At 41.7% G+C, this 72,089-nt stretch overlaps 2 protein-coding genes across 2 annotated transcripts; one reads left to right on the forward strand and one right to left on the reverse strand.

Annotated features, from left to right (window-relative positions):
* Positions 1-6,515: 6,515 nt before the first annotated feature.
* On the reverse strand, positions 6,516-19,254 carry DACT2 (dishevelled binding antagonist of beta catenin 2). The gene is made up of 4 exons (XM_041402071.1): positions 18,730-19,254; positions 13,256-13,388; positions 11,516-11,803; positions 6,516-9,092 (listed from the first exon to the last, which is right to left on the reverse strand). The coding sequence occupies exons 1-4, from the start codon at positions 19,246-19,248 to the stop codon at positions 7,288-7,290; spliced, it is 2,745 nt and encodes a 914-aa protein (XP_041258005.1). The 5' UTR covers positions 19,249-19,254; the 3' UTR covers positions 6,516-7,287.
* An 18,631-nt stretch (positions 19,255-37,885) lies between these two features.
* Positions 37,886-59,298, forward strand: LOC121334706 (sulfotransferase 6B1-like). Its single transcript, XM_041402075.1, has 10 exons — positions 37,886-37,971; positions 39,947-40,079; positions 40,806-40,973; positions 46,718-46,781; positions 47,967-48,077; positions 51,905-52,026; positions 57,117-57,260; positions 57,920-58,055; positions 58,300-58,483; positions 59,013-59,298. Exons 1-10 carry the CDS (start codon positions 37,886-37,888, stop codon positions 59,164-59,166), a joined length of 1,302 nt encoding a protein of 433 aa, XP_041258009.1. The 3' UTR covers positions 59,167-59,298.
* The last annotated feature ends 12,791 nt before the right edge of the window (positions 59,299-72,089 follow it).

The raw sequence follows: 72,089 nt of genomic DNA on the forward strand, positions 1-72,089 counted from the left end.
TTCTAGAAGCAGGCTGTACACTATAAATACTGGTTATAAAGCTGCAGTTGTAGGCATACCAGTATTATATCAATTTCAGTGCCCCAGTGACAACATCCCCCAGGATGAAACATAATCAAAATCATAGAAACGAAATGTAATGTGAAGAGCTAGAAAAGCCATTATACAATCACACCCATTTTATTAGAGGTAATTTGTACATGTGCAACATAAGCCCACTTTTTTGAGTAAAAGGATCACAAATTTCTAACAGATAGTTAAATTTGCATTTCAGATTATTCAGATTTCAGGTATAAATTAGATAAGCACAGAGGAAGCTTTCCTGAACATCTTGGTGTAACAAAAAAATTACCAAATTATTTTAAAGAAACTCAGCCCACTCCAAAGATGTATTTAATAGAACCATCCCCAAAGACATTAACTTCAGCAGATGTGATTAAAACAAAAAGGGGAATTCTCACAGTATTAATTTTAATCACCAACATCTTGTTCTTAGTACCTCTTCAGTTTTGTGACCTTTTTCTTTGGAAAATACAGTCAGTGTCAGTGACAAGACACAAAGTAGTCCAAAAACCCTTTCTGCTTTGATTCCAATTGTGGACATAATCACATCCATCCATTCCACGAACTGCCTCTTCCCAAATATCTATATATAAATCTAATACTAAGAAGATGTACAGCAAATTTCCATTTCAAGCAATAACTTCATAAACCTCAGTCCTTATGAAGAATAGAGAGTCCTATGCCAAGGTGAAATTCTCAGCAGTCAGAGGTCACAGTGTGGTTGATAAGCACCTTGTTCTTGCACTAATGCACAGTGGAATAGAAATACTAGGGAGACTAACAGATACTGATTTGGTTATGCACAGAAGGGTGTTGAGCAACACAGTTAGGGAGCACATAGTATAGAATCAGGAAAATCTTCCCTTTGGGAATAATTGATCTTCATGTAGCCATTCATGTTGCCATAAATTGCATCTGAGATAAGGAATTTGTTTAACTCAAATGATCTCTGAATAGGAAACTTTGTGTATGCCCTAGACACTAACTTCTCCCACTTTCTTGCCATCAAATAGGTTAAAAAGTGGCTTTCTGCATTGCATTTTTAAGACACAACCAATTTTCATCCTGACTGCAACAGTCTCTGCTCTTGCTCTTCTGTGTCTCTTGCTCTGCATCTTCTGTCAAGTCAAACAACCCTTCTAATAAAGAGCACGAAAATGAACTTATGGTTCTCTTCATTGTATTCTTTAGGGAAAGTTAGGTAGAAAACAAGGGAAAGTGCATAAAAACCCATACTGGCATTTTCTGCCAAATTCTGTACAGCCAGACAGTGGTTAAACTCTTTTCATAACTGAACTTTTTGACTTTCATTACTGAATGAGCTAATAATCTTAGAAAATGTAAGATTTTATTTGTGTTTTGGCATTACGGTGGTCAGGACAGTCTTGAAGGAAAGCTTCAATGTTGATGCTACAGCTTGTCTTACAGGGTGCAAGTTTAATTTCTGGATTCTTGCTGAAGCATAAGTCTTGTTGTCTGGAGAGTTAGTGTATCCACACCATTCCATCTTGCAAATTGTAGAAGAATTTGGTGGGGTCTCAAACATAATTTCACACTGCATGAGTTAGAATCTTTAGCTTTTTAAAATCACTTTTGGTACACTAGGAGTAGAGAGAAAATATTGCATGTAAATGTAGGAGTGAAGGTTTGCAGTAATGCATATTTCCTCAGAGCAACTTGCTAGGCTGACATATCCATCTTGGGCTGAAAAGTAGGCATCCAGAATGATTTGACAGAGCTTTTGAGCAGATCCAGGTGCCCAAGTCTACTGGAACTAAGATTCTTCATTTGGGGCTTCTAAGACTACAACTTGGGTTCAACATTGCCTGATTAACCCTGCCTAGTCAGTTTGATCTGTGGCCTTTCTCCTCTTGATTTGTAGCTTTAGAGGATCAGCAGACTGCTGATACTCTTTCAGTTTGTGTTTTGAAAACCAGAATAAACATGAAATTCCATCACTGTGTAAAGCCCTAACCATTTCCCTGATTCATCACAAACAGAGATGTGACATGGCAACAGCATTCTCCCCAGCCAAGACAGCCATAAACACAGTTACTTCCACAGACCTGCAGCACCTTCAAGAATGAAAGTGAGGTCTGAAATCTTCCTTATTTTTCATCTGTCACGCCAATCATCCCGCTTGCTGACATCCTGAGAACAGCATGAGGAGGTTAAATGAATCTGTGGAGTAGCTCTAATGACTTCCTAGGAATTGTGTCATGGGTGAATTTGATGCCCTCTACCCCTAGTTATAAATGCTGAGACAGGACAAACACTAGAATGCTTGGGGGAAAAAAAAATCAGTATTATCTAGCAAAAGTCTACAGGCTTTATTGTCATAACACATAGAATTAATAGAACTGATAGAGCCTGGACTTTTGCTCATTTCAGCTGTTATTCTGCTGATGTTCTGCATTGCAATATAAGCAGGCATACTGTGATAGCTTCAAACATAAATATATATACCAAAAATCAAGCCTTAGCTGAGCATTTTCTTGTTGATCACCCTTCATCTGTAGCTGATGTATCACAGTAGTTGTCCATACAGAGTAGCAGCTAATGGTGGAACTCCAGGTTTCCTTATTTTATATATATATATATGATATGGGAAAACTGATTATGTATTGGTGTCATTGCTTGCATTCCTCACAGGCAAGTTTCAGACATGGGACTATGATGTTCTTCCCTTCACATGATCATTCCAGCTGCTCATGTTAGGGCAGCTTCCTTGGGAGCATGTTCAATGAGGAGGACTGAATTTGTGGTCAGGGAGCAATAGGAACTACAGCTCTCTGCAGGAGCAGAGGCTTTGCATAGGGCAGAGTCGGGTTGTGCTTTAAAAGCTGAGCTGCTCTGTTCCAGTGAGCACAGCTGGAGTGAATCCTTCAGCCTCAGTGGAATTGAGAAGGGCTCAAAGAGGCTGGAAAATGAAAGCCACTGCTATTGCTTCTGAAGTGCAGCAGTAGGATAGTCCTTCCCTGGCATGCTGTTGGCTTGTTCCCTATTGGACAGCAGTCACAGATGTCTTATTTGGCTGCACACTTCTTTGCCTAACTAGGGATTTTGTACTTGGTAGTCAGGAAGGACTCTGGATTGGACTCCCTCATCTTGTAGCTCATGAGTGATGAGCCTGTGGTGGGCTTTGGGTGCTGGTGGCCCATATTTCAAGGGCAGCATCCAAATCACAGCACTGGCACATGAGCAGCGGTGAGGCTGGGTTACAGCCCTAAGAGGATCTTAAAGAACTTAGCAAAGGCTGGTGGGGCTGGAACCACCAGAGCCCTTTGGTGCCATGCTCAGCCCGATTCATCCTGTTGGCAACAACTCACTCACCAAAGAGCTGCTGCTACCACCTGCCTTCCAGCAGCACTTGGAGCACCTCTCTCCTTCAGCTCTCACCTTCAGAGCTTCAGACTAGAATGGGGAAGAAAACACAAAAGACTCCAGCACAGCCTTAAAATGTCCACTGGGCTCAAGTTCATCAGTATGAGAATCATCCACAGCTGATTTTGAGACTTACCGCTGCCTTTCTTTTGCTCAGTGCCCTGCCTGACCAGAAGTCATTGCAAATGAAGGTCTGGAGGTTGGTGTCTCTGACAAAACAGTAGTTCTCTGACTCTATCCCATGGTTTGGGTAATGCATGTATACTTCAAAATCTAAGATTGTGTCAAGGCCAAGAAAACTGGTAATTATCCAGTTCCAAAATTGTTTGTGCAATAAAAGGATTAACAAAATTTTTAAAATCATAATTATGATCTATTCTGCAAATTGCTCCTAAAGCTTCCTTAATTCCCTTTCTATTCTCTTCTTTACTTTCTTTTCTTTCCATTGTGGTTTAGGAGCAATTTGCTCCTACACTGAAGTGTAAATGTCTGCCTAGGACAGAAGGAAACTGCTGATCTGGCACATAGATTTCAACAGTAGATGATTGTTTCAGGAGCCTTGGAGTGATGATAGATGTTAGCTCCTGCAACAGAAACTCTGCATAAAGCTGTTCTGAAGCCATTAGATCTATCTAGAGCTATTAGATCTATAAACTTGCTAATCAAGTCATAGTGAAAGCGCTAAACTTCTCACTCACAAAGTTTATCAGGTTTGGTGCTAGACTTCTAATTGTATCACCAACTGACATTTTTTGCATTCTCTTGGGCCTTTATAGTACAAGAGACTGAGGTAAAAAGGTTTTGTAGGTTTCTTCTGAAAAGGAAAACTAACAGTGAATACTTCTATTTTGTATGGCCATGATCCCAGGGATGGGCATCCCTTATTTTCATGATGAAGCTAAAATATATTTTTATGGTAGTTTTATGATGTTTAGTACATACACATAAAAGAATAGTGCATCAGAGTATTTATTGACATTTGTTGATTTTAAGTATGTTTCAGCTGTTTGCTTAGGTGGCAGGTATTCTGGGGTCCTGACAGCAGAGCTAGCCCAGTCTCTGATGAACAGAGGCATCACACTTGTACGCAGTGGTTATCAAAATTCTTGGTGTCCTTGCCAACAAAACACACTACAGTACACTGAATTATCATTTTTGTGTCAGTATACCTGAACTATTGGCTACCCGAGTCTCCTGCTGTTTTGCACTGTCCTATTTCTTCCCTCCAGAGCTCTGGTCCCAATGCAGTTTCTGCTCCAGCAGATGAAAGCAGTGTTTCCAATGGGCAGTGCTAGGGAGAATATCCAATGTCCTGCAGTACAGAGGGGAAGCACCACCTGTTCTGCCCTCGCCAAAAAGTCACAGCTCAGTAGCATCACTGCACATACCAATACCTCAACACCTTACAGCAGGTTCTTCGCATTGCTGGGGTTCTCCAGCACCACAGGTTTCCCCTGGGTCAAGTGCGGGCACATAATCGTATTTCTGTCAAATTAGCCAAAGCACAGAGTGTTGTTTGGGCCAGCTTTATGCTTTTATGTTGAGTTTATGTTGGCTTTGGGAGGAGAGAAGGTATCTGACCTGGCAGAAAGTGTGAGTTGTAGAGGCAATGATACCTCATCTGGCATAAAACCTGTCAGTACAAAATTAAGTCATCATTTTTCTTTATTTGAATTGGCAGTCTGAGTTCATTCTGTATCAGCACTTTCATCATGTGTCTGGCAACATTTCTGAGGGAGTATTAACAGCCCTAAAGCAGGATTTACTGAGTTGTGGGACCACAAACTTATTGTTTAAGCTTACTCTGAGATAAAAAGGCAGGAGCTACTGGGTGGCACATTTTACCAGGTTTCAGAACACCCCTACCCACAGCAGTTTTCTAATTAAGAACAATTTCCTCCTTCATGAAAAAAACACCCTCAAAATCCTATCTAACCCATAAACCCCAACCCAACACAGAAAATCTCTGGATTAAAAGATCATATGTAACTTTTGACACACTCCCCCAAATGAAACCTTTTGTGTAAATGGAAAAAAGAATCCTTTCATGGTGTAGAAAGTCAACAAAGCATAAATCACTGTTTTGTTTGTTCTGTTGCTAGACATGCTGAACAAGAAACCACTGCCAGACCTGTGAAATTCTCCAACTAATCCTACCAGAGTGATTACGTCCAATGCTCTTGGAATAATGAAAAAATGTTCAAACATATTCCACTGACTAAAATGTAATGTTTTCCTAGTTACAGTAAGGATGATATGCTAGTTAGAATACTTGAATTAAATGACTTTACATACCTTTTACTTTTCTGATTTTCTACAAATTATTTGAAAATTGAGTGGTTTCAAAACATAAAATAGCTTCTAAATAGAAGGCATTGGGTGAAAGTTGTCTTTCAATATTTCTGTTTGCTACTGAATCTTTGGAATAAAAAAATCATTCTTTTACCCAGTTTCTGCAAAGCACTTCTTGTTTCAGACCCAGTTCAGGCAGCTGAATGAGGTAATGCCTACATCTCCTAGGCCGGGAATGTACTCAGACTGAGCACTGAAATACGTAGGAGGGAAATACCTGCTCTTTTGTAAATTCAGGGTGAACTTCAGCTCAGCTTCCAGATTGCTGTGCTCAGAGGAAAGAATTAGGGCTGCTTGTCTGAACACAAAAAATTCATTTTGTGACTTCTTTACAAAATGACTTCTTCAATTTAGACACTGATGTAAAACTTCATATCAGTGCCCTTAAATGCATTCAAAACACATTACGTATACATAAATATGTTTTAAGAGTTTCTTCTGACAAAATTGCATCACTTTAAGTGAGCCAGTTAAAAACTACCCTGTCCTCAATATAAATACCATTTTCAAATCCTTTCATTTAGAAGCAGGTGCTGAAAAAGCTTTCCTGAGGTAGAGGGAGAGCAGACCCTGGTTATGACTGAGCTACAGTGATCCTCTGAAAAGATAAAAGAACCCCTCTGCACAGTGATCATAAAAACACAGAACTGTCTCATATCATAGACCTGAATAATTTTTTTCAGACATCAAAGTCAGACAAGCATAATTTGCAGAAGTACATTAAATAGTATTTATTGAGTTTGCAATTTCAGGGGCAAAACTATTATCTCAGTCTCAGCTAATCACACACTGTGGCATGTGGCCCTCACGTTCTTTCATCCATTCAACAAATGAACAATAACACGGAACATCATAAAGAGGGGTGTTGAAAAAACAACCCTATGCTATTTTGAAAAAAAAAAGGAAGCAAACTGAAATCTAGTTCTCATTCACAAATACACTTGCCTTCTTGATTAAACATACTATGTTTTTATGGAAGAACAAACTCATCCTCCTGATGTTTGGGAGAAGGTATGGGATGGCTGATCTGAAAATAAAACTATGTAGGAAACAGAGCTTTTCCATATGACCACAATAACAGCTAGATGGGTAATACAGACTTCAGACTGCAAGAGGGAAGTATACTTTCTTCTTAGCAAGTTTCACTGTCTGGTCTGATTCTGTGGGAGCATATGGTTAAAAAACCACCAAGGGCCTACCTCTAAAATCTTACAGGGGAGGTTCTTTTTACCATGGTGACCCTTCTGGATAATTAAAAAAGTAATCACATAATATACACAGAGATTCATATTTACAGAATAAATGGCAAAAGAGGGAATTACATACAGTGACATTTATGTCCAGGCATTAACAAACAGATTCCTTGTGTAGACTCAGGGATTATTCAGAGCTCCTTTAAGAAAGTCCTTTTCTCTGCACTAGTCCTTTTATGTTGCAAATGAGAGCCAGCAGGATGTCTCACTGTAAGAAATAGATGCTTGGTCTCCCTTACACCATGGTCATGACCTTCAGAGAGGCAGGTTGGAACCTCCTTATCTTCTTTTTTAGTGCCTTTGAAGCTTTGATGCGACAGATTTTGGGCACTGGAGGAAGAGGCTTGGAAGAGGCCTGGACAGTCACGGACTGTCTGACTGAACCTTCAGGCCAAATCAGCTCACTTTCATCCCCCACATCATAGTCAAGAGCAAGGCTGCTACTGTTGCTGCTGCCATCCCAATCACCTTCACTGGATTCACTGTCCCCAAATCTGTTGGTTGTGAAATCACTGACCTCCCCTTCACTGGTCTCTGCGATGGTGGAATGAAAGAGGGAAGCACACTCTGCAGAGTACTCAGAGTGGTCTGACTCGCTTTTGGCACAATCGCCGTAGTGCTGACCCTTGGAGTGAGCCCTCATGCTGACAGTGCGCAGGATGCCAGCTCTCCCCGCTGGCTGCCTTGGCGCTCCCGGTCCAAAGCTGTGAGACAGGCTGGCCGGGTGGGCCTTGGCAGAGATCTCCACTGTGGACTGCCACTTGCGCTGCTTCTTCCTGTTGGCTGTGTCTGCACAAGCTGCTTCCAGGGAATACAGTGCATTGGCAGAGGCTCCGTAGAGCTCTAGCCTGGATGGCACAGTGGGGAGCCTGACCTGCACTGGGAACAGACTCGACTCTGAGCATGATCTGCCAGCCATGTCACCAGAATACGAAGGTCTCCGCATGAGGCTCTTCACTCCTTGTGGTCTTTGGAGCGGATTCCACTCAGCAGGCAGCTTGGTGGCCCCATGAGACCCTCTCACCTTCTCCATGCAGAAGGCTTGCTTCCCAGGTCGAACAACTTTTTCACTGTTCCTCCTCTTTATCTTCACTGCCTTTGTTTTGGAGCTGGCAAACTTTACCCGGACTTGATGGGATTCTGCAGGGACAAAATGAGCACGGACAAACTCAGCTCGTGCCACTCGTTCACGACCCCCAATGTAAGCCAACTTGGCATTGCCACACCTTTGTTTTTTGGGTGGCAGTTTTTTGGGTGGGACAGCTTTAGCATTCCAGGTGTCTGGGCTAGAGTCCCCTTGACACAGCTGTGAGTAGGACAAACTGCGCTCCACACTGCTCTCTGTTTCTTCTGCCAGAGGAGAGCCCTTTGCTGCTGACTTGGCAGGATAACAACTATTCACAGCTGATGGCTCTATGTCAGGTCCAGTGGATGACTGCTCGTCATTCATACAGCTCATGATCTCCTGCTGCTTGGCACATTCTCCCTCTGGCACCTCTCGTGACAGCTTCCCTTCAGCTTTGCTACTCTCCAGAGAACTTGTCTGCTTTTCCAGCTGGCTACTGCTGCTCTTAATTTTCACTCCACCAGTGCTGGGGGTTATAATGAGTCTCTGGTGCATTGCGGCTGGCTGGTTCTTTGGTAAAACCCACTCACTGGCCTCAGCCCGACTGCTCCCTTTGCATCTCGTCAGCTGCAGTAATTTATTGATGTAACCCCCTGGCTTGATCTCAGTGGTTGGCCCAGTCTTAATCAAGCTGGGACCTGTTGTACTAGGCATAGGTTTGCTGGGAGGAGTTTGGAAGTCTGATTTTGGGGATGTTGTCACCAGGGAGAAAAGGGGACTTTGTAAAGCCACTGCATGGAGGGGGCTAGGGTAAGGATACACATCTATGCCATTCTTGGAGACCAGGTCATTCTGGAATTTGGGGTCCAGGCTGAGCAAGTGCATGTCTTCATTATTGCACAGAGGCAAAATGGATTTAGGATCCATTTCTTTCTGAAATCTAGTGTCCGCTGGAATGAGCTTTTCCAAGTCACCTATATAGTGGATGAAAATAAAGAACCTAATTAAATCACAGACAATTACAATCAAGCTGGTTCATGCTAAAAGTGCTGTATCAGAGACGTGATAGCTTTTACTAAAATCAGTAGCATGGATAAAGAAAGTAATTTCAGTCTTCCAAGGTCAATTAATTACTTCAAAGCTTTTATCACCTAAGCACAACAGAATTTTAAATGCCTTTTAATGCCAATAATAAAACTCTTACCTTTGCAGGAAATTTAAATTGTGCTACTTGGATGAAAGTAAATCTATGCATGTACAAAAAAATATCCTCAGACCAGCAGGAACCCAACTAGACAAAACCAAGGGATTATTTTTATTTCTTAGCAGAGAAGCTGTAGAAGAATGAACTGAAGAATCTTTATTTTCACAGAGGAAAAAAATCTAAGGCTAACTACTCAGGCATGTGGGAAGTGTAGTCTCTGAAGATGACATTTATAGACACCAACTCCTATCTCTTCTCTTGTGGAGTACTGTCAAGGGTGCTGTAATTTACTCTTCTGGACTGCAGAACCCTCCTCCCAGCAGCATCTCCTATGTATAGAGAGGAGAGGCTGTGTTCTTGTGTGAAGAAAGGTTCTTCCATCCAGACATGTCATTCAACAGAGCACTAAGGTGCTGTGTTACCTCTGGGAGCAAGAATTCTGGAACCAGTTAGCTTGGATTTCTCTGTACTACAATGCAGACTTCAGTGCCAACAAATCCTCAGTTAACCAATTTCGTGGGTGCTTCATGCTATCATGAAACTCAACCATCACATTAAACCGCATCATTCACAAACTATGTGAATAGTCACACGATGACTACTTATGTCCTGTTAGAGGAAGCTTTTAAAAGATTGCAGAATTCTGGGGTGGTCTGCAGTGGGCTACCTATGCACAGACCTGCCATGACAAAGGTTAACAACCTAATTTCATAATAAAAATCCTTTAAGAAATTATTGGCAGTGTGTAATGCTGCGCTCTTTTGCAAACAACCAGGAAAGAGTCAAAAGCATGCTGTGCTTGCAATGTCTCAGCAAGCTTTCTGCTTGCCAATGAAAGAAAATGCAATTGGTCTGTACTTGCAATTTCCTCTAAGGAGAGGAAAAGATAAATTTCTTCCCCTCTCCAAATGATAATTTTCTGAAGGAAAATCTTGCTTCACTTCCTGCAATATGGTCAACTTTATAAGAATTGTTTCTTCAAGGCTATACCCACTGCTATCCCACTACTTTTGTTTTTCACTGCAAAGGAAGCAAGAGGCTTTAGCCAGGAAGAAGGGCTGAAGGAGGTCTGAAGTCTCTCTCCCACACCCCTGCTCAGTATCAGCTATCCGTTTTTGTGCTAGTCTATATGAAAAAAAAACCAAAAAACCAAACATAAAGCCCCTGTAGTCTCAGCAACATGTTTTAAGGCAGGAAAGTTTCTGAGAGAGCAAATTGTGTGCAATGTGAACATGGAAGCCATGGGTCATTAAGCTCAGCTTCATCCCCAGCCTTTGACAAGCCTTGAGAAGACTTTGCTTTTGTGCTGTAATTACTGTCATCCCTTCAGGTGTGTCTACACACCTAAGTATAGAATAGGTGGTCTTTGTTTCTGTTCCAAGCAAGCCAGAGGTGAGTTAAGCTCAGGTCAAGTAGCTGTGGGAATGATTCCAGAGTGGCACGGTACTTGAAATGACATTCCCCATAGCTTCCCTGTTTCTATAATGGAACTGCTACACATCTTGCTGGATCACTCTAACACCAGATTGCTTTGAGGCTACAGAAGAATCTGTGATAAGAAGTGATATGATGTCACTTTACAGAAGGTAAACAAGAGATCTGGAATATTAATAGACTTGTCCATTGTGTTGAAGGTATGATGCAAATTCATGGCTGATCCACTTTTAGGCTCATGCCTGCTCTCTAGATAGTCAATTAACTTTTGGCATTTTTTGTCCCTAACTGTACATCATAAATTACGAAAAAGAGTCATTGTGTGAGTCAAGATTAATTTGTGTAAATAGAGAATTTTGAGTTTACTTGAAATCCTTCGTACATCCCTGCACTTTCACACAAGGTATTTCAAATACTGAAACTGAAGAAAAATGTCTTAATAGTCTTTACAATTTTATCTCATACACTAGAGTATTTTTCCATTTCTAAATGCATAGGTCCTCGTATTTGTTACTGTCTCATCTACATATTTTTTATTGATTCATTCTAGTAATTTTACTGTTTAAAAGTATCAGGAGTATGGAGATAGGGAAAGTGAGACAGTAAACGGTTTGGTTTTGTGATTTTGATCCACTCTCACTTTGTGTATTGAAAACGAGAGCTATATATTAATTACACATGGCTAAACAAGGTCCTAAGGGTAATAACCAGCAATCTGCCCTTCTCTTGAATGAAGTACCCAGTTCTGCTATCAATTACCTGTGGAAACAGGCCTTGGTCTGGACCTGGCAGGAGTCCCAGAAACATCTCTGCTTGTTGCAATCCGACATCCATCACTGACATAGGTCCCCTGCTGTTGGAAGCTGGTGGTGTGCACAGTAGTTTCATCTGCAGATTTGGGTCGGTAATCAAACACACTGAGCCTCGTTTTAGGGTGTTGAGAGCTGGGTAAGAGACTGGTGTGGGATGAAGAGATAGACTCACTGTACACAGAGGTGCAAGAATTGGAGAGTGAGCAGGAACCACCATCACTCAGGTCATAGAATCCTGCAGAGTTAAAATAAATAGGATATGTTGAATTTACAGCAACTAAACATGCTCTGTAGAAAAACAGTGCAGAGGATAAAATAAATCTTCATTTGCTATGTGCCACAAGCCTAAATTTGTGATCATTTATTAAGGTAACATCAGCAGAGGTATACTCTAATTCAACCAACCTTCACTGGGCTTCTGCATATTTACTTAGGCCCTGAGCCAGCTTGGCACACACATGCCTACTTAGTTCTGAGGGTGGGATGGGATGAAGTGCTGCACCATCATGCCCAGTTCTTCACTGGGGAATGTCTTTGGGGATTATGATGCAACTGGTGTAAGACAGGGGCCTCTGACACTGTTGTAACTTGTACTAGGTGCATACAAGCATGGATTGGATGAGTGGATTGGTTAGAGCAAAACTAGCTTGTGATCAGAACTGCCAAGTCTATGATAGCTGGAATGTCTAAGGGCAGAGAATGGAGACTTCTCTGTCCAAGTATTGAGACTATCTCCAGTAATTGTGCAAGCATATACAAAAGGCTTTGTATAAATTCAAGGTAGGAAATTTTATTATTCCTCTCTAGAGCAGAGAAGGAATATTTTCTTTTGAACTATGTGCATGTGTCTAAACACACAACTCCTGAACTTTACTTGCACTTTTTACACGCTCTCTAAGTACCAGGCTACAAATGCGTATGTTGTATGCAAAAAAAAAAAAAAAAAAAAAAAAAAAAAAAAAAAAAAAAAAAAACCTTTTCCTTCACCAACAATCATCTCCTTGTCTCACTGAAGACTTGAGGCTTTGCAAAAACTCTCTTTAGAAGAACTACTTTCATTGTCTCTGACTAGATAACAGAAACCGGTTTTGACAGACATCCTAGCTATAAAACTCTGCAGTACAGCTCTCTCTGTGAATCAGTGCAGAAACCTGATACCCAGTATCTTTCTATGAGAGCATTACTCTGTTGGCATAGTTTTTCTCAGTGTCTTTTAATAGTGCTGGTTTGCTTCTACATAAATTAATTTGATAGGAGCACTGCAATAATGATTTTCAAAGCCCTAGTGAGGTTTAGAACCCTTCCTGGATTCAAGCAGAGTGTTGATATTGATTTTGGTCTCCACTTCTTTTAAGTACTCTAGCTATTTTACCAGTGGTCATTCTACACTGCACAAGGTAATTTAATAATAAATCTGTCTCCTTCTCCTTCCATGTGTGGCTACTAGGTTCATTAAAAAAAAATCCAGAAAGAATATTGCCTGAGTAAGTGAGCACTTTCTAACTAAATCAACTTTGCAGGAAAATTCCTAGCAGCTATGTGAGCCCCCTCTGTGATGACTATTATCCATGTCAGCCATGGGGCACCGTTTGTGCCCAAATAATACAGAGAGTTTTGCTTAGCAGTCGACACTCTTCAGTTCTCCTAGCACCATACTCCTAGAAATAAATAGCCAAGCACACATTACCTGAGCTGGGTCGGCTGTCACTATCCAAGTATTCACTGGAGGTCTTACTGACGTCCAATTTCAGCTCACTTATTCGCTGGTCTAGCTGATCCAGGTGGCTTTTCAAGCCAATATCCTGTCTCCTCAAACGAGACTAAACCAAGGGAAGAAGGAGGTAATGAAGAATAATCACAGTTAGAATCTCAGCAGGAATGCATGAATTCAGGCCATCTGTGACAGCAAGATTCTATTCTCATGAAGTGTTTTCCTTAGCTACTGTTCCTTAGGACTGTTGCAGTTGGCTCTCTATAACGAGACTGAACTAATGGACAAGGACAAAACATTTAGTTTCTTAGTGTATATTGTCTTCTGCCTAGCTAAACATGTTCTCAAAACTCACTCTGAAGGTACTTATTTTAACTTTTGGCTTTCTTGTTATACCCGTGGCAGGAACTGTATCTCTAAATATGACAGAAGTCTTTGAAGTTATTAACATATTCTTATTGCACCACACTTTGCCATACACTGTCTCTGAGCCCAAAAGGAGATAAACGTTATGGATTGTCTGCATGAACTCTTAAGATCTGCCAGATGAAAGGAAACTACTGTGGCTGAGGTATCTTATTGCCCTACCAAGTAAAGGCAGCATGCCCACTCTAGTAAAACCCTCGGTTTTGATGACACATCTTTATAGTTGAAAGGATACACTGCAAGAATTCTGACATCTATTTGACTGTAGGTTTTCCTTGTTTGTCTTGTGGCCAGATATCTCCACCCATTTCCTGGAAGAAGATGGCATTTGAATATGGTGGGGAAATTACTATATTTAAAATAAATGGTGAATAATCCTTCAGAAGCCAGCAACTAGATCTGTTGCCTACTGCAATCACTGACCAGGCTGACCTGAGGTAATAGCTCCTGCAGTTGCTCCCCCAGTATTTATGCCATCAGCTTGGCAAGGCAGATGCCCAGTGTGAGGTACCAGCCAAAGAAGCACACTTGTTTCTGTCACAAACTTCTCACGTAGCACCTGGCAAATTATCTAAAGCCCTGTTAGGCAGCTTCTAATTATATCACACCTCACCATCCATCCTACAGTACATTATAGAAAGGTGGTCTCTTGAAGTATGTTGTAAAGTTGTGCTCAATGCCTTCAAGGGGATGGGTTTCCACTCAGTAATGATAAGAAAAACATTATTAAGATTGTTCTTTATGTATACATTTCATATTTAAAACACAAGTGGAAATTCTAGCAGCATTTCCAACCTCAAATATATAAAAATAAAAAAAATCTAGGTTCCTTGAATTAATTAAAGTATCTTAAATTACATCAGAAAATCAAGATCAGTATGTGCACATTTTTGCCTCCTTCCTTTTGTACAAATTATTCAGCTTTTAACATTTGCATAGGTTTCTCCATAGCTATGAATACTAAAAGAAAAGAAACCTAAGATCCTAAGGAAATCCTAAGTAAATTATTAGAAATTGTAAGGAAAAAAATACAGATGCCCTGAGTTTCACAAGAGAACTCTTGAGGCTGCTGATGCTGCTGAGAAGAAAAAAAAAATAGCTATTTTTTAGCATGCTTTTAAAGAGGACTGGAGGAACATATAAGACACACGAAATAAAGCCCCTTTTTGTTATTCACACATCTAGAAAGGTTTAAACTCAAGAGGCTCATTACTGCTTCCTAGAGAAATCCATAGTGATTTTCCCTGATTTTCCTCTTCCTGTTTCACATAGAAAAAAAAGAAGGGAAGAAATGGATAATAAACAAGATTTTCTATTCCATCTGAATGATGGATGTATGACCTCCTCAGTACTACTTTATTTCATGGTAAAAAAGCAAAACCATGCCATGCCTTCTTCAATCCCACCTACTCAGGAAATCACAGAGTTTTGTTTCCATGGCTGGAATTAATTGCTTAATGATTAATGTTTTGCCAGCCAATCCCTCAGTCTGTGGTTTCTGATTAATGACAGAGAGGCCACAAGGCTCTCAGGTATTCAAACATTATTTATTATACCTCCAGGTTCTGTCTGCACTTTCACAGCATTTTAACCAACACACATAATTTACATCATCATTTTTAACCCTTTTATGGTGCCTCACACCACTGGGTTTTCATGTTTCCAGCCACTGACCCCGCTTTGATCATTCAGTTAACTGCTTCTGCACTTTATACTACCCATTTTTCAGAAGGAAGAACACTCTGTAAAGAAGGCTCCTTTACATCAACACAAGCGGGCACCCAAATTAAGGTACCAAAACCTACTGGTCATACTTGACTATTCTTCTCAACTATTAATCTCTTCAAAGTCAAAGGGGAGCTGTTGACACTTCTTGGTTATAGATTAGCATCCTATAATTCTATTAATCTGACTTCATTCTGGAATGCACAAAACATAGCATTCTCTTCTAGTTTTGCACACATATAGGTCTTTTTTTAACTGATGGTGCAAAGCAGCCAGTTTCAGAGAGAAATTACTATCCTCTATCCCAGACACTTGTAATAGAGCAAGGTAAAATTCCTTCCAGAAGGAATTCTTTCTCTCAGCTGACAAAATTTTGTTATTTAAAAAAAATAAAATCCATGGTTTAAAAGATGATTTCTTCTATTTAAAATTATCTAAAGGGGAAAAAAATCTGCGTAAAATGCAGGGTACCGAGTGTTTGTTTTTATCTCTTCAGTGTATAATGTGTCCCTTCTCACATTTTTGTAACATCATAAACCACCTGAAAGCTTGCAAAACAAAATAATCAGATTCAAATAAAATAAAATAAGGTTTATAAATATGTCCTCTGAGGAAAGAGCTGAGAAAATACTGAATGCTGCAGCCTTCGATATCTACCTACACTGACAGCAGTCATAGATTTCTTTCTTTGCATTAGCCTGAATTTACATCTCTTCTTTTTCCTCTTGGTCACCATGATACAGTTTGGCTAACAGAAGCTTAGCACCTTCAGGGTCTCTGAAAGTGGGTGGCATCACTTAACTCAGTTCCTCTTCTGCTACAGAATTCACCCCACCTGCACTGTAGTAATTTGCAGTTGCCAGAAAATACCTTGGCCACCAAAAAGAGCCAGTGGTTAGGGCAAAAAAGGGCAAGACTGTTAGGGGTAGCAGACTGCCTATAGAAGAGTGCCAGAAGGCCAGCTGATCGCTGCCCCTGGTAAATGTTGGGAAGAGACTGAGATTCTAGAATGGCATCCACGCGTGGTGCCTACAGCATTTGATGGTTCTGCTCTATTATTCCCAGTAGTCAGACTCAAATCCTTAAGGTTTCTGCCTCTGCTCTCCTGTTTCTCATCCTACCATTACAGAAGAAGTCTGGCTTAACTTTTTATCTGCCTTGTTTCCATTGCTAAGATGCCCTGAGCCACTTTCAGCTGACACAGCTTTCTCATTTTATGTTGTGAGGATGAAACGTTTTATGAATTAAACTGTGACAATGCTAAAGCTCAGGGCTACAGTCCTCCTTGCAATCTGGAGCAAGGTGCACTGCAAGGAAAAGTTACATTTACACTGTTAATGAGTTTCTCAATCTGAAAGTTTATAGAGCAGCAATCACATACTGTACCCTCCATGGGCCAACAACAACAGCTGCTGTTGTTGCTGAAGACATATTGAGCAATGCTATGCTCTGCATTTTCTGTTGCTTTCAGTTTTAACTTCATTTCCCGCAATCATGAACAGAACTTTCATGGGTTTTAAGTGCAATACACTGTTCATGAGTCACCAGGAAAGTTTTCAGCCTCTGGTCACTGAGATCCTAGATCTGTGAAAAGCCTGTTTTCAACTGGGTTTACTTTGCTGTTAAGGAAATTTGAGGTATGCACCTCTACTCAGATACACACCTGCAATTTGCAGGGGGAAAAACCCAATAAAGCTACCAGGAGGCCTGAACAGTACAGTTTGAAAAGCCTCCAGGACCCATGGGTCAATCAGAAGAGCTCTGTATTACTACTTTAAGCACAACTGTATTTTTGCTGAAGAACCTGTACCTGGATTTATGTACTTCTGAGTCATTCTTCTGAAGCTTTATGAACACTTCCTTCCCAGGCACCCCAAGAGACACATTTCCTATAATTGCACTGGCACCTACTGGTGAAATCTGTCCCTCTCTGGAGGTGTGCAGTTATTCTTGAGTCCACTCAACACATTTCTGAAGGGCAGCAGTTAAAGGGTAGCCTTTTTTCCCTTCCATTTTAATGGCTAGTTTCTCCCACGTTCTTGGAAAGCCTTGTAAGGTGCAAGTAAAATTCTGACAAATTAATCTTCTATTTTAATTTGAAAAATATTGTGACAAATGAGTAATTACAGCACAACAGCTGACTTGAAAAAAAGTGCAGTCACTATGATCAGAGCTCATTGTGTGATCCTGTTACCCCACTGGCCTCAAACAGGCAATAATGCCTTCAATTCTTTTGCTCAATTTAAAAAAAAAAAAAAGTAGAGCCATTAGTTAAGACTACCAATGATGGGTAATCAAGTGGCTGGCTGTCCACTTGTATTTTCTTAACTTAATCAAGATATGCCTGCTGCTGTGTTTTCACACAGTCGTGGCTAGGTTTCCCTGAAAGTTAAAGCCCATTTTATCCTGAGATGCTGCCTGAGAAAGCTGCCTATGGGGAGTGAATAACCGTTCTGTTTCACACCTGATGGATAACTGATGGCCAAGACTTGCACCAGTACAGCGAGGGAAAAGATTCTGAACTAAGTCTGAGTTTACTGAAGTGTGTAATTGCCTATACTAGAGATTAAAGCCCTTTATGCTTTGACTGTTGTCTCACCTATAAAACTCGTTTCAGCTACAATTCAGAATTGTTTTTTAGCTTCAAAAAAAATCCCTGTGTGAGTGGCTGGTGCAGCCACTTCAAATACAAGGTCTGGCATTCAGTTATTCTCCCCTTTTGATCACGCAATCCGTAGAAAGAACAAAGTACTCCCGTCCCACGGAGCGTTTCCTGGCAGATCAACTCCCACTGCCGCACAGCCGCCCGGGCAGACACCGGTGCGCGTTCACAGGTGGAGGCGCAGAGGTGTGCGCGCACACACCCACCCAAACCCCCGAGCGCTTATGTAGGTGTATCTCAGCCCGCGTGTCTCTTGATCTCCTATGCAAAGGGCTGCTGCCATTGAGAGCTGAGCGCAGTTTTACACAAGTTAATCATCGCCTACTCCTCGGCACCTATGAATGAGCTGCGCCGGGTTAACAACTTCTCTCCAGCGCTCCCGCTGGCACGGCGCCCGCCGCCAGCACTGCCCGCTCCGGGCTGCCCGGGCGAGCCCAGCCTGAGCCGCGGCAGCGCCCGCCCGCTACAGCGGCTGTGGCGGGGCTCGNTGCCCTCGGTGCCGGCACGGCGCCGGCGGCTCCCGAAGGGGAGCCGGGTGTCTGACCGCCCAGGGCCGCTTCTGTCCGCCCGCGCTCGGCACCGCGGCTGGGCTCACAGAGCCGGGCAGCGGGGCGTCCCGTCCACTGCGGTCCCTTACCAGCTGCTCCTTCAGGGCGCAGAGGGTGACCTCCAGACGGTGCTCCTTGATGTGGGCGGACAGGGGCTGCTGTTCTCCGCCCGCCGCCGGGCGCTGCGGCATGGCCAGGGCGGCCCGCACCAGCTCCCGCTGCTTCTCCCGAAGCACCTGGAGCTCCTGGAGGCCGGCGAGGGCCGCCTGCAGCCTCTCGCCCACCCGGCCGCGATCCCAGCCGCCCGGCCGTGGGGCGCCCTGCAGCATCGTCAGCGCTGGGCCGCGACAAGGGCCATGGCAGAGGGGCAGCGGGGAGGATGCGGGGCTGCTCCCGCTCCGGGCCGTGCCTGCACTGAGGTCCCCTCCCGCCCCCTCCGCCGCTGGCACCGGAGAGAGTGAAGCGGAACCGTAGCGACTCCTGCGATTTTGGAGGAGAGGTGGGGACGACAGAGGGAGGGCGGGAGCGAAGCGAAGCGGCTGCGGCTTCAGGCAGTGCCGAGGCCACCTTTCGGGTGGAGACGCGGGGCGAGGAGCCAGCGCTCCCATCCTCCGCCCCGCGCGGGGGCGGCTCTTGCCTGCCCCATCCCTGTCCCTGCCTCTGCCTGAGGGGCTGCCCTCGCCTCGTCCTCCCCCCAGCAGCGAAAAGGGCTGGGATGCCCGCCCTCTCCCGACAGAGACAGGGACTGAGAATCGGCACAGGGCGCCGGGGTGAGAGCGCTCGTTCCGGCCGGGAGCGGTCCCCGGAGATGCTGCGGAGACCGGAGCCGAGCCGGTGTCCTAATGCTGCCGCGTGTAAATTAAAGTGATGCGAGGATATGGTGCGAAGAACGTGGCGCTTGTGACTCTATCCCTTCTCCTCGTGGCTGGCAGTGCCTCCTGCCAGTCACAGGCACAGCACTGGCACCCATCTTGCTCTCCAGAAACCGACCCATCTGGGATCTCACTGCACAAGTTCGCTGTCTTGTACTGAATTGTTGATTCTCACTTTGGAAGCAGGGCAGGGTTCTGTCTTGTGAGGTCAAGATGTAGTTCATTCCCCCCTTAAGTCATTTGAGGGGCTCAGGATGTGGTTTGAATTGGACATGAAAACACAGTTGGCCATGCAAATTCAAGACTGTCGTGCTGTTGCTACCAAGAAATGTCAGCATTTAAAGCTCCCAAGACAGACAGCTGCAGTTTCTTCAGAGGTAGATGCTTACAGTCAGCAAAGACAGAATGCATAATCTGTAGTGATGCAGCAGGGGACAAGAAGCCCAGATAGCAAGAATCTGATGAACACAGTAGAGACTATGCTACAGGAGACATAATTTTTCTGCTGCCTCCACAGAAATAGGAAGCATCTACATATCCCAAGATCACTGTGTGCCACATTCTTGATTGATGTAATGTCAGGAAAGGTGTATTATTCTCCATGAAGAATTCTCCAGAGATCACATGCAAAGTCCATCTATCTGTGGTTATCCTCCTTTTAATCTGTGGCATAGCTTTAAAAGCTAGCACCTCTAGTTTGAATGCTACTTGTCTTTGTGCTGGGATAGGAGTTGGGTGAGCGGGAACCAGTTGCTCTGTCATCTGTTTGTCTAGTCTCTTCTGAACACCATGTGTGGGTGACTGTGTCCACCACTGAGACTGCAGCCAGTTTATCTTTTCCTGTACCAGCCTCCAGCTTTAGGAGTGCTAGAAGTCCTAGAGCAATGCCAAATCCACCTCCTGCTGGGGACAGAGGGGCAAATTATTCATGTGTTTGTTTACAGTCCTGTGCAGCACATTTGAGAGTCTCAGTAAGATGTAAGCCTTGCTTTCATTGTGTCACTTTCAACAGTTTTCCTTGAAGATTTGAGAACAGTATTTACCTTGCAAAGTTGAGGTTGTCAGAAGGGGTCCTGAGAGGTCCTACTCTGAAAAATTGTGTAGGAATATTCACAAATGTCTCCAGCTGTAGATGGAACAAGAATGACTGGTGGCCATACAGTGCTTAGTTAAAGTGTGTATGTGGTATGACTTGTATGACACCATTTTAGTAATGTTTTTTTTTGTTGTTGTTGAGTTGTTTTGTTTTGTTGGGTTTTTTTTCTCTGTAATGCATAGCTTTGCTTTTTTCCCCTTACCCATTCTTCTCATGGAGCTCATCTGCGCAGAACAATGCCTCAGTGCCATGATGACTGAACTATTCATCTGCAAGGTCGAAAGAAAACCTTAGTTCAACACTGAGATGCTCTTGAAGGTGCTGACAAAAGACAGCATGAAATTCTGCCACCTCTCAGATGGAGGGGGGCAAAGAACCAAACAACCATCACTGTGCAGCATGTGGCAAGAATTTTGCAAAATGCCATTGCAGATATGAGGAGTGAAGCATTTTTGTAAATCACTTGGCTTGGCAGTTGTTAAAACAGACATACAGCGCAGTTCCTTTATTTTATTCAAACTGTGTTCTAACATGACCAGGAACGAGTCACAAACACAACTACCATTTAGTATATACATGCTAGGAGAATTAGATATTATAAGGTCATACATTTTTCTTTTTTTTCCTTCTTTCTCTTCCAAGGAACTGTTGTGCCTTGCTCTTTGTTCTCCCTCTTCTTTCATCTTTTTATCTTTTCATACATGAAATCCCAAATGGGCTATATCACACCAGTATCTTTATTCTAATCAGCTTCTTTATTATCCCCTCTGTTATACTGATTACTTTCTTCCATAGAACCCTTATGATTTCACTTAATCTTTTCAGAATACTCAGCAAATACCTTGTGTTATCTGATTTCTGGAGGAAAGCATAAGAGGTGTGAATTGCCCCCAGATTTAAAACCACGTGATTATGTGGGGGAAGGGTAGTGGCAAAGTGAAAGTTTCATAGCAGGGACTCAGAAAATTTCTGCTATTCTTAATTATTTACAGAAAAGAATGTTCAGTATTGATACTCTAAAGTTTCACTAGACTTTAAGTATTACTTGAAAAAAGTTAGCAGTCTATAAGTAAGACCTTATTTTGCTGCCTAACTTTAGCACACTGAATCCAAATGCTTATATGTTGCTTGCACTTTTCAGAAACCAAAAGTTTGACTTTTTATTTACTTTAATTCCATTAATTTCAGAAATATTGCTCTTGATTGATGTAAGACTTGGAATAAAATTTCTGTTTTCCACCTACAGATCCTGAGTTAGAGAAATTTAATGAAAAAAGCTGTAGTGAAGGAATGATATGGTTACAAAATCAGACACCAAAACAGTAGGAAATAAAGCAATTTGTCTACATGACCTAATTTATGTTCTGATTCGTATGATATTATTACACAGTGTTGTTCCATGGGTCTATTCCTCAATAAATGTATAGAATGAAAGATACTGCTCAATGTTCTCTGTCCTCATGCTCCAACCTATGCCTTATTTAATGCAGGTCATTTAAGCTGTGTTTGGAAATAGATTTTTTTTTTTTTTGTGTTTTAAAACTGTACTTAGCATTCTAGCTATTAAGTGCCTTAGAGAATGAATGAATGAATGAATGAATGAATGAATGAATGAATGGTGTCTTTACAACATCCCAAAAGGTATAAAGCTGCTTTTGTTTAAGAAGAGAAGACCTGAGGCACTGAGTTTCATTACAGAATGCTCGTTCATTTTGGGTACCCGGTGGAGATGCCTTTGGCCTTCTTTTTCAGCATACTTACAGAGAAGAATTATTATGCAGTTAACATATATCCATCTTACTGTTCCAAACAGTTCCCTTTAACTTCTTTTCCTGTTCTGAGCACTCAGCACTTTGGGAAATTGAATACTGGGCATTCTAATTTGAATCCCTAGAAAAATGAGAAATACAATTAGTGCACCTCATATGGAGACAGCTTGAGTGTGCCTGCACCTGTGGTAGAGACATGCCCTCAGAGCCTCATAAACTACCAGAAAGGAGGCAGGAGTTAATTACCCTCTTTGGCAGATGGAGATATACAAAGAGGTTAACCCTTGTACACAGGATCAAACAGGAAATCTATGGTAGGAATTGAAATTGAAGCCAGATAATTCATGTGACCACAGACATTACTCCCTGTTTTGTGAATGCATATTGGCCAGTTTGTGTGGGACTAATTTTAGGGAAAGGACAATATTTATTGACCTCCAGATGTGTTTAAAAGAAAAGCAGTTGAATATTTGCTTTGGATGAAGTCCAAAGTACACAAAATACTTTGGGGTACCACACAACTTCAAGAGTTAAATTGCAGTTTACTTCTCACATTTGCTTATGTTTTGCTGTGAAAAATAATTCAGAGGGTGTTTTCAGTAACATTTCCTTATGTAGGGATATAAAGTCTTCCTGCCTAGGCTTCATTCCTTGTATTGCAGTTGTGTTTTTAGACTGTATTGATGTTGTCATGTGTGCAGTAGGTGAGGATGAATCTATTTGTTTAGGAGTGTTACTTGACATGACAGAAACTCAGTGCATGCACCAGCATCCTAACTTTACTAGCCAGCCTCTCTGTCCTCTTGTTGTCTTGTTATTCTACTCTACCAGACTTTTGCCATTGATCCTGCTAGGGATCTCACCCCCCTGTTTAAGGGGGTCTCTGAGCTGTTGACATCTGGTGGATATTTAGAAGGTTAGTTGGAGGATGAAGAACAGTCACATGTGGATTGAGCTAAGTCTAACACAAGCTATTATCTTACTTAAGATAAGGCAAAGTGCATTTTTTTGTTCCTTGTATGCCCAAGATATGTATTGAGCATATCCTTTTATGTAAAAAGACTGAGGCACTGCTTAGCAGTACAGGCTTCTGTTAAAATGTGGGTTGGAGCCTTCTGCCAGTGTTTGGAAATGTTAAATTCAATCATTAAGAATATCCTGCAAGTGTAGTAAACCCTGAGGCTGCATGCACACAGTAGAGTTAGTTCTGTGCCTGAGAATACATCATAGTGTGTGTGTCCCTCTGTGAGGTGACTCTAAGTAAATTGCCATCATTCAGGTATTTTGTCTGATTAGCAGAACAGCTGCCTTTGAAAACATTCTTCTTAAGGTCTGATGTCTTGAGGATTATTTAATTAGAAAGAAGAAAATCACTGGTGTAAATGGCTCTTTTTTGAATTCAGAGAGAGGATTTGTTTTGGATTGAAAAAAATGACTTTTTGAATTATAGCTTACATGCTAATAGATGGGGAAAAGGAAGTAAGAGTGTAACTCTCATGGATGCAGCTTCTACAACAAAACCAGATTTGAGTTGATGGAAATCTTTAGAAGGGAGAATCTTCTAAAAACATGAGCAAAATCCTGTCTTCAGCTACAGGGGATTAAGAGATGTCCATCTGTTTTTGTGCTTATTTCTGTTTATTTTTCATGGGGTTGCAGATTGATTCTCTTGTGACACTCCCAGCAAAGTGGTGGGGGTTGCAGGGAAGGGAGGCGGGAAGAGGTGTTGCTAAGGCCTGTCACAAGCTTAGCATGAAAGTGCTTATTCTTGTCTCTCTCCAGTTTATGCCTTCCAGCTGAAATCTTTGTAGCTAAAAGGCTTTATTTTGGACCACTTAAAAATTTGTGCTTATCCATAAATTGGTGGATAGATAGTCAAACTAGGGAGGCATATGAGCAAGTGTAGAACAGATGGGGTCCTCAAGAAGCACAGAATATGCAGGAGAATGGAAGGAATCAGGCAGGCAGAAAGAGTGGCACACAGTAGTCAGAATAAGTCTGGGGACAGAAGTCTAAGGGTTAAGCCAGAAAATAGGATCAAGTGTATCAGTTATTTAGAAAGAAAGGGGGATGTGGAAGCATAACAGAAAATGGGAAGAAAAAAAAGTCATACAATTTGGTGTTATTGTAAACACTTGACATCCTAATTAGCAGGGAAGAAGGTGAAGCACTTCTTCCCTGGAGAAGGAAATAATTTGAATTGCAAAAGATCACAGTTTACAATAGGTCATAGCTAGAGGTCTCTGGTGGGCACATGGGCTGGGTATGGTTGGCCTGGTGCCAGTGCTCAGAGAGTCACTGCACCTCCACGTGTTCAGGGACACAGAGTCGATGTAAGACTCTTTGAAAAGAAATGAAATTTTAATTTCGATGTCTCTAAGAATGAGATGCCAAATTTCAATGGTGGGTGCTTCTGCCATGTGATGGAAGAGTTCTAAAGGGAGGAGCTAGACCAGAAGGCTGTCCCACAGAGGAACTATCAGTAACTTGCTGCCAAGAGGTACAATAGACCTTCCTGATCACTTCAAAACCTCTTCCCAGTTCTGAGGGAAGGAGCCAGGCTGGCTGCTTGGGCTGGGGTTCAGGCAAAGAGGAAATGGAGGCATGACCGTTCTGATGTTCTTGTAGCCTTGGCTTGCTTTGTCCACCCCTCCTCTGAGGTGGCTTGTAGCCTTGCAGTGGATTGTGCTCACTTGGTGTTGATTGCCTTTTTTCACCTCAGCTCCTGCTAAGAACAGTTTGCAGGTGAGGACACAGTCTGCCTAGTGCTGTTATGTCAGAAGCCAGGGAGAATAATGATTGTTTCTCCACGTTGAGTAATAGCTTTTTTAAAACCTATGGGTCTCACTCACTGGCATACTGATGAAAATTCAGAACTGCCTACTACTCAGTCCTGATGCTAGTACCCAATTCTCTCTCACAGCTGCCCCGCTGTCCATGTTTCTTCCCATCAACTGCAGCTTGCATTTTTTCCCCAGAAACCTCACTTTTTTCCAGTTCTCCTGATTTCCTGTTGGCTCTGCAGCAATGTTTTTCTGCTGTCATTATAATTCATAATGCTTAGCAAGTTCACATCACGTGGAGATTTAATTATAATCTCATTTAAAACTCTCTTCTTGATTGTTAATATTAAATGTGAATTCCATCAGTGTTGCAGTAGAGTTGCAGACCCTCCTCCCAGTTTGGTTCTTGGTCTTCATTATTGCTTATCTTTTACTTCATTCTCTTCAACAGCTTTTTAATATAGCTGATCATGTTTGCATATCCAAGCAGCCACTTTTTCTGTTTGTCTGCCAGGTTTCACCAAGAGATTTGTAATCCTTCATTCCGGGATCTGCTCTCATTCTTACATATGCAGTTTATTTTTACTTGTGGCCTTTTCTGCTGTTATTGGACATATTTTTGGATTGCACAGCTGATTTCTAAAAATATTTTGAATCACAGTGCTGTTTGGTTGATTTAACCATTTATCATTTTAATTTTCCTCTAGTCCGAGGGATCATAATTTTCTTTTTTCACTTGCCCAACATTAGGAAGAAATGAATCCTTCAAAGCCCTAGTTACACCAATTAGATAATTGTTGTCCCATTGCTTTTTTTAACACTGTACATTTCACATCAGATTCTTTACCAGCATTTATATGTGGATTTGTCTTTTCATCATTCTTTATGTCTATAATACTCTCTGATGTTTCTGTTTTCAAAATTCCATACTTCTCTGAAAAATAAAGCAAATCCTGGTGCTTGTGAGATCTGAGTCTACTTCGAAAAAGGAGTGTGTTTTCAACAGAAACAGTTACATGCAAGTGTGCAGTTCCAGAGTATAAAGTATAAATCCTGCCCTATTGCAGAATTCTACTTATCAACTCTGAGGACTTATGAAGTAAGGATACTATCTTTTTTCCTGGACAGATGTAACTTAAAGTTTAGTTAGTGCAAAAAACCCCCAAAGAGTCTTTCTGCAATGAGAACAAAACACAATGCCAGAAAAAAAGAGGAAGAAAAAAGGGTCCTTTCATGGCACTGTAACAAACTTTGTTAAGGACGGCAAAAGTTTTCAGGACATAAGGTTAGAGGGCCCCAAGGCACCTATTCAGCAAGATGTGTAAACACTCACCTAACTCTAAATAGGTGAGTTGTCCCACTGAAGTCAAAAGCACTATTTCCATGCTTAAACTCTGACACAGGCTTTAATAGCTCACTAAAGTGAAGCCTAAAGCCCCACTAATTTCAATCTTGCCAAATATACCTCTAATTTCTGGGTCAACAGGGCATTCAGAACTAAACATCTTCTAATAAAAAGAGTTAGCTTAAGGATATCAGGAGAAAAAAGAAGGAGGAATTCTTCCTACATTTTTACAGCATGATGATTTAGCTAGTGTTCGTCTTTATTTGCATTGGAGATCTGTGCAGGTAGTGAGGGTTAGACTGCAATGCAGAGGATGGCATGGTAATGTACTTTTATTGACTAACAGGCATTGAATGCATTCAGATACTGCACCCTTTACTTCCTGGATGCTCATAGACATGCTCCTTTTGCAGTCTTTCACTAAAAAGCAAGGCAAAAAACATGCTGGCTTGCAAGGACTCTGGTTTTATTTGGCATACTTTAAAATGCATTCTCTTTTCTAGCAAAAATAAAATGGGCCTGATCCAGTTTTGACCACTGACCTGAATGGTTAGGGGGAATGTTTTTATGAGCTTTGTGAGCTAAGAATATTTGTATGAAGGCGTATAAAAATCACACAGCACTGTGGTGACTGGGAAATGTTTTCACTCTAACAACTTGTTTTAGAAAGTGCAGATGTGCATTTCCCCACAAAAGCATGTCAGTGTCAGCAACATCTGAGATGGGAGAAGAAATTTTATCAAATTCATGTTGCATTCTGCTAATGTTAAATTCTTTTCCTTTCACTATGATGGTTGTATATGAAAACCAATATACTGAAACCTGTGTTACCATCATAGCTTTACTCTGGTTTATAAGAAGGAGCAGATATATGCAAAACATGTTTTGAAAGTGTGCTTTCCTGCTGAGTCTACCCTGAAAGAATTATTCACAGAGCTACAGTTATGACTCCATTTCCGAAAGCTGGGGCCTAAGCTAGGTGATTAAGAAAACCATAGCAGAGATTGCTTCAGCATTATAAATTGGCAAAATGTACTGGTGTACATTAAAACACTGCAGTATTGCTAAGTGGAGCAATGCATCTGTGCATTTGATATTACATTGCATCTGGGAAGCAATGTGATATCAAACATCTCTCATCAGTAAAGTCTTTGCTTCATTTTGTCATGTCTAAGAAGTGCAGTGGCAAACTAAAATAGTGATATTTATTTCCTTTTCACTTCCTTCTTTCCTGTAAAGGTTAACTAAGCTAGCTACTGAATAAAACGGAATTACTTTATAATGATGCTTTGCTCCTAGGCATGCTTCAGAAGAGCTGTGCTGGCAGGAATATGGTGCTTATTTTCTGAGACTATATTTTCACCATGTTATGCAACACCAGGAGGTTTGCAAAACTCCAGTTGCACATCAGTACCAGCAGATAATATTTTCTGTGTTTTTCCATTTGCATGTTGGGTCTGCTGAATTCATCATCATTTGCAGCAGGGTGGTGACAGGGCAGTTACAAGTCATTAGCGAGCTGTAGAAAAACAAATGGAAAACATGTAAGCATGCTGAGATGCTGTGTGCTCAGCAATGGGATGGGCTAAAGCACATATTGCACATTCCAGGACGGGGAAGATGAATGGGAGATGCATAGCTGGTCTCTAATTCCTCAGCCACTGAGGCTGTGGAGTTCATGCTTTGTTTAACATTTCTGTTCACTTTTTTTTTTTTTTTTAATGTGAATAGGCTGTGAACAAACACATGCAAACACATATATACATTATCTATAGCCTGACTTTGCCATGTCACCATCTGTAAAACTTACTCCTCTTCAGCAAATTTGTCAGATGCCTATGAAGATTCCTTAGTTACATTTTTAATTGTATTTTTTTATTAAACAAATTTAATTGCAAAGTATGTTGCCATTTGAACACCTGGGAACAGGGACCAGGAAATTGTAACTAAAATTTTTATCAAATACTGAGTTCTTAAAATCACTGTAACTATTATAAAGTAATATAAGCATCCCATGTCCAAGTAATCCTGAATCATAATTTTATTGCCAAAAACCATATAACAGCATTTACTGGGCATGAGAGGTTTTGGTATTGTGTGAAATATATACTACTATGTTCTCTACATACTACCATGTGTAACATCTTATCCCTCACCACAAGCAAATAACATGGCCTCATTCTTTTTCCATATGTTTTTCTCATGTAAGAATGTGAACATATAAGGCCTCTCTTGTCTTCCTGTTTTTTTTTGGCTGCAGTGATACAAGGTACTCTTCCCACCTGTGTCAGTTATAAAGTAAGTATATTGAGTCTCACCTCCTACTGAATATTCTTATACTCACCCATAGAGGGTACTGTGCAGAGTTTGCTTCAATGGACAGGACTAGAGGATCTTATGGAATTGACAATGGCGTATGTCAAGAGTGTGCTGAGTTAAAGCTGCATCAAGGCTGAGAGAGCAGAGAAATTTCCTAATTCCTGGAGAAGCACAAATTATACTGGAATGTACTTCAGTTATAGCACTACTAGAAAATTTCACATGGCCCTGACTCCCTGCATAACAATTATCTGTCTATTAAAGTTATTGGAACAGATCTACTTTATTTCCACTGAATCCAGTGTGAAAAATTAAGTTTGGTCTGAGCTTGACCTACAGCATGTAAAACAGACTCCTGGTGTTGAGGTTTTACCCTGTGGATGCCAGGTGCCCACCAAAGCTTCTCTCTGCTTCTCAGATGGACAGGGGAGAGAAAATATAATGGAAGGCTCCTGAGATGGAATAAGGACAGGGAGATCACTCACCACTTACTGTAAAACAGCCTCGATTTGAGAAAATAAATGTATTACCAATCAAAATCAGATTAGGATAATCAGAAGTACAACAAGTCTTAAAAATGCCTTCCCCCGCAACCCTTCTCCTTCCCAGGCTTAGCTTTATTCCTGATTCTCTGTCTTGTCTCCTCCAGCAGCTTAGGAAGTTGGGAATGGGAGTTACAGTCAGTTCATTATATATTGTTTCTGCCACCGCTTCCTCCTTAGGAAGAGGCATTTTTCCCCTGCTTTGGTGTGGGATGCCTCACATGGGAGACAGTCCTCTATGAACTTTTCCAAAGTATGTCCTTCCCACAGGCTGCAATTCTTCACAAACTTCTTCAGTGTGCATCTCTTTATAAAGGATGTGGTCCTTCAGACACAAGGCTCCTCCAGCATGGGCACCCACGGTGTCACAAGTCCTACCGGGACCCTGCACCATTGTGGAGGACTCCCACAGGGTCACAGCCTTCTTTTGGTCTCCTTCATATCTGCAGGTAGGTCTCTGCTGCCCTGTGGACCTCCATGGGCAGCAGGGGCACGGCTGCCTCATTCTTTATGGTCTGCACCATGAACTGCATGAGAATCTCTGCTGCTGTGCCTGAAGCACCTCCTCTCCCTCCTTCTGCACTGACTTTGGTGTCTGCAGAGTTGTTTCAGGTATTTTCACTACTCTCTTCTCTGACTGCAGATACATTTTTTCCCCCCTTCCTAAATATGTTCCTACAGAGGCATTAATTGCTATTTCTGCGTGTCTCAGTCTTGGGCAGCAGTGCATCTGTCTTGGATCTGGTTGGCATTATGTCATATATAGGGGAAGACTGAATCTTCTCAGAGAAGCCACTCCTATAGTCTTCCTCCCCAGCCTCCAAAAGCTTGCCATGTACATCCAGTACAACTGGTAATAAGTTCTCTGGATAACAGACCTGTTGCCATTGGGAATGGATGCAGCAAAATTGCGTGAATTTCTAGTGCTCTTTTTTCCGCTGGCTATGGCAAGTGTGCTTTGTTGTTGTGGGCATATGTTCTCCCTCAAATACCAGTACCAAAGAGTTGGGAAAAGAATTTCAGAGGAGCATTTACCCCTCACAAGGGTTTTTTTGTTATTGCTATGTTTATAAAACACTGTAGGCCATGCTGCACTGGTACACAGTTACTGCCACATACATTGGAGTGAGAACCAGAAAAATATAACATTGCTACAAGGCAACCATGACTTTTAGGTAAGCAAGGGACAGACATTTCTAGACCTCAGCTAAAGCTTTGACTGCCTGCCCTACTGCATTAATTTAACCAGGATCTTGGAAAAGGGGTTTGCAGTTGCAGTGTCTATTTGAAACTGTTTCAAGAACTAGATATTAATCAGTGATTGTAGAAAAAAAATCAGTAGCACTGTCAGGAATCCTGAATGACATGGAGAAAAAGAAAGGAAATCTGAAGTCACTTAATTGGTTAACTGAGCTTTCAAAAATTATTTAGCTCCTTTGGATTTTGTAGCTTGTCCTTCTCCTATTTTCACTTTTGCTGTTTATCTCTCAGATCTGACATTCTTCACTCTCGGGAAGATGCTGCTGTTTCTGTTCTCACTAACCATGGGAGCGCTGCACTGTTTTGGAGATCTGGAATAAGGTGCTACAGTAATGCGGCATGTGTCAAGGTGTACTCTTTCAGGTCCTAGCAGAGCTGTGTGGCTGTCCTTGTGCTGGAGTCCCTGAGCTCCTTTGTGCCTCAGTTCTGCTCTGGCACGGCCAGTCTGTAATTGCAGTGCTAGCGAATGGCTCCATGCCATGGCTTGAGCATCCCCTGGGAATTTTGTGCAGGCCTGCCTGACAGACATCAGTGCTCTCTCACATCCATGCCTTCTGCAGCAGCGTGAGAAAAGTAGAATCAAGTAGCACAAACTGAGTTGAAATTATCCATCAGGTTGTTTCCAGTCCTGTTTCCCAGATTCTTTTTTCCTGCTGCACCAATAAATTTCCTCTCTCTGTGTACATGTAGTTCTTCAGCAGCTGTTTCTCAACAGAGTATAGATACATGGCAGAAATCCTTACCCTGAAATTTTCCTTGAAAAAGTGACCAGACCCATATTAGCAGCAAGGTAGATATTTTTTCCCATCTTCTTCTGACCTTAAGTGAGACATTAGTGGTTTTTTAAATCTTGCTAGGAATGCCAGTAACACTAAGATCAGCTCTCTCCAAACAGGAGTGTGGATCAAGTTCTTCATTCTCTCTCTGACACAGGAGCAGCTGCTATCCTCATTGCTACAATGAAGAACATCTGCCATCTGTTATCTAGAGTGTGAAACCTTAGCTAACAGCTACCCTGCTGAATATTTTTAAAACCTGTAAAATAATACTGATGCACCAGCTGTAGTACAGATTAAGGAGAAACACTCACAAAGAACCAAAACATCTCCACATGTGTGGGCAACCAAAGAAATATTTTGTCTTCACAGAACAGGATATTTAAAATTAGATACTCAAATCTCCTTTACTGCAAGCAAATTCTTGTGCAAATACTGTAAAGCTTTTCCTAGAGAGAATTCAGAAATCTAGACTTGCTTTGTGTAAATTTTTCATTTGCTAATCAACATATTCTGTTGCCAATCTACCCTGGCTAGAAGACAGCAATCCAGCCCTCTCAGGACATCAAATTATGGTAGCAACAGGAAATCTTTGCATTTTTAGTCCTTTGGAAACAATATTAGAATTCATGACACTTCACGTAAGGTGAAGTGCAGAAGAGATTGCAGGCTTTGTTATCCTATGACAAGAGTTGGGATACATTTCTGGTTGTCCCCAACTGAATGTGGGAAAATAAGAAAAGAAGCTGAGACTTGAGAAAATACAATGAAGGAGAAAATGCTCACTTCCCTTTCTCACATTACTGAAGAGAATGAAGGTGGGACAAAAAGACACAATTTGCTGTCTTCCAGGTTGAGAAGTAACTGTCTTAGACAAACCTGCTGAGCCTTCGAAAACACCATGTGAATTCTAGAGAAGGTTTTCTGGAGAACAGTTGCTTTGCAAACTTAACAGTCCCTTTTCCCACCTTTTAAAGCAGCAGCTTGTCCCCTGTAATGGCAAAGGTTATGGTGACAGTCAGAAGATAAAAGGTATTGGTTTTCTGCCATCTCAGTTTGAAATGCTTTACTCCTACCCAAAGTACACTCCCTACTTGATGCTGATATCAATATTTACACACCAGTTTGGACTTGGAACTCTCCAGTAATTTTTGCAGCACTCCTGCTTCCTTGGTGTTTCAGTTCAGGCTTGTCACTTTGTCTGTCTTAGTCACATTGGGAACCCCCTCAAACAGCACAGCCATGTGATATGACCCCAGGACCTTGTGCTCTGGGTCCTCATATCTGGAGCACAGATAAGAATTTCTTCTCTATGCAACTAGTTTCTGGGCTATGTTCTTCAATGAGGGCTGTAATTTCTGGTATGGGAGCTCTTGGCCTGACCATGCTATGCTTCTCACTTGGTTTGAAGTTAATTTTACTTACAAAACTATCAGATCTTATAACCACAACTCCTGTTCCTTTGGCTTTCCACCTGTGTGTGTATGCAGTGTGGTTTCTAAGAGGGAATAATGCCTTTGCCATCAGAAAGAAGAATCTTTAATAACCTCTACGGTTTTATAATCCTTTCTTTAATTTCCTTTTAAATTAATCCAACACTGTCTTGCTGTGACATATGAGGTGCTCTGCCTAAAAAGACATAAATCTGATTAGATTACAAGGTACTTCAAAGATGCCCCACCTTTGGCGGTTTCTGAGCTGCTTAGATGTAGTGGAACTATGTGGCAATGGGCAAAAGTCTTACCCCAGCAGTACTTTCCCTTTGGCTGAAATTCCAGGATGCTTCCAAAACTCCATAGCTAGTGTGTGCAGTACAGTCATGTCAGCAGGAAAACTGGGGATCTTAAAAATGTTTCCTGTTATGACATGGCAGCTCTACTCCCTGCAGTTCCTGCAAAATGTCCATCCATGATGTCCAAGCCTGGAAGGTTGAGAATGTAACAAAGAGCATAACTGCAGTTAGACTGTGATCCTGCTGCCACAAGAAGTCAATAAGTGGGTTTTTTCCCTCCCAGAATTTCAGCATGAGCAGAATCCACCTCCAACCCCACAGCTGTGGAAACACCTCACCTTGCCACTACTACTGCTTCCCCAGAGATCAACGTCACTCCCAGCTTCCCCTGGGGTAGTTGCAACAAACTGATGCAATGCTTCACTCCTGCAGAGAAATTGAAGAATTTCCTGACATAGTTGTTGCTAGAAACTCCTGACAACAACTCAGTCAGGAAAAAAAAAACTGCAAACCAACCAACCAACCAACCAATGAAAAAGACTAAAGGAAGTAGAGGCCATAAAAATCCAGTGCAGCAATAGAATATTAGTCACTTGGCTTCAGATCCAATCCACCATACATCTCATTTGGTGACTTGCTCTAAACTCAGACACCATGCTCAGGATGGCCTTTTGGCCCTCTGGGAGGCACCCCACAGCTGTGTTTTTCATGGTGCTATGGACTCTGAAAATTGTTCCTTCATGAAATGAAAGGAGGACAGGAGCATGTTTTTAATGTATGATGAACTTGCGTTCCACTGTGTGCTGTTGTGTTAGAACAGCAGCTGCAGAGGAGCATGGTGGTGGAGGCCAAGGTGTACATATGGGAGAGGGCACACGGGTGTGTTGCTGTCGCTGAAGATTAATACCTGCTTTGAAACGGGTTACTGTTTGCAGACAGGAAGATGCTAGTTCATGCTTTGGTCTTCTTTTGTGAGGTCCATAGTGACATCTAATGGCATGGCACCAGACTGCATCACGTCTGGGGAGAGCTAAGTGGAGAAAAATCTGGGATTGCCAAACACTTGTTATTTGACAGGGCTGGATAAATTCTGTCAGGGGTGAAAACCCATATATGGTGTATTAAACTAAATACTATTTGTAGCCATAGTATGATGCATATTACCTGAATGAAGCTGGGAAATAGTCTAAAGGAAAAGTCTAAAGGTAGTGTTAAGCTGCTTCTTAAAATGTAAAATATTTCACATACAATATTAGGTTAATGAACTATCAGTAAGTCTAAACAGTATTAAAGGAAGAAATCAGAACAACGTTCCAGAAAGGAATCAATCCCAAAGTCTCTATTTTGAGTTTGATGTGATGCATCACTTTCATATACATCTCCCTCTATTAAAAAACTACAAGAGTCAATGAAATTGTTTTGCAACAAATACCATATTCTAATAAAATATGTTCCATAAAATATTTTCAACCACTTGTGTGTTGTGACACATATTTTTTTGAACTCTGCAAATTTTAGATCAGAAATCTGTCCAGTCCCTTTTACGTATCAGCAAAGGCACCATTAATTAATGTTGCAAAAAAAAACTTTATGTGTTGTGTTCAAGTGTAAGAGGCCAACATATAAAATATGTCATCCCAAATAATAGAAAACAGTATCAAGAAAATCTTTGATATTATTGAATACAACTTTTTAGGAAAACAGCTGTTTCCCTGTTTTCCTTAAATGGATGTTGCTTTATTTGCAGTATGGACATTGAATGATATTCCATTTAAATTAGTTTCAGAATTGCTGAAATAAAAGGAAAAATTGAACTGCATTTTGTCTATGTACTTGTTTGTGTGTTGGTGTAAAAAATGCAGTAAGTAGGTTGTGCATAGTACACTTAAAGAGTGTCAGCATTAGCACACACACAGTTTTTAAGTAGGTTTTTCATCCCTAGTATGAATTCACAAAGCAAAACAATGCTTACTTGCACTTAAGACATATGAATGACTATTGGTTCAGACTTTAAGGCTGAACAGTGTATGATGAACTCAGGGAGAAAGTAGCTTTCCTCCTGCAATCCTTTGGACTTGCAAATACATGAGTATAAAGAAAAAAGTAATTAATTTTTCTCTTTAAAGGAGGTTTCCAAAAGGCATATTTTTTCCCAAAGGATTATTTTCTTTGCAGGTGTCACACTAGGAAATACAGTTTCTAGTGACTTTTTTGCCTAGAAGTCTTTATAGGGTGATATATATTATCATTATGATTATAGGGGGAAATATTTTGGTACTTATGGTAGGGGAAAAACAGTACAAGAAAAATCCTTTTTGCACAACACTGAACTCAGTTGTGGAACTTATTGCTACAGGATTCTGTGGACACTAAAGTTCACATAGGTAGACAAAAGAAGATCTGGAAAAACCATGAAGGATTGGTCCACTGGTGACTGTTAAATGTAGTTGGAGTACATCCATCAGCTCAAGACCTCAAGACCTCACAGCTGCTGATTGTTAAAGAATGGGAGAAAGGAATAATCTCTGACTGTGCTGTTACATAAATTATTTCCTTTGCCATCCAGTATTAGTTACTGTCAGAAATTTATTTCTCTAGCTGCACTTTTGCTCTTCCCCCTATAGCGGTGCTAATGGCTGATTTTTACATGAAAGCCCAGTAATAGCATTCCCCTTTTTTTTTCTTTTTTTTTTTTCTTTTTTTTTTTAAATTCCCCCAGAAGCAGCAAGCTGAATATAAGCTAGTTTTTTGTTGTTTTTTTTTTTTTTGAAGTATCAAGTGTGTAACTCAGACTAAGAAAGCATTTCCTTATCTTAATGAAAGTATGAATATGCTGTAATTTTAAAAGATAAATGAGTTACTGTTGTGACCATGTCACCTTAATCTAATATCCAGTATCTTAGATAGTTATTAAATTGCAATATCTGGAAAAGTGATGTTTTGGGTACCCTCAAGCTTCCTTTTACTGCTTATTGATTGCTCTTCAAAGAAACTTTCAGCTGAACATCTCCAGCCTTCAGGCAAGGAGCCTTTCTCTCATAAAGAGTTTGGTATCCAGCTGCTGGAGGTGAAATTTTTAGAACTTAGCCCTTTCTTCATCTCTGAAGAAGGTATTTAATTATATATAGTTTCACATCCAGGAAGTAGCCTGGGAATTCACAAACTACTCTTTAGGCTCTCTTTGTGGAAAGACAAAGAATGTTATCTTGCCATTGTGCTGGCTTCTTAAAAGAGCCCTCTCCATCTCAGAGATAAAAAACGTGCATTTGGGGATAAAAGTCATCATAAACAAGATACACTTTTTTAAAGCTGGGGTAATTAAGTATTGGAGGTGACTTGTTAAAGGGTTGGGAATAATTTAGAGAAATTCTGAATAAGATGTTGGAGGTCAGTCTGACTGTAATAATAGTAGGGAGAAAAAAGGAAGAGTGAGTTGGGACTCTGAGCCACTATTACTTCTTAGGAACAAGACAATACAATTATAAACAATCTTTCTATGAAAACATTTAGTTGGTGCTCTGTACAATAAAAAAACCCAAAAGATGCAAGTTGACTGATAAGATCTGTAGATGGCGCAAAGACATCAGATAACCTCCTATGTTTTCAGGTCTGGGTTAGGGATCAAATTCCAGATTTTAGGGTGACATGCCAAGAAGAAAAGGTTCCTAATGTGTGAAAGGAAATTAAAGAAATGCAGTCTATATGGGTGCCACTTATAGCAGCTTTAAAGTGAATTGTCTGCAAATGCTATCTATTAAAATTCTTTGATTACAGTGTTTTACAAACAAAACAAACATTATAACCCCACCTACACCTTGGTAGCTTTTCCCACTGTGGTTTTTTTTTTTTAGCTGTTGTATCCTTCAGGTTTGAATTTTCCCCATTTGCCTTGAGAGGAAACAAAATCTTGAGAGCTTTCCAAGATAATTAATACGTTGCTATGTAGAGCTTCCCCACACCCAAGTTATAGGAAAGGCGTATTTAATTCCTTTCTTTCTGATCTCCCCTAAATCCTTATTCTATATTTTCTCTACGTATAATCCATATTCTCCTCTGCACCTTGGATGGCCTAGTTCTGTTTGGGGTGGGCTAGTATGTTTCTGTCTCTCCCCATTAAAATTTTAATTCTGGAGCTGAGAAACTTCACCTAAAAAAAAATAGGTGTGTTTTGGTGGAGCAAGTGAATCCCTATGAGAAGTAATGATGACCAAGCACTTCCTGACAAAGCCACCTCTGACAACTTTCAGAACAATGTGGTATTCCCCTCCTTTTTTGGGACATGGGACAGCACTCCAGCCCTGCTCCAGCCCCTGTCTCTAGATTGTGCAGAAGTCACACAGGGTCTACTCATTGTCTCAAGTACATGGAGCTGGTGAGTTTGCCACTTATTTTTGGCATATTTATAGCTCTCCACACAGTTGCTGCCATCTCACAGCCTTACACATAAGTTAGTCTGAAGGACTCACCAGACTCCCCAAATGATCTCTCACAATTGTGTGGCTGGAAAATAGCTCAAATGAAGGGAATGAAAAGTTTTCTGCTCTGGATCAAAACACTCTCCACAAATTGATCCTAGCACTTCTTCATACTCTGAAATAATTTATCATCCTCTACTCTGAGGAGTTGGCAACAGCTGCTTATGTTACTGCTCTGAGAGAGGAGACTTCCAGTGAGCTGCAGGGAAGCAGCTGCACTATGTCAAGGGCTTTTCTGGAGTGCAAGAAGGAAGAATGGAGAGGGAAGATACGGTCATGGTGACTGGTGGAAATCAGGAACAAAGCCAGGAAGGAAATCAGGAGGCCAGCTTGGTTGGACAAGGTGGAGAGAAAAAACTTTGGTAAGTTGCCTATTCTGGAAAGCTAAGAGTAGGCACTGCTCAGGGATAAATGGAAGTGCTTCCAGAAAAGGCATCTGCAGAGATTTTGGAGTGTTCAAAATTGAGCCAAGGTAAGGATCAGATGTGAGTATGGCTGCAAAGACTTGTAAAGACAGGTTCCTTACAGAGGAAGGTGTGATCTTGGCAGTTAATAGCAGTTATGGAAAAGTGACTAGATGTGCTAGGGATGTTGCTTGCATGCTGAACAGTGGGTGCATCTTAAGGTGGTGGCATCTTTAAAAGAGACAACCAAAGAGAGACAGATATTGTAAAGACTGTGTCTGTGCATCAGGAACTAGCTGGGAGTGAGAAAATGACAGGAAATAGATAAGGATAGTGAATACCCAGGGTTAAATGACAGGGGAGAAATAGTAAAAGGTGCAGACAGACATGGGAAGGAGAGGGGCTTGAAGAAGAAGGTATCTGCCCAGCACGCTGAAGAGCTGGTGACTGTCAGAAGCAATCAGATTGTTTGTTGAAACAAATTTTATTATTTGTTGAAACAAATTTTCCAGTGGAAACATTTTATAATAATTTTTTTGTTTCAACAACTGCTGGTAAAATGAAGGTGTTTTCTTTCTGGCCACCTGGAGGAAAACTAAAGCTTCCAGAATTTATGGCTGTTGGACAGCCCTGCTGTCTAGCAACCAACTAGTTCTAACCCAAGCTACTGCAACCACCTGATAGTGTGGTGCTGTGCAGAGACAAGACTGTAGCCAAAATCATTACGGCAGGATCATATCTGAGGTGATAAATTTTTTATTTTCCTGCTTATACAGCTGATCAGCTGCTCCCTGTATACTGTATGCACCCTGCTCCATTAAGAGAGATCGATGTCTTGCACAGCATTTGCTGACAGCTGCTTGCATGGCCACAAACAAGGATAGGAGATGTGTTTTTGCCAGCACTCCTGATAAAGGGGTCAAAAACACATTAATTTGTTGCAACTCATCAAAACAATCCACAATTTATTAATGTTATCTTAAATAAACATGTACCTTTTACTTAATTGCTGAGAAACGAATAACCTAGGTGCCCCTTTATATCACATCTTGCACAGGTTTACATAAAAATGTCCAACCAGAAGTTCATTGACATGTAGACAAGGTCATAACTGCCCCTGCTAATCTGTCCCCAGAGAATTTGATATTATTTTTCTAGGGAGTTTTGTCCCCTGTTGTGATAAGCAACCAGAAGCTTTTAAAGCTGTTTAAACTTTTGAAGTCAAGAATGGTGATGAGTTATTAGCAGAATATGCTAAATCTGGTGAATGATTTTTCTCAGCCTCAAGTGAAAGTACTATGAAGTGATCAGGAAGTATTTGAAATGCCATTGAATGGAAAGGAGTGGAATAAGAAATGAAAATTAAAAAAAAAATTTGATCTACTAATCAGTGAATACTAATAAGTAAGTTCATTGAAATTGTGTATGTGAGTTTGGATAATATCTTTTCTTTAATACATAATTAAGGTGGCACAAATTAGAAAATAAGCAAGAAAAAATTAATGTGCCCAAAACAGACTTGGACTGAGTTCTCTGTCATGTGCCAGGGAAGTTTTTTCTCTGGCTGCTGGCCCTGTTTGTCTTTCGTTCGTATCAGTTTATTGGGCAGGGGGAGCTGGGACAGGTGATGGACAGGTCAGGTAACATTGCTGTGGACTGTGAATGGAAGACGCTGAGATGTTGTCTTGGTTTAAAAGACAGATGTCTGCCAAGGAAGGTGGGAACCTTCCTGGTAAGTGACCCTTCCCTCCAAATTATTATAACTTCAAACCTATGCAGCTTCCAGGAAAAAATATGGGAGAAGTAATAACAGTTCTTTACTGGAAAAAAAAAAAAAAAAAAAAAAAATTAATATATATACAACAGGACAGAACCACCACCAAAAAAATAATAGAAATTCCCCACCTGTTCAGCAGTCACCCCTTCGGTGCAGCCACGCCCAAAGCCAGCAGGAGGTGGTGGCGGCCCAAGCGAGGCAGAGGGGCTGCGCTGATTCCCCCGCAGCTGCAGGGGCTCTCCGATGCAAGCCTGCACCTCCTCAGGCCGCCCTGGAGGCTTGGCCAAAGGTGAGGACAGGAGATTTCTGCTTTTTGTGACACTCACAGGTAGCAGCTGTTCTTGGTACCACCACTGGCAGCAAGTCACGACATGGCAGTATCCCGCTCGGCCGCAGCGGGCAGAAGTGGTGGCAGCGGGCAGAGCTGGGCCGGCAGCTGGAGCGTGGAAACGTGCTGGGAGCAGGCACATGCCCTCCGTAACACACGTGAGCACTTGTAGATGGATTCTTAGCTAACAAGGCCATGATATTCTCCTATGGGAATTGGACAACCCTGGCCTGCAGATTACAGAGATACTTGGAAGACCATGTACTGTCCTCAGAACAAGATAGACCATGTACTGGCCTCGAATAGATACATCAAGGAAGAATGAGCATTGTGCTGAGACCAGCTGCCAAGCACGTCCTGAGGACTGCTAACTTGGCGCACCTTAACTAAAGATGCTTATAGTGTGACAACCACTCAGTAATTAACATGTATGTGTGAATATAGCTACTCAACCAATGAGCTGTAAGCATTAGTGGTGTGAGACAGTGTATAGAGAAAGATAAATATGCCACAGTTGCTGAATAAAGGGAGAACAGCATGTAGCCACATTGGTGTGAGTGTCATTACTCGGCCGGCTCTCCGATTGAGACCCTCTTCACTTTTGGCGCCTGTGGAACAGGGACTCTCTTTGCTTAAATGCAGTTCGCTTAAATGCAGTTCGCTTAAATGTGGTTCGCTTAAATGCAGAAGACTCCGATCATCAGGTTCCGATGTCTCAAACAAGAATCCGATTCAGCTTCTGATTTCTCGAGCAAGAATCTGATTTGGGAGCTGGAGAGTCGGGAGGCAGGAGTGGCCTGGTGGGCAAACGCAGCCAGAATCCGGAGCTTGAACGGCTGTCAAGCCCCTGCCAAGGTAAGACTGCGATGGAATTAGATGTGGCAAATAGATTGCTAACAAGTATCCTCTTTAAGAGAGGCAAGGACATAAAAGAAACAGACATAGAAGCCCTCTTAAAGTGGGCATATAAAAACCAAAAGTTATCTGAACCTTCCCTCCTCAGTATAACTGAGTGGAAGGAAGTGGGGAATTATCTTTGGGACAGAACAATCGAAGGAGAGAAAGATGGGAAAGAAGCAAAAGATTAGAAGCCATCTGGAAAACTGTTATTCATATTTTAGAATCTATGAAAGCTGAAAAAAGAAAAAAGGTGGCTGCTGCAGCCATTGAAGCTTTGGGAGGGGACTTCAGTAAAAAACAAGAAACAAAAGATCCAACATCTCCTAAACTATCACGTCTTGCTACTTTCTTTGGGGTCAGAAATACTCGATCTATGAAAGGAACTACAGCTCCTGTTTGCTCTACTTTGCAAGAAGTACTAGATAGCGTGCCACAAAAAGAAGAAATTTCCCCACAAGAAATTGTTACAATGTCAGTATCCCTGCAAGAAAATATTACATCCGACCAAAAACAAGAAGAATTCGATCTCCCTCGAGCGAGAGAAGAGCAGAACAATAAATCACTCAAAACAGTTAGTGGAGCAAGGCCAAAAAAGACAGTTACAGCTAGCAGAACAGAGAAAAAGAAAAGAGAGTATTGTTCTCGCTCTCGTTCCCCTTTGCACTCTCCCTTGCCCAAAACATCGTCAGATGAATCTGAGGAATAAAAAGCAGAAAATCAAACTCATAAGTCAAAATACCCTGAACTTAATGATCCACTTCAAGAATTGATAAAGAAAGTAGCAGAATTATCCATGCGGCAAGAGCAGTTAGAAAAACAAACAGAAAACATAAAAAGATCAGAGGCTATACCCACAATCCCTTCCACTCCAATGCCTGTCACTCCTACTGCTCCACCAATGCCTGGGTGGCTTGCTTCCAAGCTGGAGAAAGATCCGATAGAGCAATGCTGGTCAGGAGTCATTCGTGATGCTATCTTAGAAGGAGAATGGCAGGCAGCAAGTTGTCTCGCTTGTCCTGTATTGATTACCAATAATCAGGCAAATTGGGAACCACATGATTGGAAATTACTGCAACAAGCAAAACAAACAGTTATCACTCATGGTCTCTGATCAGAAACTGATCGTCAAATCATTCAATTTATTTTTACAGCAGATGTTCTTTGCCCTGCTGATTGTTCAGGAGCTGTGTCATTAATCCTTACTCCATTTCAATACTTAATGTTTGAAAGGGAATGGAAAAGATTTAGCAGTACAAGAAGCAAACAGACATCAAATTGTAGGAGACCCACTGTATGGATTGCAAGCAGACATGGACTTTATTCTACCACGCAAGTTCAACTGCGGTGTCCCACACAGATGCATCAGATTGCTCAGACATCTCAAAATATGAACTGAAAGACTCATTAATCTAAGTAGAAGCGAATACTCAAAATATAGCCTTAAAGTCTGCTTTTACCTTTAGTTTTTACGACCAGATAAGCCAGAAAATTTATAATCTAGTCTCTCTCAAAAAGGAAAAGACTTTAGTCAAACTAATGCCTGTCTACAGAGCTTTAATGGAAAAGTTTTAAACAGAATGATCGTAATGGAGACTTTCTTACATACCAAGATAGAACACCTAGTTCTGAGATTTTAATTCCAAATGGTGCTGAGCCTTCATCCTCTTCTGGGGAAATCTTGAGTTTTGTTTGGAGTTCCTTCCCTTCTGGTGTGTACGGAGTTTCTCCAGGCAGTGTGAACAGCACCCCAACCCCCAAGAAAAGAGAATCAGATCAGCTTCCAGTTTCTGTCATGTCCTCTGTTTCTTCCAAGATTCCCTGTGTCACTGATGTTGGAACTGAGCGTCCTCCCATTCCTCTGCAAAATCATCTACCCTGGATTTCCCAGGAAAGCTTTTGGGATTTTCATTGTGTTCCAAGAATTTGGCAAGTCAAGAGTCATGTTCTGGGAAGACTGGGAGTCGAGCGGGTTTGAAAGATAAGAGTTGGGGAAGCTTTGTCAAAACAAGGGCTGCTGATTCTGTGCCCTGCTCCTCTTCTAAACAACTTGCAGCCGGATCTTGTTCTGAAGTAATGCAGGTGGGGACTGCCGTAGGAGATTCTGGATCTGCTCTGCCTAGCCAAGGAGCTGTGAAAGTCATCCCTGCCCCTGTTTCCCCTTCCCAAGAAATCACCCCCTCGGATCAGGCTCAGGCAGGCAGATTGCCTTGTAGTTCTGGGAATTCTTTTTGTATAGATTCCTCCCCCAAGCCTCTTCCAGGGTTTTCACTGCTTTTAGTTCCCCAACTTCCAGGTACAAGTAGTAGGGAGGCTTTGAATTTGACTTTGCCTGCAGAAGAGAGGGCAGAGGGGAGGACAGAAGTGAAGGGTGGCAGCCAGGGGCCGAGCTGGGCCAGGAAGGCTTTTCCCAGAGAGATGCAAGAGAGCTCAAGAAAGTTTCTGTAGAGACACAGACAGATCACTCAGAGACCTTGAAGCCTGTCTAAGATATGGAGTTTTCCTCTTCTGCCCTTCCTGGCAGGGGTCCCAGAGAGGCATGTTACTCAAGCGACACTACTGCCAAGAACTTTGAACTCTCCTCCCCAGTCTTCCCTAGCAGAACTCCCAAGAAAGTTTGTTGCTGCAGCAACACTTCTGCCAAGAACTTGGAGCTTCTTGGCAGGGTTCCTGAAACAGCTGATGACTATGACAACACTACCTGTTCTTTTGTAACACAAGAGTGATGAAAAAAGAAAAACAAAACACACTCTAAGACAGAGATCCTGAAAGGAAGACAGCCACAGTGCGTCCTTTTGTTGTTCGGAAGCTTCTCACCGTCTAGAAGAGAGATGTCCTCTCTCAATGAAGAGCTAAACTAGAAGTGATCCTGTAATAGAAACTATGTCAAAACCTGCCACTTTAAAGCTGAACTAGAAAACTGATCACCCTATATAAACTGATCAATGGCCTTTAACAGAGAAAAAATTAAATATCCTTAAAAGATTGGTAAAGAAACAATTACAGCAAGGTTACATCACCCGCACAAATAGTCCCTAGTATTCACCAGTATTCATCATCCATAAGAAGACATCAAACTGCAATATCTGATATTCAACTACAATAGCTCATTTATCGTCTACACTCTTGTGATTTAGCTGTAGCCCCTGAAAAAAAAAAAAAAGAAAAAGAAAAAGAAAAAGAAAATTCAACGTTCTGCACCATGGAAATATTTAGGTTGGCTCATCTCAGATGCTCAAATCAGGCCTCAAAAAGTAACAATTACTGCACAGATAGCTAATCTACATGATGCTCAGAAACTACTAGGAGATCTGCAATGGATTCATAATATTATTGGCATCACCAATGATAATCTACAACCCTTCCGATCTTGGCTGTATGGCACTGAAGCAAACAGTCCCCGAACCTGTTCATCAGAGCAACAAACTGCCCTAAGATGTAATAACTCACAAAATTCAAACAAGCTGGAGTAGCCGTCAACTAACAAATCAACCACTATCTCTACTAATCTACAATTCCACAACTTTTCCTCTTGCCACTATTCTACAATGGCAAAAGAAAAAGGGAGAGGATTCGGCAATTATCATTGAATGGGAATTCCTACCAATTCAACCAAATCATTGCATTTTAAGTTGTTCAGGAGCATTGGCAGCCTTGATAAAGAAAGAGAGGGACAGAATCATCGAAACTGATGGAGCTGAACCTCCAGACATTAGTGTTTCAGTTTGTGGAGAAGATTATGAATGGCTCCTGAGGCATTCAACGGAACTACAAGAAGCTTTGATAGGTTATACAGGAGCTATACACAACAACCGACCAAAAGGCCCTCTTTGGAAGATGCTGGAACTCTACCAATGGGTCAAAAGGCTGCTATACTCAGAAAAACCAGTTGAGGGGCCAACAGTGTTTACAAATGCAGGATGAAAACTGAAGAAAGCTGTGTGTGTATGGCACTCTGACAATCAGTGGCAGAAACATGTAATCAACAGGGAACCAAGGGACAGCCTCCAAACCATAGAATTAAAAGCAGTTTGCTGGGCAGTGGGAACTAAGGGAAACAAAAAATCAACATCTTGGAGAACTGTTTATACAACTGCACAGTACCCTTTAGCAAAGAAAACATGAATTTTGTATAGTGCATATTAGAATTCATCAGTGGAACATTGGTCTAGGTGAAGGCAATGCTCAAACTGATGAGGCAGTCAGTTGCTTGGCAATAACACCTCCAGCAAATAAATTTGAAGAAGCCTGAAACAGTCATGAGATATTCCACCAAAATGCAAAATCATTACATCGACAGTACCACATACCCACAGCAGATGCAAAAGGCATTGTTCGCTCCTGTCCTCAATGCAGTGATCATGGGCCTGGTGTAGGGTTTGGCACTAACCCAAAAGGACTAAAAGCACTTCAGATATGGCAAATGGATGTTACACGTGTACCTGAATTTGGAAAATCTAAATATGTACATCTGACAATTGATACATACTCTCACTTTGTGAGAAGAACTTGGACCAATTCCATCTGCCATAGAAGATATTGTATGAGCAATAACATTAGGACAAACATTTGGGCCGTGAGCTTGTAATGTTGTGTTAAAAAGACTTCGCAAAACCAAGAATTCTCTTTGTGCAAACTGTAAGGAACCAGCAACAGTAGTATTAAGTTGTGGTAACTGTAAGCGGAATTTTATTATACATTATAGGCGCTTGTTCACTGAATATGCCTTATGTTTCAATTGCCAAGATAATTTTACTAATTTTACATTTGAAAATGCTTGCAGGGGAATTCTAAACCTTAAGCCAGATCAAGACTTTCCAGAAATATGGATACCAGAAATTATTGACAGCAGAGGAAAAACTGTCCTTTGGTGAGCCTTAACCAAAGCCTTAACTATTGTTTTAGCTTAAAAAAAAATACAGGCTCTTGGCCTGTGGTGTTTCTCTTGTCAGTTAAGAACAAGAATTATGAGACAATGAAATTGCTTTTGATAATAGTGTTAATAGGAAGTTTCAGCGTGCCTTTACAAAAGGCAGTGTGAGCTCCTATCCAACCACAAATGAACATGTGGGTCACTTGGGCCAACAGGACAGGACAAGATTAATGTTGCTTATCATTAGCTACCCCCTCTAACCCATTTCGTACCTGCCTGATTGGGGTGCCTTCAAGCAATATGACAGAACTTATGCCTTGGACTATGAGTAAATGCATTCCAACCCAGAACAGGCAATGACTGACTTTTGCAACAACAAAAGTATAAGTATACAAAGCAATTGGTGCAAATCATTTGGAATTTCTAAAAATCCTTTGAGAGCTCAAGCGTTCAAAATTGTTCAAGGTCTGAATGTTACTAGTGTAGAACCCCAAGAGCTCAACATCTTAAGATCCATGCAAAGAAATTGCTGTTTAGTTTTAGGATTTTACAAGACATTGACTCAAGTAATTTGAAAATTCATAAACCAAAGAATGACACTACTTGGATTGCCCCTGAGTCTTCCTGGTACTATAACACCACCAGTTAATGCAACAATTGGACTTGGCCTATTCCATGATATGGTAAGGCAGCAGAGAAAGCAAAAATGTTGCCTCCAGGAGTATTCCTCATTTGTGGAGATTGTACTTGGCCTGCCATACCTGCAAAAGCACAAGGAGAACCCTGCCACTTTGGTAAGCTAACATTGTTTGCCCCTACTATCCATTAGATGCTCAAAATAAGTCACAAATTTGGAAGCATTGGATGCAGTGTAGACCAATTGGGACGTGAATGTAAAGATAATGTTCAGTTGTTATTTTAGCCTCACTTTTACACCACAAGTTGCTTCTGCTAAAGCCCTCAGTTAAAACGACTGGCCTGTTGGACAGGGAAACAAATAAACATTACTTTCAGAGTGTTAGATGAACTCACCACTGATGCTGATAGTGTACAACATGCTGTGTTACAAAATCAAGCAGCCATTGACTTTTTGTTGCTGGCACAAGGACATGGCTGTGAAGATTTTGAAGGAAGGTGCTGTATGAATATTTCTGACCATTCTGAATCTATTCACAAAAAACTTTCTCAGCTACAAGATAATATGAAAAAGCTCAATGTCATTACAAATCCTATTGATAAATGGCTTAAGGAATTAGGAATCACTGGCTGGCTGAAAACTTTAGTGATAGGGGGAATATGCTTTTTGCTATCATTTGTGCTGTGCTTGTTATCCTTTGTTGCACTCTTTCTTGTATGCAAAAGAGTTTAGAATCAATTGTCAAGTGAGCCTGGATTGTCCAAAAAGAAAACGGGGGAAATATAAAAGGATTCTTAGCTGAACAAGGCCGTGATATTCTCCTACGGGAATTGGACAACCCTGGCCTGCAGATTACAGAGATACTTGGAAGACCATGTACTGTCCTCAGAACAAGATAGACCATGTACTGGCCTCGAATAGATACATCAAGGAAGAATGAGCATTGTGTGAAGATGAGACCAGCTGCCAAGCACGTCCTGAGGACTGCTAACTTGGCGCACCTTAACTAAAGATGCTTATAGTGTGACCAGAGCTATTAGCCACCTTCCTTTGGGTCTATTCACCTGGAAACCACTCCTTCCTCCCTTTACAGCTTCTCTGCTGACAATGGGAAGAAATTCGTGTGAGAAACCTGACCCACAACAGATGTCACTACTGTTCTTGAGACACTTATTTCTGTGTGGTTTGTGTGAGATACTCACTGATATTTTATTATTAATTAATGATTAGGTGTGAATAAATTTATCTGCCCAATGTAGGTTCAAATAAAAATACAGAAGTGCCTTCAGCATATTTCTTTCAATAAAGGATTTTACTTCCAGTTGTAACTGCTTTGTTTTCATTGGAATGGCATGGTTTTGTTTTAAATACAGCTTTGCACTTAGTTTTTCTGAAACACTTAGAAGGAAACATGAATAATTTGTCTGCTTGTAACCAATAGTTGCTATACTTAAAAAATGGGAAGTAGACGGAATTACTTGCATTTTAATTACAAGTACCTCCATCCTTAAGGAATCAGCTATTGCTGCCTCTCAAGCACTGGTACAGAACTGCTGAATAAGGGAGGAGAGTAAGTCAAGTCCAATGCAGTGATGTCCAGAAAGAGGTCTTGAAAACTGCACACTGGAGAAATAAAATAAGAAAAAGGCAACCACTGCTGGCAATTCAGTTCAGAGTGAGTTGTCTTAACAAAGGAAAGTTCACATTTTGTGCAAGTGATCAGACCAGATACTTAATTGTTCCTTTTGGACTTCAAAAGAAATCTGTATTTTGAGCACTGATGGAAGTAGATTGATTGTGGAAATGCTTTCTGCAGAAGATGGGTAGGTAACAGGGAGTCTTCATATAATAGACTGCTAGGAAACAAGGAAGAATGAGTCTGCCTGTGGCAGTGGAAGGTTTGGGACAAAACTGAAGCCAGGGCAATACTAAATGCAGTCAGGGAGAAGATTTTCATGAATGACAGAGTTATCCAGCTTATCTACTCATAAATGTGGGCCCACACACTACTGAAATTAGTATTGTGGACTTAAAATACAAAATACACTGATATTAAATGAAATTGAAAAATTAAGAAATGAAGCAAAACAAAATAAAAAGAAATTGAATGGAATGAAATTAGGTACACTGAAATTAGCCACAACTTCATGAAATGATAGTCATTGAAATGTCAAGATTTCATTTCCTTTAATGGAAATGAAGAATTTTCCATTAAAAGAAATACAATGAAAAATCAACGAATGGAGTGAAATGAAATTACATGCAAGGAAATACAAGGAAATTAAATTGAAAAGAAATAAAATTCTTAGGACAAATTAAATTCTTGAAAGGGAATGGAATGAAATGAAGTGCAGTGAAATTACCTAAAACTTCAAGAAATGATACTCAGTGAAATTGCGAGATTCCATTTCCTTTCCTAAAATGAAGAATTCCATTACATGAAAGGAAATAAATTCTTGAAAACAGTGAACACAGTGAAACAAACACATTAGGAAGGATGTATGAGGAAATCAAATGAAAGTGAAAAAAAAAAAAAAAAAAGAAAAATTTGGAACTGGAGTGAATACATAAACTGGATTACAAGGATTGAGATGAAATAAGGTGCAGTAAAAATGAAGGAAATTTGCAGAAAACTCCCTTTTCCCACTTCCAATTTAGATGATACCAGAAAATTAGAAAAAAGCAAGGCAGCCATTCATTTAATTATTGGAAGAAAGAGGACAATCCTGCTCAGCCTCATGCTGAGGTCACCAAAGGTAACTGCTTTAACAATGAAGTTAGACTAAATGATCTCCTGGGCCTTCTTCAACTGCAGGCATGTTGTGTTTCTGTGATACATAGTGGGCAAAGGTGGCTAAAATCTCCTCTATTGAATTGGCTCAAATATCTGTCATTAAAAAAGGCTGAGTCCCATGTTGCTGCTACCTGGCTATTTCAGCAGCTGAACTGTTGAACAAAGGTCTCCCTTTTGTTGCTAAGAACCAGGTATGTGAGTGGAGATGTTCCTTCTGATGGAATTACAACTCTGCCCAACATTATCAGGAGTCAGGACTCAGCTCTTCTGCTCCTTACTTGTCCCATATCCTTTAGTCATCTGGGCTTTTATGCAGGGCCCAGTGTTGAATGACAAGTAACAAGGTCAAATTTCTGCTCCTTAGCCGAATGATGGACTTCAGCTCAGCTGCCTATGAAAGTAAGGCAACAGCAGGCTGATGGTAGCTGTTGTTTCCATTCTGCTAAATTTATGTAATTTAGATAGCAAATAATGATAGCATTTCCTGTAGAGGAAAATTTTAATGATATTTTACTCTTTAAAGAGTGGAGAACAAAATAAAACTGGATAAAACTCATATGAATTATACCATGATTATTAAAGCTCTAACTAAATCAAGGCTTCAGTCATGACTTAATTTATTAAGTACTAATCATAATGGCCATAAAATGAGGGAAGAAACTATTTTTCCAACAATTTTTTTCACATACTTGAAAGTGGCCAGATCATTTTCACTCAAATTCTCATAAAAATATAGCCTCTGGCAACAAATTAAATTCTTAGCCTGAAAGGGTTTGGAATGATTGACAGAATTGACATGATCCATTCTTCATAAAATAATATGAAACAGTACACAGGCCCTATAAGTACATCCACCTACAGCAGCTTAAACCTCTCTATTTTTAATTATAACTCAGCTAAGTTAACAGTGAAATAAAAGCCTGAAAACGGATCTTTTCACGACCTGTAACATGAGAATGAGCTTATCTGTGTACTTTAATCAAACATTGCATAATAGAGCACATATTGAAGCTTAAGCAATATTTTAGATTAATTATTTTATTTATGCATTACAGGATAAATATTTATTCTAGCTAGACTCCTGTGACATGAGGCCAAGTTAAAATGGAATCTTTAAAGAGTATGCATCATACAACAGACCAAAGTAGCATTTAGCCATGTGTCTTAGGTACAAGTGTGGACAACAGAATATCTAGCATATAGTGATAATTACTCAAAATTGTTTCCCAGTCTCCTACCTGTCACCTAAAGACATCTTGAATCTGGATGTTCTTATATTTCACAGCCCTCTGAGAATTTATCTTCCATGAGGCTGTTTTTGCCCTTTGAAAGCTTCTTAACTTTAAGGCAATGTCCTGCAGTATGGTTTTGCTTGAACTGGTTACATACTTTTAGAATGTATCAAGAGCTATGACTTCTAGCATGGCATATCTTCATTTATGTAATGCTTCCAGTGATAAAATACCATCTCAGATTGTTAGTTCACCATTTAAAACACTGACATAGGGATCATTGCTTACAGAATATAAACATTTTAGTTTACCTCTGAGAAAAAAGAACTGCTGATACACTTGCCCATTTTTGTATATGGGACCTGCGATCATCTTTACATGACAACCGGGAATATTTTATTTGCCTAAAATGGCAATAAAATGCTGACTAGTTCGTAGGATGGTTTGGGTTGGAAGGGGACTTTAATGATCATCTGGTCCAACTCCCAAGTTATTCAGGCTAATCATACGTTTTAGGAAAAGGCAGATGTCTGAAAAAGCACAAGGAGCACTTAGAGTCCGTTAATCGGCTTCCTTTATTACACTGTCCCAGAGATCTGACCCTCAGTGACACTGCAATGAGTGTCCATTCTATCAGTCATCAAATCTCTTTTCAGGACCCTGTCAGCATGCTACCTTGCCCCTTTTTCTGGACCCTCTATTTCTTGATCTGCATAGGCCAAAGCTCTGGTGTTGCTGAAGTAAACTGAAAAGACCATCAACGGAGAGTCTTACATTGTTTGTCACATATGGGTATTCTGAATCTCCTCCCTCAGTGTGTATGAAAAATACCCACATTCTTCCAAGGTTAGTCAGCCATGTTACCATATTCACTTACAGCCAAAGTATGAAGCCTAATTTCCCTTAATTATCTCATATTCAATGACCATATGTCAGAGGCCATGTTAACAATGATGAAATTGGAATAAACACCAAATGCATAAACACATATGATACATGTTAGCTGTCCTTTGAGTTGTCATTAAAAACAGATTCCTTTATATTTCCTCTGGAGTTGGTGGGTTTCTAAGTGGAGTGGTGTCATTGAGATACTTTTTAAGTGACTCAGTTGCAGCTTATTTAGGATTGTTTTCTGTGAAGGACTGTGAAGAGCAGCCCTTTCTCTTACTTGAGAAGGGCCCTTCAAGTTAAGAAACACAACCAATAAATAGGTAACCTGTGCCTTCCTCTGCTGCCCATGATTGTTAAAAGTCAATGGGGAATTTTGGAAAGCAAAAGGGAAGAGAAAGGAACAGAAAAGTCTGAAAAACTTTTAGCTGGTGTACTGGAAAAATCACTGACTGCTGCTGACAGACCTGGTCTTTACCTACGAGGGGACTGCCTACGCCACAACGCCTTGCACTTGTGAAGTATTCAAAGGTATGAGGTCCTCTGAAGCTGTAAGAGATGATTCTATCCTAGCAAGCTTTTCTAAAGCAGATATGTTTTCTTGCTGCACAAAGGGAGTTGTCATAATAATGCTGATAATCAGAACAGGCATTACAGCAACAATAATAGAAACAACAGTAACAAAAACAATCATAATAATAGTAATTACTACTAATAATCTAGTGTATTACTGTATGTTGTAGACTTTTCCCTTCCTATTAACTATATCCTACATAAAAGTATGTGAATAAAGCTTCCTTTTTGCATTAAATCTTACAGTGTCAATATGGATTCTTTGTAAGTGATGTTAATGACTGGAGGAATGTTTTTGATGAAAAGCATAGTTTGAAAGTGGAGGAAGTGTACAAAGGGCACTTAGTAGCAAGCACTCCATGTTAAAATATTATGTCTGTTGTAAAACCTGGGAGATAAACCAGAGCTGTTAAAGCAATTGTTTCTTGAACTCTAAAATCATGATACACAGGATGAAAGTCAATGTTCCTGATAAGTGTAGTAATATTTGGACTACAGCTGCATTTATAGTATCTACAGTGTATATCAGATATTAATGCTAAATGTAAGACCTTTGGCATATTGAAAAGGTGTTAATTTATTGAACAGTATTATAATTAATCACATACAGAAGAATCTAACAGCACTGCTTCATTTTGTGCCTTCCTAATGGAATATTCTATTTCCACTTTTATTAATGAATTCATCAGTCCTTTCAGAGTAGTGAAGTGTATTTTCCACCTAGAGACCTCTCTAAAAACTTCAATTCAGGTCACTTTTTGGCAAAAAGATTTCTACCACAGTTAAGCTTTCACACAGTTATGCTTCAAATTAATTGAAATTTTGTATTGACTTAATTGAAATCTGAATTAAATCTGCATTAAATACTACAAAGAAAGAAGCCCATAACACATTAGTAGCTCAATCTGTTTAAAGTATACTTATTTTCTTAAAGGCAGAATGTCAGCCTCTGTCTTCATAGCTTTGGGTAATATTGATACCTAGAAGCAAGAGTTGCTCTGTAAATTCTCTGCCAGGCCATGTGCTTCTTTGCAAGTCTGCATCAGCAGAAATCTGAATCTTATTCAGGTATCACGCATAGCAGGCCAATTTGAGCCTCCTGGTTTATTTTTTTAGCCTAATAAAAATGGTTGTCATAAATCAAACAGATGGTGTTTGTGTGTGTGATTTGTAGATGCTGCTTCTGTTGTTGGTTTTGTCACTACACAGTAAAGCTACAGTTTACTGTGGCTTTGCTTTTGTTTCATGGATTTCTAACGTGCCCCAGACCTGCCTTGTTACAAGGCTCGTTTCTGGAAGCAGGAGGTGGACCCTTAGCCATAATATTGATGTTTACATCACTGAGTGGTATCATTTAGTCACCTATACGTAACAGCTTTTTTTGATAATGTTGGGAATATTTTGTAACCACCGGTGTTTGCTTTATGCATTAAGACACTACGGTAATGAACAGACTGGGCAGGTACTTACCTGACTGGCATGAATGTGGAAGAGTGATGGGTAGATGTTCCTGCCCTGGACTTTGGTCTTGGCTACTTTTTCCCTCTACTCAAATCTGCTCTTAAGTGAAAAATGAAGCACTGGTCCCAGATTTCTGAGACTTTTCATGTGAGCAGTGCTGGGAACCCAAGGTGATTTGCCGTGTCCTATGTGTGGTAAGTAGAGGTTTTCTGTGGGAAGGATGTGTCTTTGCTCAGACTGTGGAAGTCTGCTGAGGTCTTCTCAGGGTGTTGGCCTCTGGGGCTTTCATAGAAGCTCAGAAGAAACTTCCCAGATAACCTTCAGCTATTCTTTCACAAGCACACCCTACCCCAGTGCAGAATGGCTCGTAACAGGAGCTGATGCTATGAGGTCAGTGTGCTGGTCTAAAGGATACCTGTGCCCTCCCTGGAAGTGAAGGACATCTCTGCAGCCTTAGGAACCTGACAGAACTCAGCATGAACAATGTCCACGCAGTGACTGAGAAGCATCATTTTCCTCGAGACCAGGATTAAAGATTCTGAAAGAAATATTTTTTCCCTGCTATTGGCTGCTGCAGACAAAGATAAGATATGGCTCTGAGGTCCTGACACTGTGAAATTACTGCCTAGCAATAACTAAAACATCTCTGTGTTACCAACATTGTTTTCAGCGCAAATTCGACACAGAGCTCCATACTAGCTACTATGGGGAAAATTAATACCGTTGCAGGGAATACCAGTGCACACACTTGTTGAAAGGTTAAAGTACAACACTGAACCAAACTGGTTCACTTGAAACCAATTTGACAGCATACCATCGGCCAGGTTTACATGAAAAAGTGAAGTGGAATGGATATCCTACTGGTGTCTTTATCCTTTCAGGAACCAATTGGCTTGAACAAATGGTGAAGGAGTTGGCAGATGCCAAATATACAGAAGAGGAAAGGAAAGAGAGAATAAATGCCAAAAAGAAGGTAGAGACATTTCAGCGTCTAGAATTTGGAGATCCTGGGACAGATGAGATAAGCAGGGAAATTCTGGGTAGAAGGCAGAGCAAGGTATCGATGTGTAGACAATCTACAGTGGGAGTAATCTGATGCTGTGACAAGATTTGATCTGGTCAGGGAAGGTGACCAGCATGACGAAGACTCCACTATTCTAGAGAAAAGGAAAAGATGACAGAGGATCCTAGAAAATTTTACAACAGGTTGGTTCTCTTGCCTAAAGTGTCTTTTAGAGGAGTCAAGAAAATCAACCCTGATCTGGTATTGAGGATTAGATATCTTTCACTTTTCTTTCAGTACTTTCTATATTGTAAAGTCAACATTAGCAGTATCATGCAGGCTGGTACATAATTTGTTTTGTGGCAGTTGCTTCATACGTGTCATGTAATCCTGACATAATAAGTCACGTGCAATCATGAAAGATTGTTCCTCGGCATTTCTTTATGTGCCTATACCCCCAGACAGTAGCTCCTGCCAGTCTTCAAAAGTTCTCCTGCACTGATCATTTTGATGGGCCATCTTCCCACCAGGACACTGGGTCTGAACCTCTCCTGGAACAGCCATAGACGGTCCTGGACAGGGTCCAGTCCCTTTAGAAAGAGGCCTCAACTTGCATTCCACTCTACCTGAGCTGCTCTGAGCTTGTGGAGACTGGCCTTGAATGAGCTGATTTCATTGGAGTATCTGGGCAGGGTACTGTTTTGATTCCTCCTTCATTGCTTTGTTGTGCTCCTTTGTGTGCAGACAGCTTTTGCCACATAACCGAAGCCATCCTACCACCCTGGGCTCAGTTTGAAGGCTTTGATTCGCCTGTGATCAGATCCACACTAACTTATTCAAAGGGGAAAATGCCACACATGTGACATTTCCATTTTAGAGCAAATTCTGCTGTAAGCCATGCTTTTCATGGGCTCAATCACAGAAGGCCAGGGCATTGCACTACCCGTGCAGGCTTTTCTTTCCTTCTTTCCTTCTTTCTTTCCTTCCTTCCTTCCTTCCTTCCTTCCTTCCTTCCTTCCACCACTTCCTTCTTCCATTGTTGTCACAGATGAATGATCAGAGGAGTTTTAAGACACCTTCTTGAATGGATCAATCTTAATGGAACTATTTAAAAACTGAGTGGGTTATTTTAGAAGACTAATTTATGAAAGCTTTCTCCAGAGTTTTACTGAGATAAAGGCAGATCACAGAAATAATTAGAAAAACATACCTCTACTTATTTAGCACTTGGGAGCACATGTTTCGAAGCTTTCATTCTTTGAAGTTGTTCCATTTACAGGGAATAGATCTGCACGAGCAGAGCAGTGCACTATGTAAGGGCCAGCTGGCACTGTCCCATCTTGAGGATTTTGACCATGACATTTAAATTCCAATCTGCAATTCATGTCATTCTGTTTTCTTATATTCTATTTATAAGCTCTATGTTGTTATCACAGACTTTTTGGCATGAGGTTTAGAAATTATTTAATTATTAAATTATTTAATTATTACCTAGAATGCAATTGCATTTGGCTGCTTATCTTGTTCATTTTCAGAGGTAACTAGATCTCCTGATATTACACAACCTGCTCCCATGTGTATGTTTGTAAAATTAAGAGCTTTATGTTTTTACAATGGAGCCTTTGGTACCTTCAAATGATGTATTCAATATTCTTTAGTTTATTTCACAAATGTGTCAGGAAATAGCTATCAAAAATATTTTTGTAGTCCTTGAAGTGATTACACTGTTCTTTAATTTTTGGGAGATCAAGAGGACATCCTTGCTCCAGTTGCAAGTTTACTCTACCTTTTTCCTCAATCTGCCTCAAAGCACTGGTCAGCACTGGTCTACATGCAAGCCAAAGGTTTGGATTAGGTGTGCCTCATGTACACTTTAATCTTGCTGTTTGTCTCTTCCAGCAATTGGTTCACACTGCCTTACAGTCGATAGTCACAGCTGACAGAATTGTGAAGCTTTTGCTTTTTTGTTGTATTCTCTTTTTGAAGAAATGTTATGCACTGGAATGCACTTGTTAAGATTGCAGTGAGAAAGATGTGGGCACCCAATGTCCAGAAGTCAGGAAATGGTAAATCATAGGTGGGAGATCTATGCAGGCGCTCTGTTGTCTTTTGAAGAAAAAGATAACAAGTGTGTCTAGGAAATGTCACTTCAGAGAGGTTTCTCCTAATGTTAAAGAAAATGAATGAGCAATTTTCAGATCTAGTTCTGCTCCTGTCTTGAAGTACTGTGACCCATCTTTCTTCCAAAGACAATCCAGCACACCAGAAAACACTTCATGTATTAGGTTTTAAAGTACAAGTTTACCACCCCTGTCTCCCTTATATGTATCACAATAAAATTTATTACATTAATGCAGGTTTTCCTACTTGAATCTCAGTGGTTCTTCTGCCTGATTAGTCAGTTTACAACATACAAGGTAATTTATGGTGTACTGAACTGTTCAAATTAGAGAAATATGTTCTTATAAGGAGCAAAGGAAGCATCCTGGGTGGTGATTGACCAGACAGTCAGCTGTGATTTTATGACATGAAAGGAGACCAGGTAACTCACCTGGTAGCACTACCAACTCTTGACTTTCCAGGTAAATCCATTTCCATCCACTCTCAAAGTTTTACAAGTACTTCTCTATTTTTCTTCTTTCAGGCACAAACTGGCTAAGCCAAATCTTAACTGACCTGATAGCCATATCTCAAAAGAAAACACCAGGTAGTGAAAGCAGTGTGAATGCTGAAGAACCAGAAGAATTCCCCTACCTTGAAGCTGGAGATGCTGAAAAATATGAGGTGGGAACAGAATATGTATGGAAATGATCAACATTGTGTGCTTCAAATACTGAATATATGATGTATGAACTATTCCATTGTTTGATAAGAACTTTTACAATTTCTTTTTGTGTGGCATCTGGTCAGGAGTAATCTCATCTGGACTGTCAAATACTGAGTGATCACTGAACACTGCATTGGGACTGAAAGGAGGACATACCCATGAGATACATAAGAACTTCAGAAATTCAACATAGCATCTTTTGTATTTAAGAAGAGCTTAATGAAGTGTCAAATCATGTAATATTAGCATTTATCTCTTTTTCTAGCTCTTCCTCCTCATCCCCTTTCTCATTCCTTGAGATGCTTCAGCTTTCAGAGATAGCTAGTGTGTACCCTGCCTCTAGATTTGATCGCTTACATAACAGAACTGAAGAGAACTATCACTGAAGAGAACTAACAATGGATAGACTTTTTCCAATTGCTCATGGGCTTTTGAAGATTAGAGCTACTCAGAGCAGTCCACTAATATCCCAGGGCAACACTCACTAAAAAACCCAAAAACCATTTCAATCAGCCAATAACTGTTGATAATTTCATCAAGGCCACATTTTAGCATAGGTTACTGAAAAGAATACTTGTACTAACTGAACTGTCCACTTTCCTTCCAATTCTTCAAGCGAATGACCAAATTACTTTCTCCAAGATTTATGGTTACTCATCTCCGTCCTGAAAATCTTCCACAATCTATCTTCAAAAACAATGCCAAGGTGAGTGCTGATTTTAATGTATTAAAGAAGGGAGTCTTACAAGATGGTCTGCAAGATGATAGCTTTTTTGGTGAACTCGAAGCTATCTTGAAATACTATCAAGTTTTATTTTTCTGACTTACCAATGGTATCATATGCCTGAGTCTGGATCTAAACCGATATATCTTACAGAAGGGTGTAAACTCTGCCATTGACATGATTAATAAAGCCCTTGGCTGACACAACTTAATGAGTAAGATGTGTATAATATTTATTTATGCTTCATCTTAGTATTGTTTTTTTTTATTTAGTGGCCTGGGGATGCTATTTTGAATACCTTTCTGAATGGAACAAATATGCTGACAAAGAAAATATTATGACAATAACTTACGAAGAGATAAAAGAGGTAAGGTTAAGAATAGTTACAAATACTTTATACTTCAAGGGACTTTTTTTCCGGAACCAATACACCATTATATATGCAGGGTATCCAAGGTATGTGAGACAGATACTTGTTTTAAGAATCTGTTTTATGGGAAGAAGAGGTGAAATTCAAACTTAAAAACCTTCTTAAACTTCTGCTGGTGAAAATGAATCTTGTTTTTTATTTATCTGTAAGACTGGATATGGCACTCAATACCATGGTTTAGTTGAGGCGCAAGAGCATGGGTTGTACTCATTGATCTCTACGGTGTCTCCAAACCTAGTCATTCTGTGAATTCTGTAATATAAGCCCAAATAATTGTAAACCAAAATCAGCAGTAATCAATCTTTGGGGAGGAGCTTCTGTGTTTTCAGCAGTGTACATTTTACACAACTGTAAATCATATATAATATTTTGTAATCTACAGGAAAGCAGCTTGTATCTCCTCCACAATAATTATGGAGAAGAGAACCACTATGGCCCACCCTAGTCCTGTTGGTGTAGAATAGAATCTGGAGAATGGATCAACAAGACTTAGTGTACAATGCAATAAAGACAGCAGCTCTATAGAATAAAAAATGAAATTTCTTGGTTTTTAAGAGTTTGTTCCTGCTTTTTTGAAGGTGGTGTAAGTGACTGGAAGAATCTTTTCAGTGAAGATCAGAATGAGAAAATGGACAAAGCATTTGAAGAACATATAGCAGGAACGACACTCGGGAAAAAGCTGAAGTATGACTTATACTGCAAAGTCTGAAGAGAAATGAAATGTGGTTACATGTTATGAGAGCAAGAACTGTGCAAGGCAGACTCAGATCATCTGAATGCTATACACTGGAAAACTAGATCAAATGATCCAAGCACCTTAGAATTACTGTAAGAGTCATTGCAGCAGCCTTTACAATGACAGTGATGAGTGATGAGCCTTTTGTTTAATGGTGAGATCTTTGCTATACTGATTTGCTGAAGAAGATGCCAACTAATCATATTTACAAAAACTCAACAGCCCTGTTCCAGCTGTCACCTGGAAGGAAATGCCTCTTTTCTTTCTAGAAAAATTCTATCTCTGCAGACGATTTCTAATCATTGAGTATGCAGATAATTTTTTTCTTTAAATTGTTTGAAATCAGGCAACATCTTCACAGAAAATATCACTAGCAAAAATAGGGATATGACAGAAGCCTAATGTCAAAGGAGATCTTTCATGAATTCAGCACAAACTAAATCAAAACTAGAGGGAGAAGAAAGAAAGGGGAATATGGATCAGTGTTCTTAAGGCTTTTCATCTCTCTGAATGCAAAATACCAAGACAGATTTCAGATTTTGGACTGATGTCAATAGGCAAGATTCTCTCAGAGGCACTGCTTTCTACAGAACCACAGAGTAGCCCAGGTTGGAAGAGACCTTGAAAAGTCATCTGGTACAACTTTTCATGGGAAAGGGAGCCTGGATGAGATTCTGTCTAGATATCATGTATTGAAAACCTCCAGTCATGAGGATTCTACCACATTCCTGGAGGCTTTGTTCCAGCAACAGGTTGTTCTTGCTGTAAAGGGCTTCATGTATCAAGATCAAACCTCCCCTTGAGGTTGCAACTTGAACCCACTGGCTCTTTTCTTCTCCATGTGGTGTCTGGTGAATAGGGAGCCTTTATCCTCTTTGTAGCTGCCCTTTAAGCACTGGAAACTGTGCTGAGGTTGTCCCTGAGCCTTCTCAGCTTTGTGGTCCTCCCTTGGAACCCCTCTGGTTTGTCTGTGTCTTTCTTGAAAATTACTTTATTGAGATAGAGGGGTTGTCAAGAGTGATGGTGTGAGGCATTGCTCTACCCAGCTTTCTTGTACTGCCATTGGCATTTGCCTCTCTAGACACAATATTTCAGATTTTTCCAAGGACCTGTTATGGAAAAAAAAAAGAAGGAAAAATAAGGTTCTGTATATATAGTTGAATTAAAACCAGGAAAAGCCCCACCCAATTTATAGATCCATCACCTGAGAAGATAAGATGCAAAAATAAAAAATTGAGTCGGAAAGAATGGCATATTCAGACTTTTTTGCTTTATCCTTCTAAAGCCTCTGTTGATTCTGCCTTCACATCAGTGGACATGCAGAGTTTTGTAAAAAAATAGGAATGCTAGAATTAATACTTAGACCATTTAGAAATGAATGGATTCAAAAGCAGAGCAGCAGAAAGTCCTGTGGCAAGGCATTTTTGAACAACTGTAAGTTATCTATAAGCAACCAGAAAGGTACCAGACTCCTGGAGGAGAACATACATATCATCAGTGTTGAAAAACTTTGAAGGATGAATCACAATAGAACAGTCACCTTAACTTTATACATAGGAATGTAGTAGCAAAAATGACAAAGCAACTGACCATGGAACATTTTGAAGAAAATGAAATAGTAAATAAAAACTATGTTAAAGGGGCTTGTGATCATCCTTAAGATAACTTACTTCTTGAATAAGCTACTGAGAGAATATACAAGAGATGAAAGAATTGGGGAGGGCCTGAAATTATGTGACTAAAGAGACAGAAATTGGTGTGGAGATGGCAATGTACAAACATTGCTTATGGAAATGAAAGTACTGGAAGTAGACTTAGGTTCTTAGAAATTCATACAGCAGCAATAAAAGGCATTTAGAAGCACTGCCAGCAGCAGCAATACTTCCAGGAATATCCACTTGTTTACATGGATATGATGAACTTGGTTGCAATAGTATGCTTATGGTCACATTGCATATACTGGTTGACAGCAAAATTGGGAGGGCAATTAAAACAATCTCCTTTTGCGGAGAGTCTGGATCATATTCAATATTGTTGTTAACACTGCTGGGCAGACTTATGCCATTCAGGGTATCATAAATGACGGATTTGTAAGCCTGCGGATCAGAAGAGAGGGCTGAAAGTAACAAGAAAAAAGTCAAAACAATTTGAAACATAACACCTCGAGAAGATTAGGGAACACAAAGTGTAGTAAAGGTAAACATAGAACTCTATAGTAGAAAAGGGAAGCCAAAGGAACAGGTACTTGATGGGGGTAAATCAGTCAGGCAGCAGCTGGCATAAAAACTCCTGAGGAATCACACTTAGCAAGGACTAACACGATGACAGTGCTAGAACAAAAAGGCTCAGATCTTATTCCGGTCTTGCTGATCTGGTTGGGAAGCAGAGCATGACCCGATTCTGCAGTTTTATCGTCTCCTGTGTCATCCCAAGGCTTGAATTCAGTCCCTTTGTGCCCTTAACAATCTCACTCTGAAGGACAGAGCTATTCAGAGCAGTAATACCTCATGTGCTTTTGCTCCATTTGAGATACCAGGTGGGTCTTTGCACTCAGTGGGGTAAGGAGGTGGAAGAAGGGAGGATGGAAAAGGCAAGCTGCTATGTCAAAATGAATGTAGGTAAGGAAACTTGATGGATGAGTGACCTTTTGAGGAGAGAAAAGTAAGCAGATAGGAGCCCAGTGAGTATGAGAATCAATTCAGAAAAACTTGGGAATCTGTTTTGAAGGCAACACGTAATTGACTGACACAATAGCAGTGGCTGTCAAAATTGATTACTTCTAGGTTCTTACCAATTTTCAAAAAAAAAAAAAGGAAAAAGTATCTTTCTTTTTGGTCTTTGTCTCTTTTGTTGCCTATGATGCCTTGTCATGTCACCATGATATTTTATGAAAAATCCTTTGCTAGGATTTTTCCCTTCTGGGAAGCTGAGGACCTCAGGAAAGAAATGTAAACAATAATTATCTGCTGCTGTGGAATGCAACAGGTGCAGCTGTGATTGGTGCATGTTGGTTGTTTCTAATTAACAGCCAATCACAGATGCAGCTGGCTCGGACTCTGAGAGTCACAAGTCTTTGTTATTGCATTCCATTCTTTTTCTTTCTAGCCTTCTGATGAATCCTTTTCTCTTTATTGTTTTAGTATAGTTTTAATGTATCATTTTAATATAATATATATCATAATATAATAAACCAGCCTTCTGAAACATGGAGTCGAGATTCGCGTCTCCACACATGGGGCACCAGACACAACATTGTCTTGGTTTTGCATGGGAGATTATTTAGGGAAGTGATGCAAACTTCTAGGTGTTGGAAAGCTGGACACTGTGAAAAACACATGTTAAAGATGGAAGAAACTCAGGAACTTCCTCTTTCTCTTCTGGCCAGCAAAGAGGTAACACGCCCCGTCCCCCTGTCTTGGCCAGGCTGGCCTGTGGGCCATGGGGCCGGACCTCTAGCACCCCGCACCGGCTGCCAGGCAGGGGAGGGGGTGCCGTGGGCCAGGCCATGACTGCAATTTCAGGGCTGAGCTGATTCCACCAGGCCCCAGGATCAGCCCAGGGCCGAGCTGGCACGGCCAAAATGCTACCACCACAACCACCAGGTAGTGGTGGTGGTAGAATTTTGAGCAAAATTCTACCCCCTCCACCCCTTCCTCCCCTGGCACACAGCTGTTGAGTTCTGGCCTGTCTGATCCCCACCGGGGTCAGGCTGACCATCTGCAGGCCCCAGGTGAGATATTAACTCTTTCAGTGCTTCAATCCTCCCTCGAGTGAGAGAAAGGAACAAGAGGCAAGCATGTAAAGAAGCAACATGAAGACATCAAGGTCAGTGAAGAAGTAGTCAAGTCCCAGACTCGAGGGATGAGGAGATGCCTCAATCTTGGGGCTGAAATCCTCTGGAAAAGCTACGGAGAAAGACTCTTCTTCCCTATAACGCATGAAGGTATGGGGAGATGAGTATGTTCAAATTGTAGATATTGAGCAAAGGCCTCCCTGCTAAAGTAAGCAGATGTAAAAGTAGCTGTGATTCTATGAGAAGTTTGAACAGAGGGGAGTGATCCTGTGCCCCCTGGAAGAGAAGACCTCTGTTCCCAGAGATGAACATGATTTAAGAGTCAGATAATGAGAACTTTTGTCTTTGAACAGCTCATCTTTAAAACAGTACCCTATAAGTTGACCTGGCCCACAAACACAGCTGTGGGAAAAGCTCACGGAAAATAGGAGGGACTTCACGATTGCAGATTTCCTTGGATAGCTGCTATTTGCGACAAAATTGAAAGCCACAAGAGAACTGTTTTTTTTCTTGTGGAGAAGTCTCCATAACATTTACAAGAGGGACTTCTCTCCCTAAGTGAACTGAAGAAATACTGTTCTAGAGGTGGTAAACTGACTGAAATTTAGGTTTTGTTTCTTTACATTTTCAGTGGGAAAGAAAACATTGTGGGCGGAGGAGAAGTGTTCTGAAGGTTTTGTTCTCATTCTTATTACCCCTTTTAGTTACTGTTAACAAAATTTTCTTTATACCCTTTTAAAGTTTTGAGCCTGCTTTGCCTTTGTCCAAATTCTACCTCACACCAGGAAGTGAGTGCACAGGTGATTGACCAGTATCAAACCTGCCACATGCCTAAAAAGAAATTTCCACTGAAAATGAGATTCATATTTAATTTTTGTCTGTTTCCATTAAAGAGAATGAACAAACCAGAAAAATTATATTAACCCATCTTCCATCTCATGTCCTTTCCTCAGTCCATTTACAAAGCAAAGTTAGGGCGAGTCTTCCATCCAGGTGCATCTTCTCTTTATGCTGTACTGCAAATGCTCCTGATAACAGCATTTCCATCCAAGGCGGATCTTCCTGCGGCTAACAGAGCAACTCAGAGATTTCCCTGAGGAGCACAGCAGCTGTTCCACATTCAGTGACCTGCATAGCCCAAGACACTCTGGCTGCTGGACAGACAGTGCTGGGACTAGTGTCGTGTCTGATGCCCCATGTGTGGAGATGCGAGTCTGGACTCCATGTTTCAGAAGGCTGGTTTATTATATAAAGATATATATTATATTAAAATACTACGTTAAAACTATATTAAAAGAATAGAGAAAGAAGATCATCAGAAGGCTAGAAAGAAGAAGAAGAGAATCCATAACAAAGACTTGTGACTTGTGACTTGTGACAGAGTCCGAGCCAGCTGCATCAGTGATTGGCCGTTAATTAGAAACAACCAACATGCACCAATCACAGCTGCACCTGTTGCACTCCACAGCAGCAGATATTTATTGTTTACATTTCTTTCCTGAGGTCCTCAGGTCCTCAGGAGGGAAAAATCCCAGCAAATGATTTTTCATAAAATATCATGGCTACAGGACTAGGACATGGATTGCTGGCATACTCAGGATCCCTGGTTGCCCTGAGCCTCTCTAGAGAGACAGGGCTGCTCTGACCCCCATCGTGTGCCACTCCTGAGCAGACTGACATATGGCTGTGACAGCACTGGAGACCCTGCTCATGAGCAGAGAGCAGAGTCTAAGGGTTGAAGGAGCTCGAGGTACCTGTGTCCCCAGTGGCTCAGGTGACAGGTTGCTACATTTCATGATGTGGTATTACAGTGATCTGGCTCCCTCAGGATTCAGGCAGCTGGCTCCACTGAAAATCTCTCAGGCAGCTGGCCTGAGGGAAAAAAAAAAAAAAAAGATAATTTCTTCATGCTGCCCTTACTCTTTAGTACTGGAAAATGGGAGGAAATTTTCCTCTGCAATTCAGAGTTAGCACACGGACAAAGAAGCTGAAAAGAATAACTAAAACAAGGGTCACAGAAAGTATTATATATGAACAATGTCTTCAACTTTCAAAAGTAAAATAGCACTGATAGAGAAAATATTTCCAATAAAATGGCCTATTTTGATGGTTCTGCATTTTGGGAGAGCAGAAAAATAATTTTAAATTATTCTTTTTAGGTAATTTTAAGTAACCTTCCATGTCTTTGAGTGTGGTCCATGTCTCCCCGTTAGTGTTGGTGGTCACTTCCTGGTTTACCCCTCCCCTCTGCCCCCCTCACTTGCATCCCATTGGCTGTTGCCCCTTTCCTCCACCCCAATTCCCCTCAGCTCAAAATCGCCTGGGAGAAGGTGACTCCCTCTTTTCCATCTGGGCGGTCACCTGTATGATCGGTGTCTCCTATTAAGGAAATAAATGTAGGACTGAAGTCCTCACGTGGAGAAGAGCACTTCTGTCTTCTGCCTTTTGTCCTATGCAAGATCGTGTGGGCTGGAGTCCATAGCTAGCTGGATTGGACCAGAACAGCCTGTCCAGACATGAATTCTTACAGCTGGCCCCCAACATGGATTCGTCTCCCACATCGTAAGAGACGCCACACAGCAGCTAGTAATTCACATGTGGAATATGTAAGCTTTTGGGACTTCCAGCTTCCTCTGACTTCTTTGCCGCTTTTTGGACGGTGCAGAGGCAGGTGGGTGGGATCAGCAGCCCGCTGACAAAGATTTCCTTATATCGCTCCAGCCAACCAAGGTCCCCAGGAGGGATAAGTGAACGCCCACGAGTGCTAGTGGGACCCTACAGTTTCCCCCGAAGGGTGGGGGTTAGTTCCTGGTGCAGGCGAAAGGTCCAGCCCGAGTGTGAGGGTTTGTGCGTCCTGCGGTTTGTGCTGGTCGTGCAGCACTTGTTCATGCGGCCCGAACGTGGGCTAAGCGGCTCTGAGCTCGGCGGTTAGCGGTGGAGCGGGTTCAAGCGGCATGGGATGCACTGGCTCCTGGGCTGCGGGCAGAGGCAGCGCACAGTTCCAGGCAGTGCGCGGCTCCAATGGTCACTTTTCCGCAGCGTGGCAGCTGCGGCACCAGCGCAGCGGTTTCGGCGAGGCGGGAGCGTGAGCGGCGGCAGAAACCGCGGCTCGGGTTTTCACCATGAGCGGACACACGCAGGCGGCAGGGGACCCCAGCGAGCGACGGGGGAGTGGCGCGTGCGGCACTGACCCCGGCGCAGCGACCACGTGGCTCGCAGCGGCGCGGCAGCTGCCGCCCGACATTTTAAGAGCCACGTGGCTTGCACGTTCCACCCTCAGAGGAGGCGGGGGAGGCTGCCCGGACTCTTTCCCGGATTGGCTGTGGACATAGTGCTTTCAATTTTCTGTTTCTGCTTGTACGGGAAGGTAGATTCCAAGTGTTGCAGAAAGCAAATAACATCAGAATGGGTGCAAACTTTTCTGCAACACAGAGAAACGTTTATATCCTAGTTAGAGATATCTTAAGTAGTGGAAACACTAAGGTTTCCAAAGGACTTTTGGAACTGTTTGTTCACTTCATATATTTTCATTTCCCTCAGTTTACCCAGCAAAATGTTAATTCTGTCTCTGCCTGGGACAAAACTGGAGCGTTGTTAATAGCAAAAGCGGAACAGGGAGATGAGACAGTGTCTCGATTTTTCCCTGTGTTCCTTGTGAACACCCTTACACGGGTTGGTATTCCAGTGGATCAAAGGGCAGAAGGATTCACTTTTAATCATAGACTGGGTTTTCCTCTTCCACCAGCAATCCAAAACCATCACACAGCCACAGGAGCTGATAGCTCAGCTGATCCAGAAGGCCAGGATAAGATTGCGTGAGCTGGCTGGATGTGACTTTTAGTGTATTCATCTCCTGGCCAAACTTTCTAAGGAGGAAAGGAACTCTCCCAAGAGGTTGACCACGGAGAAGTTAGAGCACCTGCTACAGAGCTGTGCCAGTCTCCAGCTATGTCTGGACAGCTACAGCGGACAGGTACCAATCCATGCCTCGTCACACAAGCTGTTTAACAAGGAATTCCACCTCATTGCTCCTGACGATAAGAAGTGGCAGGCTACTCAAGGCGCTTACAGCGTTCACTGACCTGTCCGCAGCATTCCACGTCAGTGACGACTTGGAGAAATCTCCAGGCTGAGCACTGGGAAGCTGATGTTGAGTTTGTGGAGGGGTCGCCCCAGGTCGCCGAATTGGCCACAGTAGTTAGAGCCTTTGAGAAGTTCTCGGAGCTAATTAATTTGGTTACTGATTCAGCCAATGTAGCGGGAGTAGTGTCCATGGTAGAGCAGGCAGTTCTCAAAGACACTGAGAACGAGCATCTCTTCAGGTTGCTCTGGAAACTAATTTATTTCATTTCGCAGCAGGAGCATCCGTTCTTTGTGATGCATATGAGGTCACACACCGATTTGCCAGGTGAGATAGCAGAATATAATAGCAAAGCAGATTCCCTTGCCGCTCCAGCAGAAATGGCACGCCTTCCAGATGTCTTCCAGCAGGGAAAGCTAAGTCATCAGCAATACCATCAAAATGTGCCAGGTCTGATCCATCAGTTCCAGCTAACACGGAGTCAGGCTCGAGCCATTGTGGCCACCTGTCCCAATTGCCAGCTCCAGGCCATGCCATCACGGGGTGTTGGGGTTAACCCCCGAGGCCTTGGGAGCTGCAAAGTGTGGCAGACGGACATCACACACATTTGCAGTTTTGGTCGCCTGAAATATGTGCATGTCAGCATAGACACGTATTCAGATGTGCTTTATGCCTCTGCCCACACAGGGGAAAAGGCTGTGCATGCCAAACAACACCTGGTGTAAGCCTTTTCAGTGTTGGGGATCCCTAGGGAGATTAAGACCGACAATGGCCCAGCGTACGCCTCCAAGGAGTTCCTAGAGTTTGTCCAGCAGTGGGGAGTGGAGCATAGGACAGGCATTCCCCAGTCCCCCACAGGTCAAGCTGTAATTGAGCATGCCCACCATACTCTCAAACAAGTCCTGGCTAGGCCGGGCAGTTCTGCAGTGTGGATGACACCACAACAAAAGCTCTGCAAAGACCTGTTTACCATCAATTTTTTTAATTGTTCATTTGAAAACATGAGTCCTCCAGTAGTACGTATTACGGCATTTCCATAATAACAATTGGTTTAAGTTGTCACAGAGTCCACCAGTTCTCATTAAGGACCCAGAAACTTGGGAAACCAAGGGTCTTTATGAGCTCGTCACCTGGGGGCGTGGCTACGCTTGTGTATCCACCCCCACAGGACTGCAATGGGTACCCCAAAAGTTGGTAAAACCTTTCATCCCCAAAAATCCAACTCCAGCAGACAAGGATGAAAAGCAAGCAGCTGTTGCCTCAAAGAGAAGATGCTGCCAGAAAGAGGAGGAAGAATTTTCCTAAAAGCATCAGCTACCTTCCGCCAGACCCCTGACCTTGAATATGTTTTAAAAAAATGTTTGTTTTCCTTTGTAGAGAAGAAAATCTACCTTCCACCCAACCTCACAATGAGCCCTGTCTGAGTTGTCATCCTGTTAGCATTGAGCAGTCTGACAGCTACATGTATTCTCCCCCAGCCACGCCAAAACATCTGGGTGACCCTGGCATGGATGCTCCAACAGGAAAATATATGCCTGTCCACTGCAGCAGCGAGAGACCCTATGTCTACCTGCCTGGTAGGGATTCTGCTACAAGCTGGAGAGTTTACAGCCAAATTTGACACACCTATGCCTGACCCAAGTCCCAGATCACATCACACACACACACAATACCCGTCAGTGGTGGGCTGTAACAATTAGGAACCCCATAGAAGAGTGGCTGCCAAAGTTACCCAGAGCTGCTCAGGAACCCCAAGAGTTAGAGCTGTTGGGTTATTCTCCTGCACATACTGCGTACACTTCGTCTTTACCCCACTTTCCAACACCAAACCTTTTAACAACATACTATAGTATCGAGAAGAGTTCCCTCCTAGAAAGTGGGATGTAAGGTTTTAAGCTGTGTCACAGCAAATAACCCATACCATTGACATCCCAAAAGCCTCCCTAAAGGTTTGGTTTTAATTTGTGGGGTTCGGGCATGGGCAGGAATCCCTTCTCGGCTTTTAGGAGGGCCATGTACCATTGGGCAGTTGTCCCTGTTTGTGGCAGTGGGGGTTTGAAGATGTTTGGTCTCTCCCTGACTGTAGCAGTGAGGATGTGAAGATAATATGTTTAGCCTCTGTCTAAAGTTGTTTACCACCTGTCTTCCCGCTTTTTCCCCATGGCAGTTATAATTCCAGATTTTTCTCTCTCTGTCCTCAAAAATCCTGCCCCTACGACTTGTCTATCGTAATTTGTTACACCCCTTTATCCAGAAAATTTGCTGTCAGTTACGATATTTCCTTTCTGCCATTGGTATGTGACTTTACCGCTCTGTGTAATGTTTACATTTGTCCCCCCAGACCCCACCTATCTAGCCACTGATTCGTTAGATGATCTCCTCCTGGCATTCCACCCCCCCTCCATAAAAGCCGCTGTCTTTCTCTGTTTCCTGCTCTGCCATTGCCCCCTCTTAGAGTTGTGTGGCTTTTGCGCTCCGCTGGCACTCATGCGGCGCAGCAGTTTGCAGCCTCGGCGCTGTTCTCTGCTGTGAGAAAGAAGAACACCTGCGTGGTGCGGCATCAGCTACCCCGCTCCGGCGCCGCTCCTGCTGGGGGAAAGAACAACCATGTGGTGCTGCCGCTGCCTGCGTAGCACTGTCACACGCACACATTGTTGCGTCACCTGCTTCGCTTCGGCACCGCTCCTGCACAGGAAAGAAATAAAGCAGCTCAGAGAAGCAAGCAGAGAGTTCTTCCTTTTCCTTTACCCCGATCCTTTGACGTGGGTCCGTGTTTATCGGCCATTCCTGGCGGTCTAGGATGCCAGCCAGTGGCCAAACCGCGATCCTGCTTGCTGGCAGGGTGCAGCCACTCCTGGCACATGTGCCGATCATCTCTCCAGTGATCGGGACACAACGTCACATGTTGACACCCAACCAAACCATGACTTGCGAATGGACTCGAAAGAAAAACTTGGTCAGCAAAATTCAAAAGGGAAGCATTGATGATTTGGACCCAATGTGTGATTCAGAAATTTTTAATTGGGCAAAGTCAAAGCAAATCGTTGTATCCCTGTTCTATCCATGGGTCGCAGCAGCCAAATCTCTAGGTGAATTGGGCCACCTAGAGTGCTGGGTAGTCAAACAGGCAAACTTGACATCCACGGCCATCAGCTCCCTCCTAGAGGATGAGGAGATTACCAGGCAGGCCACACTCCAAAATCGTGCAGCCATAGATTTCCTCCTGCTGCTGCATGGACATGAGTGCCAAGAGTTTGAAGGACTTTGCTGCTTGAATCTAATATCAAAAGCACCCAGTGTCCATGCAGCTCTCCAAGAAGTGAAAAGCCTGATCAGATAAGTCAAGCAGGAATCCGAGGACTGGTTCAGTGGACGATTCAAGGACTGGGGACTCTCGGGGTGGTGGACTTCTATAATTAAGACAATTTTTTTGGTTTTTGTTGTTCTTTTTCTAGTCACGTTAGCATTCAGAATTCTACACTGCATACTTTTAAAAGCTATCAACAGTTTGGTCTCCACTACATCACAGCTCAACCGCAAAGAATTTGTGGACCTAAAGCAAAATGACACACCCGCAAAACATCAGTGTTGGACGAATTCATAATCTGTATCAGAACTAGGCCGATGTGTTTCCTTTAATTCTTTTTTTAACTGAAAAGGGGGAGGTATTCTATTGCTCTAGTTATTTGCACTGGATGTTTGGTAATTTGCAATGTTCACATGACTTGTATCCTATCACCACATGATCTTCCTCTCCCGCCTCCCCCCCCCCCTCCCAATTAGTGTTGGTGGTCTCTTTCTGGTTTACCCCTCCCCTTGCCCGTCCTCACTTGTATCCCATTGGCTGTTGCCCCTTTCCTCTGTCCCCCCCTTCCGCTCAGCTCAAAATCCCCCTGGGAGAAGGTGACTCCCTCTTTTCCATCTGGGCAGTCACCTGGATGATCTGGTGTCTCCTATCATGGAAATAAATGTAGGACTTCGTCCCCACGTGGAGAAGAGCACTTCTCGTCTTTTGCCTTGTGTCCTATGTAAGAGTGTGTGGGCTGGGGTCCATAGCTAGCTGGATTGGACCCGAACAGCCCATCCAGACACTAATTCTTACAGTGAATGAGACCCATACTGTATTCAAGGGCATGAAAGAGAGTGAAAGGCCCCTTCACAGGGTAATTCACCTTCCTGCATTGCCTGTCTCTGTTGGGATGAGCAGTGGAGAGAGCCATTTCACCATCTTAGCACCCGTTATGTTCTGAAAAGGTGTCCCCCAGAATACAAGTAACAACCCCATAAGGAACAATTTCACCCAAAGATTAAATTATGGACATGGGGAGAGAGAAACGGAAGTGACGTAGTACAAGTAGAATTTGAGTCCCACTAATGCAGGACCTAAGTATTAAAACTTCACATGAAAGTGACCCTCTTATAGGATTTGATGACATAAAATACTCAGATGTGAGTATTTCATCATGAGAAGTCTACTTTAGGTGTTACCTCTCCTCAGCTCTGGACATTGCCTTACATGCCTGACTGGATGCAGGACAGAGCCATTGCCTCATCCAGGAATTTGTATTCATTTCTGGAATAGTGTGTGGTAAACAAAAGGTAGAAAAGTTAAAAAGAGTTGAAAAAAGCAATAGAGGTCTGCTTCTGCTTCTACCAAGGGATGTGATGTGACCCTGAAGCAAGCAGGGTAGCACTCCACAATATCTGCTTAACAGCTCGGCTGCGGCAGGAAGTGGTGGGGGAAGGGGAGGATCGGGACCGGAAAAGAAGGATTTCGGCAGGAAAAAGGGGAATCTTAAACTGCGTGGTAAGCGCCTTTTTATAGAAGGAGGGCCCAGAACGGCGCGGCCATCACCCTGTAGGGAACGGGGGATATGGAAAGACGGGGGGGAAGGAGGACACAGGACGGCGACAGGACGGTAGCGCTCCTGTGTCACTTCTGGACGGATTCCGTCCCTTGTTCTGCCTTCAGGGAAAGGGGGATAGGGTGGCGGAGTAGGATATGGTGTGACGGAAAGACGG

Source organism: Onychostruthus taczanowskii, unplaced genomic scaffold (assembly GCF_017590055.1).
Source record: "Onychostruthus taczanowskii isolate IOZ18803 unplaced genomic scaffold, ASM1759005v1 scaffold191, whole genome shotgun sequence".
NCBI lineage: Eukaryota > Metazoa > Chordata > Aves > Passeriformes > Passeridae > Onychostruthus > Onychostruthus taczanowskii.

Coding starts and splice junctions, on each gene's coding strand:
- LOC121334706 (XM_041402075.1), top strand. CDS start 37,886: ATGGTGACTGGTGGAAATCAGGAACAAAGCCAGGAAGGAAATCAGGAG. Junction 40,080..40,805: donor CCCTGGAGGCTTGGCCAAAG/GTGAGGACAGGA, acceptor GCTTAAATGCAG/AAGACTCCGATCATCAGGTT. Junction 58,056..58,299: donor GAAGGGAGTCTTACAAGATG/GTCTGCAAGATG, acceptor TTTTTTATTTAG/TGGCCTGGGGATGCTATTTT.
- DACT2 (XM_041402071.1), bottom strand. CDS start 19,248: ATGGGAGCGCTGGCTCCTCGCCCCGCGTCTCCACCCGAAAGGTGGCCT. Junction 13,389..18,729: donor GCGCCCTGAAGGAGCAGCTG/GTAAGGGACCGC, acceptor CCCTTGGTTTAG/TCTCGTTTGAGGAGACAGGA. Junction 11,804..13,255: donor TGACAGCCGACCCAGCTCAG/GTAATGTGTGCT, acceptor TTAACTCTGCAG/GATTCTATGACCTGAGTGAT.